A 71,609-nucleotide genomic window follows, 5' to 3' on the forward strand; every position below is an offset into this window, starting at 1 on the left:
ATATATATATATATATATATATATATAGCCTATATGGTCTTCAACCTCCCCAGACACTCCCACGTCACTCCCCTGCTCACTACCCTCCACTGGCTGCCTGTTATGGCTCGCATCAAATTTAAAACATTGGTCCTAGCATACCAGGCAGTCAAGGGATCAGCCCCAGCATACCTCCACAAGATCTTCAAACCCTACATGCCAGCTAGACCCCTCCATCCGCTACCTCAGGACGCCACCCCCCCCCCCCCTTCGCACCAGCGCTTCCCGAACACGTCTCCTGTCTGTTCTTGGCCCACGATGGTGGAATGACCTGCCCGTGGAGGTCAGAACAGCTGAGACACTGACCCACTACAAGCGACAACTGAAGACTCACCTCTTCAGGCTGCACCTCTCCCCATCCCTTCCTACCTCCCTGTAATCTCTAAATTAACTGTAAGCTTAGGGTTGTAACTAGGTAGCTGTTTCGTAGGTGACTTAGATAATGCACTCGTCTTAACTACTGCTTGTATTTTTGCATAGACTACGTTGTTGCTGTTCTCGTTTGTGTTAGTATTAATCAGTTTAACTTTCAGGGTTCAAGTTGAACTATGCGGTTGTTCCCTGCACTTGGAATGGTACTTCTCTCTAGGGTTTTCGACACACTTGTTCCTGGTTATGGTTACACACTTTGTTGTACGTCGCTCTGGATAAGAGCGTCTGCCAAATGCCTGTAATGTAATATATATATATATATATATATATATATATATATATATATGGTACCAGTCAAAAGTTTGGACGCACCTGCTTAAACCAATTGTTTCATGATTAAAAATGCTTTAGACTGTTTAAACTTGTATAAACACTTAATATTTCATTATATGATATATGTACTTATATAAGCAGATAATCTTAAGTGGATTGCATTCAAAAGTTAGATTTTTAAATGAAAATGGAAATCTTGTAAGCTCATTGGGAGGGGGGGCATTGTTTTGTTATTTAAATATCTTGGTACGTATTGGTGTTCATGATCACATCTATCTTAACAGGTGCTCCAGGACCTGTAGAATTTTTCATATTTAAAAAAAAATAATGACCACCTGCCATATTTCAAAATGCATGGGGTATATTCCTACATCATTTTCACCACATGCAGTACCATATATTTCCAATGGAGGGTAGAAGGGTGAAACGGATGCAGGAATAAAATATAAAAAAGTGTTTATAGACAAGTTTATACAGTTTAAAGCATTTTTAATCATGAAAAAAACTGGTTTAAGAAGGTGTGTCCAAACTTTTGACTGGTACTATATATATATATATATATACACTGCATTGGACTTTACTGCTTCTTTTGCACTTCAGGTGACATGCGAATTGCATTTCGTTGTCCCAGTACTTGTACTCTTTGCAATGACAATAAAGTTGAATCTAATCGAATCTCATGTAATGATGCTGGCCACTGTGCTCTCCTGTCTGACTGAGGATGACAGATATGAACCGCTGTTTGCGCGTCATCCAAAAACGGTTAAATAAATGAACAGTTTATGAGCAATATAAACGTTTTGGATTAATGTTAAAAATGATTTATGTACAGTTTCACGGCGTAAAAGTCTGGTTTTATATGTCCCCCCAATATGTGGTAGAATCCGGCGCCAGTGGGTGTTAGGTGTCAGCAATGGTTCTAAGGTGACGAGACTACCTGATGACGTAACGAATGGCAAAGGGTCGCAGGGTATTTAATAATGAGCGCGAAGAGCAGGGCCACACAGATAATACAATGGCTGAAGGAGCACCTGAAAGCGCGTCGCCATCAGAGCTACCAACGGTAGACACCGAAGAGGGGAAACAGCTGCAGGCAAAATTCCAGCTACTTTTTGTAAGTGCAAGCCTATATACATACATTAGCAGTAGTCTATATTATGAGTATACAACTGTTGAATGGCATAGGTGGCGGTATAAATAAAATGAACCAATACTTGAATCAGGACGTACAGTGACGGTTTATATTTTGATGTCATATTACAGTACGCCTGCCGACACGAGTCTGCCAGTCGGGAGGAATTGGCAGCAGAGGCCTTGAAGTCGGCCACATGGGCACTAGACATCATAGCCAGGTTGGAGAGGCAGAACATAGCTGCCGAACAGCGAAGTCGACATTTGCAGGAGCGACTCCTAAATCTTCAGCACAAACTAGACCGTGGCTTTGCAGCTTGATGGTAGGTTGGTACTCTGAAGGAGAAAATATGTATTTGTGATGCTAAAGGCAACACAGATCGCCTGACAAGAAATAACTGTTCAATTCATGTATTCCTTTAGATCGCAGAATGGCGACCATGACGCATGCAAATGTGGAAGAAGGAGATGCAAGCACAGACAGCGAGTCTACTTAGCACCAAGTGCCAGACTGAGGAAGGGGCGAAAATACAAGTAGTCACTTTATTCCTATTTGGTGAAGCCGCAGCACATTGTGTTCATGACAATAAAATAGCATTTGCTCCACGTTTGTTTTCAGTCGCGTGAGTCTGTCCTCCAAACTGTGTAAATGCCTGATGCCTTTTCTCAGAGTGTCGCTTTTACATAACTGCACGCCCAGATTCACTCACTCCCATTTCTCCCCTAGTTTTGAGACACGCGAGCAATTAAAAATGTCAAAACCTATTGCCTAACTATGAAGCTATTGTATATGCATACCATCCTTTCTTCAACATCATTCCGATACTTTTATTTTTGGATTAACGTAATGATACTGGCCACTATGCTCTCCTGTCTGACTGAGGATGACAGATATGAACCGCTGTTTGCGCGTCATCCAAAAACGGTTAAATAAATGAATGATGATTGATGTCATAACAAAACGTAATGGAACAATGTCATAGTGTGTACAGTCATCTTTGGGGACAAACAGTCTGTGAATGTCTGTGACAGTCTGTTGTATGTGTCTACACTAGTGGCGCTTCTCCATCACCGTGCCATGTCGGAAATTCTACAGTGGATCGTTCTGTAACTTTTTGTGCAGCTACCTGTGGTTCTCTAGAATGTGTCTGAAGTGGAATTAGAGATTGGAAACTGACAGTTTTCTTTCAGTATTTTTTTGAATAGAACATCTTGTTTTAGTGCTTAATATTTTCAAAGGCCTTTATTCTGACATTCCACAGTGAATCATTCTGGAACTTTTTGTGCAGCTACCTGGGGTATTATAGAATGTGTCTGAAGTGGAATTAGTGATTGGAAACATGCAGTTTTCGTTTAGTAATTTTTTGAATAGAACATCTTGTTTTAGTGCTTAATATTTTCAAAGGGCCTTTATTCTGAAATTCCACAGTGAATCATTCTGGAACTTTTTGTGCCGCTACCTGGGGTCTTATATAATGTGTCTGAAGTGGAATTAGTGATTGGAAACAGACAGTTTCCTTTTAATAATTTTCTGAATAGAACATGTTGTTTTGGTGTATAATATTTTCAAAAGGCCTTTATTCTGTAATTCCACAGTGAAACGTTCTGGAAGTTTTTAAGCAGCTACCTGGGGTCTTCTAGGATCTTTCTGAAGTGGAATTAGTGATTGGAAACAGACTATTTCCTTTTCACAATATGCTGAATGTGATACCTTGTTAATCTGTATACGAGACGTAAAGGCTCTGTATATTCAAATTCGACAGTGAATTCCCCCGAGTCATAACCTCCTTGGTGAGCCAGTGAAATTTATTTGGCGTTTAGAACGATAAATAGTGTGTTTTTTCATTTCACTTTCTGAATCAAACCCTAATATTATTAGACGACTGTAAAGTAAATGAAAGCGTTTTGTCGACGGATTATTCAATTAATTACCGTAATAACGCGAGTGTACGCGCAGAAGGAAATAACGTGGCGGCTGGCTTGACTGTGATTTCCGAAGTGGCGGATGGCTTGACCGCAGTATGAAACTGGATAGGGAAAAAGATTGTTTACTTAAAATCAAAAATATGTAAACGCTTTAAAGAATTACCATAAGTTTAAATCGCAACGTAGCCTACATAATAATCAATCTCAAATTGTATTCATGTATTTGCTTGGTTAACAAGCGTGCCAACTTTATGAAGAATATGTAATAACAACAACAACAACAATAATAATAATAATAAATAATCCGTAATCAGCCGTGTCGTCTTGTTATTCAAGTCAAAGCATTTAACTGGTCAGATTTAGTAAAATCAGCTAATCATCAAAAAGATAGCATGACATTTTAAACTTGAAGGGATATGAACACCACAACGCCATGAACAAGCTTTGAAGTACACGTGCAATAAAGGCTTGCTTACAACTTCATTTATAATATAGGTGTATTTTCATCGGCAAGACCATTAAATAATCTGATTTTTTAAAGATGGATTATTTTATTTTTATTAACAAGCCCTTTTTAGAAAGCACGGCAAACGACGACATCGGAGAAGTCAAATACACTGAGCAATGGTTGGTTAAAAACTATCTACCAACACTTCGAGCTAACAAACCGCTGCTCAGTGCATTCACTTCTACATCATTCAATAGGCTACGTCTTTCTGCGGTGTAGGCCTATTTTTGAATTTACCCCGCCCTCTCTGCAAAATAAGATAGCAAAACTAAGTTTGCCTTTTCTCCAGTTTCCAGTTTAAATTTTTTTTGTCTGCCAGGACAATACAAAAACGAAAAGGCTTGTAAAACTGCTTATAAAATATCTGATGTTTATCTGTTTTTCTCTTGTTCTCCACTACTGCAAGAGGGAACTAGGGAGTAGGGACACACCCCCAGTAATATAAGGATGAAATATAAATCAGAGCATGTATAACTACCATTTTAGAGCATATTTCTGTGTATAAACAGGTCATCATGACGCGCGGCAAGCCGGAAAAATAGAATAGAAGCGAAAAACTACGCTCCAGTTCCCTTGTGTTGCACAAGTTTCACACCCGGTTCGCGCCGACTTCGCTGCTGGTGTAGAGAACGTCGCCGGCTGCCGTTGTAATAACAGTAGGCTACTTCAACTACGCTTCACTTACCCGCGTAGTATGCGCGTCGTGCTCTCGCGGACGCTACGCGTGCGGTGGGTGTCCGGCTTAAGCAGTGTACCCAGCGTCTCCAAATCTAGCCAAAATGTCTAAATTATGCATTGCTGTAAATCACAACAAATTCACGTATTTCACCACAAATCAACAGTTTTTACTCAAGAAACGGACTGTTGCATCATTTTCAAGTGGTAATTACAAGCTTTTGTTTGTACAGTGGTCTAAAATAGCTAGGGGTCCAGAATCCAAAATCTCTCCAGAAAGGAATAGGCCTAATGCTTTTTGTCCATTGTAAAGCATATAAATGAGCCCCTTATGAAGGTTTAAGATGAAACATTGATATCAGATGGAAAAATAATGCAAAAATATTGTCACACAATGCTTTGGTGTATAACCCTGGCACCATTTTGTTTCAGATACCACCTTTGCTCTGCTTTTACGTCTGCTTTTCGTCTGTGTCTCGTGTCTTACAACCGTAACCTTTATTTGTATCAGCCACGTGTATTATTTAAAGCTTAACAATTGTCATTTTTGTAACTGGTAATACTGAACTATTTACATTGAACTCTTAAGTCTATACATTTCCATTTATGCGTATATTGTGTTCAGTCTTCATTAGATATTTTAGTTCCCCCTCTTTTGTTCCCCCTGGGACCTTAATTAGGGAACAGATCTTGGTACGGTTAGTTTTGGGAGGAGGATTGTGCTCGTAACATGCTGATGTGCTACTGCTCCTGCCATGTTTGCTACTTCCATTAAATGTTATACTTAACGATACTCACTGTAGCCCAGTTCATTATACCAGCCTCTTCCAAATATTCGGGTTACACAATAAAAACATTTTATCTTATATTCTAATGTCATTGAAAATCTACAACTACGGTGTTGTGTAGTGTAGTTCTTATACTTTTATTTGGTGAAAGTCTGTGGACTATTCCTCAACACAGATCATTTTATTGCAGTCTTTTAGTGCTGTCGGCATAAGCGTTTCGCGGGAATTAATACTAGCTGATACTAGCTTAGCTAGGATTGCCTTTAGCCTGGTGGCTAAGCTAGCCAGTCGCTTTCACTGAGGATCTTAATCTCTATATCAATTCAAACACTCACCTCTACCCCGGACTGCTCTGGATGCCTTCGGCTGAGTCAAAAAGTGGTCAAACTCAAAGGTCGGATTTCCAAGCTTTACCAGATCCAAGATAATGAACGACTCCTGGGCTCGCTGGCCACAGAAGCCTACCGCATTCCTGACAACACCAAGCTTCCCTGGCTTGCTCTCTCTCCAACTACCGAGCCAGAGCTGCTGATTGTCAGTTCGATCCCTGATGAGGACCCCTGGCCCAGGCTTGGAGTTAAACCTAAGGCATGTATCTGTTCCACACCCTCTCCTTCGGAACCCTGGATTGTCATCCGGGGCGACAAGAATTGAGGTAGGAACTCCTCCCATACTCCACCTCCGGGGTCTATCCAGCTGGGTAACAGGTTCTGTCTGCTGGGGAAGTTGGACCAACACCTGTCCACTGTCGGCTGGAGGCTATGGCCAGTGCAGCGCTGCTGCCCAGAAGTTTGAGGGGTCCCGGTACCGGTTCCGGTCTAAGGAATGATGCCCCTGGACTGGCAGCCCCTAGTCTCCGCAGTCGACACCGGCAACTCCATCATCAGGAACGTTAAAATTAGCTCAGCTACAACTTGTTGTATCCCAGGTGCCACTGTCCGCGATATAGAGGAAAAAGCTATCCAGATCCTTTACATTACATTACAGGCATTTAGCAGACGCTCTTATCCAGAGCGACTTACACAACTTTTACATAGCATTTTACATGGTATCCATTTATACAGCTGGATATATACTGAAGCAATTTCGGTTAAGTACCTTGCTCAAGGGTACAACGGCAGTGTCCTACCCGGGAATCGAACCTGCGACCTTTCGGTTACAAGCCCAATTCCTTACCCACTCTGCTACACTCCGTCCTATCCTCGCAAACGAACTGGATGTTACTACGATCATTGTTCATGTAGGGACAAATGACATTCGCAAGCAGCAGTCTGAACTTCTGAAAAAAGACTTTGCGTACTTATTCTGTTCTGACAAATTTTCTTATCATCACATTCACTTACGCATCCACTCTGTGGTAGCAGTAAACGATGCTGCACCTAAAGAAACGCTGTCAACGATTTCTTGGAAAATACTATTATTATCGAGGACTTTTGGGCATAGCTAAGCCATATGTTTGCTGATAGACCTATCTGACATCGTTTTCTGGAGCAAAACAGAAGTGGATAGGACTCTATCATTGATTTAGCCCTACTGTCTCTGTCTCTATCTACTGGACACAGATACAATTTCATCATTGCTGTGCATTACTGCTCAAAATATTTCGGTTATATACGTTATTTTTTAAATTGAGTGTCTTTAAATAGGTTAGTGGTATTATATAACGTGGATATCACACTAATGTAAGCGTTAGTTAGTAGTGTAGGCTAATAGTTTTTGTGATGCAACAGTGATGACGAGAGTGCTGGAACATTGCCAAAGCGTGGTGGACGGTTGAGAATTGTTTTCATATTGTCCCATCCCCATACAAGAAAACATACGAGAGTACAGAGTAGAGAAATACATACAAGAGTTAGCCTAATTATTACACATTTAGGTACTGTACAGCATTGCGTGACAATATTTTTGCATTATTTTTAAATCTTATATCAATGTTCCATCTTAAATCATCATATGGGGCTCATATATATGCTTTACAATGGACAAAAAGCATTATATTCCTTTCTGGAGAGATTTTGGATATGTTTCTGGATCCCTAGCTATTTTATACCACTTTACTGACAGAAAGCTTGTAATTACCACTTGAAAATGATGCAACAGTGCATTTCTTGAGTAAAAACAGTTGATTTGTAGTGAAATATGTGAATTTGTTGTGATTTACAACAATGCAACATTTTGGGTAGATTTGGAGACACTGGGTACACTGCTTAGTTTTTGCTTCATATAGCTATCTTTAGTAGTTCTATATATCCACCCTTAGATCTTATGAACTTGTGGTCAAGAAGTTTTTGATCCAGGACATGTATACTTTAACCTGCTGTAGCAATCTCCCAGTATTTCATTGCGAACTAAAAAAGAGCAAATTCATTTTAGATTTTTGCCTAGACAATTGCATTTGTGTTACTTTATTTCTTCCAAAATTATGAATATAAAGTAATCTAAGCTAGTATTGTAAATGGTACAAATGTCTTGCTTCATTTAAGTCATTTTCAAGTCTCTCTGGTGTTCACATCTGGAGTTATAAAGCTTTAAATAGGGTACCCCCTAAATGGGCAAGGATTGGCCAGATTTGGCATGTGTGCTAAGGGGTTAATAAATAATACGGTAGGCCTACTCTGCGCACAGCACACAAGCAGCAAGGATGGCGAATATTTTGTTTTTTGTTTCGTGTCATATTTATTATTTGAAATATGTATTATTATTTGTCTGTCTCTGAGGCGCTCTGAAATGTGCATTCTCTGCTAAGCTGAGCTTGATAGAAAAATGTGTCTGAATTTTTTAGTTGCGGCACGGAAGCGCTGCTGCTCTACATACGCGCTGGGCCATCTAAAGCCGCGTTTCCACCGCAGGAACTATACCCCGGAACTAGGAACCTTTTGAGGAACTCAGTGCGTTTCCACCGCAGGAACTAGGGTCTAAATTTAGTTCTGGGGGCTTTGTTTTACCCCCCAAAACGTTCCTGCTCGGGGGGTAGTACTTTCCGAAAGTACAGGAACCTTTTGGGTGGAGCTTGCAGCGCTGAACATTTCTGATTGGTCGAGTACTCGCAGCATTTGTGTTGTATTTATTTTCCGCCATTACCCGCCATGTTTGAAAATATGCAGCGGCAAACCAATTTATTTTCATAATAACTTCAAATCAAACTTGTATGTTATGCGGCGCAGTAGCCTACTTTTGGTTATAGCCTGTCAACGTCTTGGAATTATAACGTGTGCTCTTCTGTTCTTTTCTTGCTTTAGTATTCGTTTTATAAAATGCTAAGCATTCGTGCTGGGACAGCATATTACGTAGGCTACCAAAACATTCAAACGGATTAATTCGGTTGCTGAATATTTTCTTCCGGATTTTCTTTGTTAGCCCGTTGTAATTGACTCAAAACGTTTGATACAGTTATGTGAGGTATGCGGTAGTTCTGCATAATTAACATTGGTGATACAGTACAAGCAAACTGGAAATCACCATCCGCACTTTTTATCCGGGTAAAATAACAGGTTAATTCTAGTAACCTTCCCTTTAGCTTTTTCAGACTGCCGTAATTTTACTCAATTTTACTGCCATTTTTCAATTCCACGAAAAGACCAGGAAGACTATGGACTAATTTATGGTGCATGGCTCGCAACTGGAGGGCACACTTCGCTGCTCGGCTAGCAGTAACTTCGAAGGAAAGCAAACGGTGGCTGTACCACTACTAATTTACATTTTCACGCAAGTCCGAGTTTTCGTTCTATTCTTGTCATTTTGCCATTAGCCTATATGCAATTGACGACGAGAAAGTAACCAAACAGCAAATTGTTTACAACGTGTGCATGTTTTCTGCTGTTGTTGCCAGTTATACATATAAATGTGAATGCATTCTGTCGCTTCGGATGTCAAGACATGAAAGCGAATGTTCGCATAAAAACATAATGAATGTGTTTGAGAGGATATATGAAAATCAATAAATACAAAAGTAACCATATATAGTCATTGTTGGTAACCCGTTGTATAAGTGGAATAAACCCCTCCGGGCTGTCCCGGTTATTAGAAAATAATGTAGGCTACTTCGGTGGTAGTATGGGGTTACGGAAGAAATCATATGACAGATGGACCGACGACAACGTTGCTTTTTCATACGTCAGTGGGCTAATTTGCCTAATCTTCGCGGTACTTTAGACCCCGGTGGAAACGCAGACAACCATTGGCTGAAGGAACCTTTTAGTTCCTGGTAAAGTAGTTCCTGGGACTGAAAGTTCCGGGTAATTTTGGTGGAAACGCGGCTTAAGTGTTACGACATAGCCTAATAAAGGCCTTTACGGCAAACGGCTAGGAGACATCCATGGTGACACAACTAAGTAATCTGACACCGTCGGGTCTAGTTTGAAAAACAGGTTTTTCTACAGGGCTTTTTCAATTTTGGCCCAATCAGCACCAAATCGGATACAGAGCCTCAGGGGAACAACCTACATAATCTCAATATAAATGGGCCTAATCGGATAAACGGTATGGCCGCTGTCAACCGACAAACTTCTTGAACTTCGACAAAGCGCAACTCTTAGCACAAAATTGGCCATAAGTCATCAATATTTTATACAATCATCATGATATTCAGTACATATGTTGGGTGAAGGTATATGATCATGAGGACAAAACCATTTTAAAATCGCTTGATAGGGGGCGCAATAGTGCCAATGCTTGGACCCCTCCCAACGCCGCTTGTGGCTTTAACTCTGGATATAAATGTAGGCATGACTTAGTGATACAAGATCCAAAATATATATCAAAATTAGGGTTTATTAATACAACAGCATGCTAGAAAAAAGTGCAAATGTAGTCTATATGCTTATTCAAACCCTACATGCCAGCCAGATCCCTCCGTTCTGCTACCTCAGGACGCCTGGCACCTCCCCCTCTTCACACCTGCGCTTCCTGAACACGTCTCCTGTCTGTTCTGGCCCCACGATGGTGGAATGACCTCCCCGTGGAGGTCAGAACAGCTGAGACACTGACCCATTTCAAGCGACAACTGAAGCCTCACCTCTTCAGGCTGCACCTCTCCCCATCCCTCCCTACCTCCCTGTAATCTCTTAAATGACCGTAAGCTTAGGGTTGTAACTAGGTAGCTGTTTCGTAGGTGACTTAGTTAATGCACCTGTCTTACCTACTGCTTGTATTTTTCCATAGACTGCGTTGTTGCTGTTCTCGTTTGTGTTAGTGTTAATCAGTTTAACCTTCAGGGTCCAAGTTGAACTATGCGGTTGTTCCTTGCACTTGGACTGGTACTTCTCTCTAGGGTTTTCGTCATACTTGTTCCTGGTTATGGTTATACACTTTGTTGTACGTCGCTCTGGATAAGAGCATCTGCCAAATGCCTGTAATGTAATGTAATGTTATATTAAAACTAAACAAATACCATTCAAAATGTGAATAAAAACATCAGTAATTCAAATATGCAACATTCAAAAATTTGATTAAAAGAGCATTTCATTCTCCACGCTCACTTAGATCAGTAATCTTCTTCTTTTTCCCTTGCTCTACATCCCGTCTCCATCTCTGATGCTCACTCTCTAAGTATTTTTGCCTCCTCTCAGGGTCAACATCACGATGTGCACAGTATTGTCATTGTCCCTCAGCAGCACTTACTGGAACCATGATGGAGACAAATCCATCTGCAAATGTTATGAAATGTAACATTATTCTTTAAACACAAATACTTTATGACACAGTTGGTCAAGAATATGAAAATAAAAACTCTTTAATGTTAGGGAAGAGTGAGGTTGCATATAATTGGGATATAATTAAGACTTATTCTATATGTTTTGAAACTACAGCATTACATAATTTGGGCCCAGTTAATTTTGAGTGAGTGAATGAGTGGGTGAAAGAGATAGTGAGTGAGTGAAAAAGTGAGTGAGTGAGTGAGTGGTAATGAGCAAGTAATTGAAGTAAGACAGGGATCTGTGTTTGAGATGAGGGATCTCTGTACCTATGGGTTTCCATAGGGGGCAGGAATCAAACAGGGGTTAAGTTAACAAATAAAGTGACTAGCCTACATCAGAAACACTAATTAGTCTAGCAGGAGAAATAGGTTCATAACCTGTTTTTTTAGGACCCTAATGGTGTCTAGTTAAGAACTTTTCATGTTGCCAAGGTCAACTAATGGCCCATGGGGTTCGTTTGATGGCCATCTTGAATTGATGTCCACGCATGTGGCGAAAAACGCAGATTTTCATAACTCCTGAACCAGACAACGTACAAAGACAAATGAACCCACTTTTTAATATAATTTTGACACCAGGAATCAAATGGAATGCTCATTGACATAGTACAACCACTCTTTATTGGTGAAAAACAGGCAAATAACAAATTTTAGGCTCAGAACAGTATACCTTTTGCTATTTTGTTTTGCAACAGTTTCCTGCAATAGCCAAATGAAACTAGTTTATTCTCTTATATCAATTGCAAGGTTATTATATGGGGGGATGGGGGGAAACAGATGACTGCATTCCCACAGTTCCTTCACTGACACCTGACGCGCTCGACACTGACACACAGTCACTGATACACTCAGCACTGACACACAGTCACTGACAAATTCACTAGAACAACATGCAGTTGTGATACTGACACGACACACATATACTTGCATGCATACACATTCATACAGATAGAAATATCATAGGTGGAGCACTTCAGGTACCAGGCAGGAAAGAAGCAAGTACAGACGACTGTTAATCAGAAGCAGTAGTGTACATTAGGTGCTGACTCCTACACTGCTGCACAGCCCTCACGGGAACATGCAGTTCATGGAGTAAGTCTTTTGAATCAATTGCAAGGTTATTAAATGGATGGCAATCACTCTAACTGACATAGATGGCAATCTAATACTAGCTGATTGAAAGCAAAAGTCATCAAAACCCCCTGTTTCACTGATCATCATCGTCGTAAATCTCATCATCAATGTCCACTTCATCCTCTTCCTCCTCATCATCATCACTGATGACACCAGCAGCCAACAGGTCAATGAGAGATTGGGGCAGAATTGGTCCACAAGACCAGACAGGCTCCAAAATCCCTCCCTCTGTCTTCTCCCACCCCTGACCCTCGTCATATGGTTTAGGCCTCCAGAAGATCGGCTCAGCTGCCCGCTTGTGCCAGGCTACTCTATAGTTCACCCGCTGGAGGTGGGGGATGAGTGAGTCTTGGCAGGGGGGCAGGCGAGTAAAATCGATTCTCGACTTGCTGCTGAGGGTCTTGTCTTCTCCCACAATCTTCTTGAGCATCTTGCTCCTGACCAGGTTGACTGATGTCTCACGTGCTTGACTGTACATCATGCATGTGAAGCCCTCCAGCTGCTACAGCTGCTCCTGGACTTCCGGCTTCACCTTCCACTCACTTGAAATCCTATAATGTCACCTTGGTAACAATGACTTGTTTGCTGTTAAAACCTGCATTTGTTGGTATCCTTATATCATAAAATGGCAGTCTTTCTTGGACATGGGAATGGGTGAGCCAAACCCAAATATACATTGATGCGTGAAAAGGGGTCTGAGAGAGAGACGGAAAGAGAGAATGGGTGCTGGAGGGGGTTCAGGACTTGTATGGTTCACAGATGCCTCTCTTATCTTCTTCCCATGCATTGAGTTTACAGTGACAGAGTCAGTGAACCCTGGGATGCATCCTAACAGCACCCAATGCTAAATTTAACCAATCAGAACAACATGAAAATCCGCACAATTCTTATAACATGATCAAAATGATATGCAAATCCTAAATTAACACTCCAGTGCAGGGGAGAGGGGGGTGATTTTAAATAAATTTCTAGTTATCATTTTTTAAGAGTAGAAAAAGGGACAGGAAAATTGTCATTAATTTCCCCCCGCAAATTTTTTTTTTTAACTTCAGTTCAGGACTGAACTAATTTGCAGTCTGCAAGCCTTTTTGCAGCCAAGTAAACCACACTCCCAGGTCACACGTGGAGTATAAGTTAAATCACACAGGCATGCTTGTACTAACAAACAAGTTTAAGTAGCTGACCCTAGTAAGACCTACAGCTATTTCTCTAAGCAAGGATAGCCTATGGGAATTATTTCATATTAAGAACAGAAAGACCTTGCAACTTTATATAGATGCAGTGTGAACAAACCACCCAACACAGCTCTCTGAGACTGACACAGCGATGGGCAGTGTGAAAAAAAGGTACTATTGTTTGTATGAGGTGGGGGTGGAGTTGGGGCTACTGAGCTGATTGGGGGAGGGCTGAATAAAGATGCCCAGACTTCTTATTACACACAAACAAAAGACTTCCTCCATGAACTGCATGTTCCCGTGAGGGCTGTGTCTGAGAAGACAGAGGGAGGGATTTTGGAGCCTGTCTGGTCTTGTGGACCAATTCTGCCCCCATCTCTCATTGACCTGTTGGCTGCTGGTGTCGTCAGTTATGATGATAAGGGGGAAGAGGATGAGGTGGACATTGATGATGAGATGGATGACGATGATGATCAGTGAAACGGGGTTTTGATGACTTTTGCTTTCAATTAGCTAGTATTAGATTGCCATCTATGTCAGTTAGAGCGATTGCCATCCATTTAATAACCTTGCAACTGATGCAAAAGACTTACTCCATGAACTGCATGTTCCCGTGAGGGCTGTGCAGCAGTGTAGGAGTCAGCACCTAATGTACACTACTGCTTCTGATTAACAGTCGTCTGTACTTGCTTCTTTCCTGCCTGGTACCTGAAGTGCTGCACCTATGATATTTCTATCTGTATGTATGTGTATGCATGCAAGTATGTGTGTGTCGTGTCAGTATCACAACTGCATGTTGTTCTAGTGAATGTGTCAGTGACTGTGTGACAGTGTCAAGTGTGTCAGTGACTGTGTAAGTGTTGAGTGTGTCAATGACTGTGTGTAAGTGTTGAGTGTGACAGTGACTGTGTGTCAGTGTCGATGGTGTCAGTGACTTTATGTAAGTGTTGAGTGTGTCAGTGACTGTGTGTAAGTGTTGAGTGTGACAGTGACTGTGTGTCAGTGTCGAGTGTGTCGGTGACTGTGTGTCAGTGTTGTGTGTGTCAATGACTGTGCGTCAGTATTGAGTGCGTCAGTGACTGTGTGCCTATGTTGAGCGCGTATGGTGTCAGTGAAGGAACTGTGGGAATGCAGTCATCTGTCTCCCCCCATCCCCCCATTTAATAACCTTGCAATTGATGTAAGAGAATAAACTAGTTTCATTTGGCTATTCCAGGAAACTATTGCGAAACAAATTAGCAAAAGTTATATTGTTATGTGCCTAAAATTTGTTATTTTACATTACGTTACAGGCATTTAGCAGACGCTCTTATCCAGAGCGACTTACACAACTTTTACATAGTATTTTACATTGTATCCATTTATACAGCTGGATATATACTGAAGCAATGCAGGTTAAGTACCTTGCTCAAGGGTACAACGGCAGTGTCCTACCCGGGAATCGAACCTGCAACCTTTCGGTTACAAACCCAGTTCCTTACCCACTGTGCTACACTCCGTCCTATTTGCCTGTTTTTCACCAATAAAGAGTGGCTGTACCATTCCAATGACCTTTCCATTTGATTCCTGGTGTCAAAATTATACGAAAAAGGGGGTTTTTGTCTTTGTATGTTGTCTTTGTATGTTGTTTGGTTCAGGAGGTATGAAAATCTGTGTTTTTCGCCACTCGCATGATCATCAATTCAAGATGGCCATCAAACGAACCCCATGGGCCATTAGCTGACCTTGGCAACATAAAAAATTCTGAATTAGACATTAGGATCCAAAAAAAACAGGTTACAAAAAAATGCTATGCGGGTACATGGGAACCTATTTCTCCTGCTAGACTAAATCTTTTAACACACATCCTTGAGCTTTCCTACTCAAAGCAGACATTTTAACCTATACATTGGTATAGGCTCCAATTCAATCAATTTTCACATTCAAACGGGAAGCAGAACCACCCCGTCACATCCCTTACCACCCTGTCACAATAAAACCTGTGACGGGGTGGTAAATTTCATCCTAACATGGCCACAGTTCTCCATGTGGTCAAGTTCCTGACCTTACATGGTAGCCATTCAATTTGAAATATCATTTTCTTTGAATTAATAGTGTAGATATTTAATAAAAAATTGTTTTCCTCATCTATTTTGCGTGACTGGGTGGTTGGGTTGAGCTTGATGGACCCCGTCTGACATGAAAAAGCAACAAATAAACAATGTAAAAGAATGTCAGAAGAATGCTTGCTTTTGTTCCTGGCTGCTCCAAAGGCTTAAATGATGCCACCTCCTCTTTGTGATGTCACTTAAAGCAACAGTACATGTATTATTTATAGACAAAACAAGTTAGTGTGACGGGGTGGTAAGTCAAGCTGAGGGACGCACACAAATCATAAACTTTTTACAAAAAATAATGTTTTTATTTTGAATAAATATATCTTATGTAAACAGGGACACACATATACTCCTGAAAATAATAAAGTTTTATAAAAATATAACATTTATTTGGTGATATTTTAGATGTAGACGTTATGTTTGTCAATATGGACATGTGAAAATGGCCATGTACTAATGAAAAATTATTAAAAATAGTATGTTACTCTTTAAGAATAGTATTTTGTGTATAGCATGTTAACAAGAACACTTGAATTAATAGCTTTAAGCTTTGGAAACACACTTTGGAACATTTTTTGTGCCTTATGCACCTCATCAAATGTTGCGGACCCAAATGGCACCCGTTTCATAGAATGACTCAGATAATATTGTCCATTATGAAGTTCAGACCCTCCCCTCACTGATAAAAACTAGACCTGACTGTGTCAGATTATTTAGTAGAGGCGCCATGGATGTCTCCTAGCCGCTTGCCGTAAAGACCTTTACTATGTCGTAACACTTAGATGGCATGTCGTAACACTAATGCCCCGTTCAGACCAAAGATTTGCGACATTCAGATGCATTGGTCGATTAAGTTTTGTGTTGATCGGACTTATGGTGTGGGAGTTATGGCCTTTTAAGCATGACCCTTTGTTATAGCGCCACCATCTGGCCGACATAGGTGATTTGTAGTGCCTGAGTAGTGGGTGGCGATAGGAACCCACCTACCAAATTTGGTTGGTCTAGGACTTATGGTTGCTGAGCCTCAGACACATTTATCTGAGAATAATAATAATAATAATAATAATAATAATAATAATAATCCTAACAGATACAATAGGGTTCCAGCAGCTTCAGTGCTTGGACCCCTAATAATCCTAACAGATACAATAGGGTTCCACCAGCTTGGCTGCTTGGACCCCTAATAATAATTTTTGGGGAGAGTAGTCACAGCTATCTTTGGGTCACACTCCACCCCAGTAGGTGGCAGTATTACACCAATGTTTGTTGCAAGCCACCGAAGAAGAAGAAGAAGAAGAAGAAGAAGAAGAAGAAGAAGAAGAAGAAGAAGAAGAAGAAGAAGAAGAAGAAGAAGAAGAAGAAGAAGAAGAAGAAGAAGAAGAAGAAGAAGAAGAAGAAGAAGAAGAAGAAGAAGAAGAAGAAGAAGAAGAAGAAGAAGAAGAAGAAGAAGAAGAAGAAGAAGAAGAAGAAGAAGAAGAAGAAGAAGAAGAAGAAGAAGAAGAAGAAGAAGAAGAAGAAGAAGAAGAAGAAGAAGAAGAAGAAGAAGAAGAAGAAGAAGAAGAAGAAGAAGAAGAAGAAGAAGAAGAAGAAGAAGAAGAAGAAGAAGAAGAAGAAGAAGAAGAAGAAGAAGAAGAAGAAGAAGAAGAAGAAGAAGAAGAAGAAGAAGAAGAAGAAGAAGAAGTGAATGGGGATTAGAGTCTGTGGTGTTAGCGGGTCAAAGCCCGCTCTCTTGTTTATGTGGAATTTTATGTGCGCACTCATCTCATGTTGCACCGGATTGACTGATACATATCAGAACTACTGTGGTTTCTCATAGACAAATATATATTTATGTGAAAAGGTAACCACTGGAAACAATTCAGTGTTTTCCTTTAAAAGAAGTGCCGAGAATAGTTAGAATCGACGATTAAGCTATGGCCAGAACTGGACGCTGTAAACAGTACAAGGTAAATCACAACACAAAGCTTGCTAATGTCTAATAGGTAGCTAACCTAAGCTAAGGGGACGTCTTTGTGCTGAACTAACTTAGACTAGTGTTAAGATATTTAATTTAAGATACCTAGTTAACGTTACCAGACTTTTAAACATCAGTTTAACCAACTAAAATATCGGTTAGCCAACGTATTAAGGTATGACCTACCTAAGGTTACAGGTGATTCACAATGTGGCTCTTTTTACCAGTGACGTTAAGCTATCCAACGTTAGCTAATTTAATGTTCTCTAACTGTATATTTAAGTCATAACGAACTAAAGCAACGATAGTGTAGTGCATGCTTAATTGTTAGATTAACTGCATATTTGAGCTTGACTGTTAGATGGTGAGGAATGTTGTGGGGTTCTGACAGGTAACATTAATTTCATCAGGAAGACTGACCAACTCGCTAAGGGTTCCGGTAACCTTAAATAAAAAGTAAGCATGCAATCAATTTTCCTTTAATAACATTATATATATTATAAGCTCGAACGAGAGACGAATCGTCTTGTACCTGTCTGGCTAAATAATATGATGCAATGTGGGGCTGACAAGTAGCCAGTAGAATGGACACGCTGGATTCGACTGCAGCACTGATTTCTTTTTTGCTGAACCTTGCAAAAGTGTTTTCAAGTTCCAATTAATATTTACTATTTCCTAGAGTATCTAGAAGACAGCTGACCGCTGTGGGTGCTGGTTATTCACTATACTCCACTGACTCAGAGGATCAGGTATGAAATACATTGATGCGAGAGACCTGTTTCAACAACTTTAAAATATATATTCTTCGTGTTACTTTTCCACTTTTAAGGTTACAACTATACACAAAGGTTTAGACCGCTGTGCCACTTTACTGAATGGTATGCTTCAAATGGAAAAAACAGGTATCTATTATTTATTTACATTCTTGTTTGGATAATATGGAAGTACAATTTTAGGAATAAAATACAGTCTCTTTTATTAATTCAACATTTTGACTTAATAGATGTAAGGCGAGCATGCACAAAACGAGGAAAACTGGTTTCCTCCAAGCCCACACCAAAATTTGGAAAAGGTGATGGCAAGAAGAAGAAACCTATAAAGAAGACAGTCATCCAAGCTCCAAAAGCACCAGGTAAATGTAATTATTTGGAAAATTTGTTTTCATGAATCTTGCAAGTTTTGCTGGGTTTCTGCAGTTTACTTTTTATGTTTTAGAAGGAATAGTAATGTGTCTCCTCTCAATGGTGATGCTCTTGTGTTTGCAGTGGACCGTATACAAGTAAAATGCATTTTGACTTCCAGGTGAAATGTCCTTGCTGTGGTTTTTTTGTGCTTGTTTAAGTCTTCTTTTTTGGCTTCTAATCAGATGTTTCTCACAGATTGGATTGTTATTAGTTCAGGCTTTGCATTTGTAAATCCATATCTGTACAATTGTAAAACACATTGTACACTTATAAAAATAATTTGTAGTTGTGTGACACACTGTCTGTGCGTGTTATATAATTTATGCTCACAAAGTATTTTATTACAGATTTCACAATATAAGGCCGAAACCTCTTGGAAAAACTTGTTCACAAATCTTATCGTACAACTATGAAACCTCTTTTATTAAACTTGATGCATGAACTCATAGGAAAAAATGTTTCTGAACACAAAGTAGTTCTAATCTTTTTATGGAAAGATGTATTGTTTAGTAGTAATTTATTTCGGTCCTTATTAACAATTTTCCAAAAAGAATGCACATAGAAATAAATAAATAACAATAAGGCATTCAATTAAAAGGAAAACAAAAAAAATATTGACCGAAAAGGTGTAGGCTGAAGCTTTAGCTTATTATACCTACCCTTTTTACATAACATATTCTAATAGGCAACCCTTTCACTACTAGGTTTAGGCTGTACAAAAACAAAACAGAAACTATAACAAAAGTTCCAAACGTTTTATGCACAATAATGATCATACCTCAGTTTTATATTTGTTTACCACATTATTTAAAAAAAAAAAAATTTGCGAAGTGAACTACACATTCTTAATTCCTTGTCACAACTCTTCCAAAAGTTAACCTCTTTGACACATCTATTCTTTATATTTGTCCTTACCCTTGTTTTTTTTTTTTTTAAAACATAGGCCTACCTATTCCCCTAAATTCATACTGGCTCTCTAATTTCAAACAACCTCTGAATACCGTTACAAGGAATAAAATTATTTTGTGCTTTGTACATTATCTGTGCATTTTTACTAGATCACAAAATTTTAAAGCATGTAAGTTAATAAATAGTGCGTTGGTTGGTTCGTAATAATCTGATCGATTTACAATTCTTATAGCTCTCTTCTGTAGCATGAAGATTGGATTAGTGTTGGTTTTGTATGTTTCCCCATACCTCCACACAGTAGGTAATGTATGGAACTATGAGAGAACAATACAGTATATATGAGTTCTGATTCAAGATATCTTTAGTTTTATATAATATTGCAATGGTTTTAGACATTTTTGTTTTTACCTTATTTATGTGTGGTTTCCAACATAATTTATGATCAATTATCACGCCCAGAAATTTATTTTCATACACTCTTTCTATTTCAACATCATTTATCATAATATTTACTTGATTATTGATTTGTCGATTACCAAATTTTATAAACTTTGTTTTACTTAAATTCAATGATAACTTGTTAATATCAAACCATTTCTTTAAGGCTTTCAATTCCCTTTCCACTGTATTCAGAAGCCGTTTAAAACTTTTCCCGGAGCAACATAAATGAGTGTCATCAGCAAATAAAACAAATTTTTTTTTTTTTTTAACAATCAAAGCAAAATTTCTTTGCATTTTTCAGCTATGTTAGATTGAGTTGAAGTGGGTGTAAAGAAATAATTACATGGTTTAAATACTGAGAGCAGCACTGTTTGTCCAGGACTTTTTTGATATCCAGGACTTTATTGATTAGCTAGTTGTAGCTAACGTTAGCTGACTGAATATACTTTGTAGCTAGTATAAGTCATACAGTAATAACTGCAATAGCAGTTAAATTTACTTGGTAGCATAAGCGTGTATGTCATTAGCAGCCTTGTTACACTCAGCGATCAAAATGATCAAGCATACAGGCAAGATATGTGACGGCCAATTTGACCCTTCATGGCCATTTCAGTATGTAAATATTTATATTTTTATTTCCTTATGCAATATTGATATTCAATTTATATAAGAATGTTAAATGCATATGTTTAGGAAAAGTCATGAAAGGAGAGCCATATTGATTACATGACAGCTGATTCACTGTGCCAGTTTTTTCTGCGGAGTGATATGAAAAGAGTTCAGGCTAAACTAGTCTTACCCATAGCCGTGGTCATTATTCAGAAATATCTGGCCGTAGAATTCCAGTCAAAGTCTAGCATTTGAATGTCAGTCATTATTAATATCCTATACTGTCGTCATATCGCTCAGCCCTATTCCCAGTTCAGTTTGGGGTTTTTTTGCTTTTGAAAAGTGGAGGCCTTTATGTATGCAGTGGACTTCAATAACCTGAATAAATGAGTGGAGAAACATAGCAAATGCAGATGCTTCCAAACAGGTGCAGTGCATGATACAATTAAGCAATTAACATCCTATCATGCTCTGTGACAAAAATGCTGAGCTGGCCTAGTTGACCTCGATTTTACATCAAGATGGCAAGAGGAAAATATCCAAGGGACTTTATTATTGGGGCATGAATGGCAGGAGCTTCAGTCACAAAGACTGCTCAACTGGCTAGTGTTTGAATATGAACAGTGACTGAAGTGACATATGCATTTAGATCTATTGGGAAGACATCAGTGAATAGGGTCGGAAATTGTGGTTGAATGCTCAGATTCGATGACCGTGATGCTTGTGCATTAGTGCGATATGTAAGGAAAAATAGAAGAGGAACTTTTCCTCAGGTGACTGAGAATGTCAATGCAGAATGTGATTACTGTCAGCAAGAACAGTCTGTCGACAACTACATAGAGAAGGATATTACAGTAGGGTTGCAGTGCATAAACCCCTCATTACAAAGATGAGAATGCACATTTGAGACTTCAGTAGTGCAAAAACCATGGGCACTGGTCTGGAAAAAATTTATATGGTCAGATGAGTCATCCTTCACCATATTCTCAACAAGTGCAGGAGTGCATGTGTGGCGTACATCAAGAGAATGGTACAGGTCTGCAGGGTTTCCCCTAGAAAAGTTGTTAGGCCCAGTGGCAAGTATCTTTTGACAGGGCCCAGTGGCCCGGCGGCCAAGTGTCTTTTTTGATGGGGGCCCGGCGCGGGCCAGCGACAGACTGATGGCAGCATTAAGGTAGGGCCCTATAGTTTCTGTGATACCAGAATCACGGACGGAATCGCGGAATTGAGAATTTAAAAAAGCTATAACACAGATTCCATAGGGCCCTACATTAAGTCAGTGCTAAAAGCTGACTGGACATATGAAATATGAAAATATGACTACGTAATGTGAATGTTCTTATAAATAAGTCATTTATTCAACACACATTTAAAAAAATCAACAACTATTTACAGCATAGCAGAGTCTTACAAAGAATCTGACAACAATGTACAGTCTTGGAATGCTGTGGTTTCAACAACAACAAAAGAAATTAAATTAAATTTAAATAAATAATATCAAAGTTTTTGCACTCTACTAAAAACTTGAAAAAAGTCCTGATTGGCTACTGATTCTTACAGCCTTGGAATGCTGGGCACATTTAAACATTTAAAAAACTGTCTAAGGTTTTACAGTAGGCTACCTTTCCTCCTTGATATTATCCCTAAATGGCACAAAGTAAGTATCTGTGTTACTGACTGTTAACAGTCAGCTAGCTGGCTAAGTTAGCTACATGACCACGTTGTCATAAAATTTTTCCTAACCGTGAAAACTGCCTGACTTGTTTACATTTTGGACAGATGTGGCTCCTGAGTAAATATTTAGTTGTTTAATAAAAAGAATGTACTTACCGACGAGATGAAGCGGTAACGCAGTTTGTAACAAGGTTAGTTAGCCTACTAAATAAGAAATGGTGGCTTGCTAGGTAACGTTAGCTTGTGATAGTTGGAAGCGTCTAGTGTTGAACGTCACTCTACGCACAATGAGGGTGAAGAACACTGATTTCAGACCTGCTTTTCTACAGTGCGTTCACGTTTTAACCAACAGATGTCGCTGGTGAGCTTTTCAACCGAGCCGCCCCACTGTAACTGTAGTTTAAAAAACATCTTAAAAATACATTCATTTTTATTAAAAAAAAATTTTTTAAATTCCCCGATGCTTAGGCCCGGCAGGGGGTCAACTTAGGCCCAGCAGGCCGCCGGTTGCAATACACTGGCGGAAACCCTGGGTCTGAATACTTGACTCCTACAGTGAGGGGGTCTAGCGGCTCTGTTATTCTGTGAGGGGCATTTTCCTGACATGGTTTGGGTCCACTTGTCCCCTTAGAGGAAAGGGTCACTACAAATCAATATAAAGTTATTCTGAGTGATCACCTTTATCCTATGATGAAACATTTGAAACTACCTTGATAGAAGTTCTCTTCCAAGATGACTGCCCCAATCCACAGGGCACAAGGAGTCACTGAATGGTTTGATGAAATGAAATGTTTGAGTATGAAAATTATGTGATTCATATGCTATGGCTTTCTCAGTCACCAGATCTTAACCCAATTGAACAGCTATGGGAGATTTTGGACTGACTTGTTAGACAGCGCTTTCCACCACCATCACCAAAACACCAAATGACGGAATATCCTTTGGAAGAATAGTGTTCTATCCCTCCAGCAGAGTTCCAAAGACTTGTTGAATCTATGCCAAGGCACATTGAAGCTGTTCTGGCGGCTTGTGGTGGCCCAACACCTTAATAAGACACTTGTCTGTACTTCATGTTGGTTTTCCTTTAATGCATATCCATCCATAAGAAGAATTTAATCCATCTTCAATTTCTCAGTTGGTCATTTGAATTTCAACATAAGTGTTTGTTTGATCACATATGGGCCTGGTGAGCAACCAGGTTCCAGTGGCAACCTGCTCCCAAGGTATTGACTTGTGCTCTAATACTTACTGCTTGTGTGTCTGCTTTAGGCATGTCCTTCATGCATGTTTTCCACTATTACATTTGTTTTCAGATCCACAAAATTCCTCTGTTTTCAATGGCTGCTTGACCACCTCTACTCCCACAATGATTTCTGAAAAGTCCAATTCAATCTATTCTCAGCCTGTAAGTAATCCAGAGATTTCAGTAGAGTGACCTTCTTGACTGGCGTATTATCCTTTAATATAAACTTTTTTGTTGTGCTGGCAGTGTACTACATGTGACATGCTTCTGCTGTTACTACAGTACTATGATTTGATCTAAATCATGGCTGGAAAGTTGCAAGGATATGGTAAGGATATTAACTAAGATACGCACTTAGTTGCTTAATAACATTGTTCTGTATTATGTTTTACAGAAAGAGGTTTGTGAGGACTATAGTTTCACAGATCACCATGAACAAGATTAGTTTTTTTTTTTTTTTTTTTTAGCTTTTAGCGACAAAAATAGGCACTTGTAACAAAGTTGGATTGAAAAGATAGTATGCTGTTAGTGTTAGGTTAGGTTGTCTCAAATTTAAAAAGGTAATCAAATTTAAGCACTTCCGTTGTTTAAAATATACTTAAAGCTTGTTTATGAAATGTTTAAAATGACCAAGAAGGATTCATTCATGACAAGTGGCAAATTCATTTTCATATTAAGACTAAGAAACAAATCGGTGAAGTTTGTACATATTCATAACCTTGGTCACATGATTATATTTCATTTGTGATGATCCTCTGATATGAAGATGTTTCCCTCAATGTCAGGCTCTGACTTTTTCTGTAATGTCAGCCCATCTGTAACATTCAATGTTCTTCAGTCACAGCACACCTTTGAGGCAGGAGTTCTGGGGCTGTCAGACAATTACCAGCAACCAGGATGGGCAACACCAGCACCCATTCATATGACCTGCGCCCGCTTACCACCTGGGGCTAATAGCCAGCATGTGGTTGAAGATCCTGGGAGCCAAAACCCAATGCCATTGACTGATGAAGTTTCAGAATTCTGCGGAGTGAGTGCAAGTGATGAGGACAAGATGGACTCTGTGGATTTCATCCCTGTGATTGACACCAGCTGCCAAACCAGCTTTGAGAAACAGGTGCCATATTACAAGGTGCAAAATATGAGCCGTCATGAAGCTGCCAAGAAAGTCATGACGGTGAAAAACCTTCTCGGAGAGCTGAAGGCCATTGTTGCAGATCAAAGTAAATGCTTTTTATAAGTATTTTAGTAAATGATAATGACTAAGCATGATTTTTGGCCCACTTAAGCTGCTGTTATTGCCTCACTTTTTTGGCAAACCCTGGCATGCTGCTAGGAAAAGAATGCATTATTTTTTATCAGAAAGGAAAATGTTTTTGATCTATTCGAAAATTGGGTGTTGTACAGTAGTAGAATAACATGACTGTACAGTGTAATCGTGTGCAAACCATTTATCCAGGTGTTTATCGCAGAATTCAGTGTCTACTGGTAAACACTGAGGTATAGCATATGGCAGAGGGGTAAAAACTCATTGCAGATTGTCTCAATGCAGTAGCTCATGCAGTCCCACCTTCAGGTTCCTACACTTGTACTGATGGTTGCTTATTTCCTCTTAGTTGACTGTGTGGCTCTTATCTCAGAAGTTGAGCAGAGTATATCCATGCTTCCTGGAATGGTAGGCAATACCAGCATCCAGGCCGAGGTTGCTCAGGCACTTCAGCCCCTGAGAAGCGAGAATGCACAACTACGCAGGTAAGTGCTGTTTAATCGTTCCACATCAAAGAACTGCTTCTTAATTATACTGAGGGTTGATCTATGAAAAAGGAAAATGTGGGATTAGTGTCTTGATGTATCCAGAAGTATAATTTGCACATATGAAGAATTTATCTTTGGGCCATTTGCTTTGTGCATGCTTGATAAGTCCAACTAACTAACTCATCTGTGGTTTATTTTTTAATTCCACATTTTCGTTTAAATTGTTAATATTTTCCCTTGTGCACTTTTGGATAATAGGCTAATCCTAGGTGTCTTTTAGAGGTACCGACTGTCAAAACTTTATTGCAAATATATAAGTTTCCAAATTAATTTAAATGAGAATTTGTTTGTGATCACACAGACGTCTTAGAATAGTAAATCAGCAATTGATGGAACGTGAAAGAACAGAAAAAGAAGCCCAATCAGTCGACTGCAACTTTGAAAGTAAGTTCATCTTGTCATGCACTCATCGTAAATACAATTTAATATATTTTATTAAAAACCTTCCCAAATTGACAAAGGTAAATGCTGTTCATCTTGTGAGAATTCCAAGGACAGTGCTGTTTAATGGAGTGGCTGGCTATTTAAGTGGCGTGGTCAGTTTTTCAGTATCACAAAGAAAGCACCCTGGTGAAATAATGTGTGGGACTATTATACAGTGCTGTGAAAAAGTATTTGCCCACTTCCTGAGCACCTCTATTATTTGATATTTGTGACTCTTCAGATCTTTGGACATAATGTAATATTACACAGAGGGAACGTGAGTAAACAAAAAACATTTTAAAAATTATTATTTCATTTATTTAATGAAAGAAGTTATCAATTCCCATATCAACCTTGTTAAAGAGTAATTGCCTGCTTGGACCATCGTCTTACGCTTGAGCTTCAGCTCACGGACAGATGACAGGATGTTCTCCTTAAGAATTTTCTGGTAGAGAGCAGAATTCAAGTCGTCCTGGTCCGAGGCAGCAAAGCATCCCCACACTCTCACACTACCACCATGTTTGACTTTTGCCCAGTTTCTTTCTTATTTTGGGAGTCATGAACACTAACCCTAGCTGAGGTTACAGAGGCCTGAAGTTCTTTGGATAATATTCTTCTCTTAACTTTTGTGACTTCCTGGAGATAGTGGCTCTCACTGTGGTTTGGTGGACTCCCAGAGTTTTAGAAATGTATTTGTAACCCTTTCCAGACTGGTATATTCCAAGAACTTTTTTCTCATCTGTTCTGGAATATCCTTTGATAGTGGAATGGTGTGTAGACACTTTATGGTGACTACTTCACTCTGATGCTGAGGTTCATTATGAGTGAGGTTTAGATTCAACAGGGCTGACTGCAATCAAGCCTGGCTGTGTTCAGTCAGATGAATGTAATTATAAAATAATTTGCTTAATTGGTTAATAGAGTAACTAAGGGGGAAATTATTTTTCACATGGGTGATCTTGGTGTTTGATAATTTTTTTATTAAATAAATAAATGAAATAATAATATGTTGTGTTCCCTCAATTTCCCCTGTTTAAGAGTACATTTTGTAGTCTGAAAATTGTGTGTGACAAATATGCAATAATAGAGGAAGGAGGCAAATAACTTTAATCCACAAATAAATGCAAGCGCAGGCAATGCACAAATGAGAACCAGCTACATTAATTGTGGATCAGCTTAATTTATTTGCGGATCAGCTTCATTTATTTGCGGATCAGTTGCAGTTATATATTTATTTATTTTTGAGACAATAATACCCCCTCAGAATTCATACCACTCAACGAAATTGATTTCAAGAGGTCTCCTCTGTTCTCTAATGCAGGCATTTCAGTCATTTGTTATGTTTGATGCACCGGTTTTCCATGAAGCTAGAACATCGCCAACATTTTTTTTTGTAGATGGTGGAGTATTATTTTATTGTAATCTTGTTGTACATAATGTAAGGTATCAGTATCACCTCGGGCTGTACTTGTCACTTAGGGCATGGGAAATACTCATTCAAATTAACTGTGTGCTGATGCATGCTAGATTAATGTGAAAATTCAAATGCTCAAATTTTATAACTAAAATAATAAAACTAAGTTACCATGTGTCTGTTCTTATTTCTAAGTTTGTTTTGGCACAAGTTGTACATTGCAAGGTTTGAGTCTTTGATGGAGTGCCTTTGGTCACTGACAATATATAATGGGGGAAGGTTGAGGAAAGTCACGGAAATGCCAAAAAAACAGGAAAAATCCTTGACGCTCTCTACTTCCATAACAAACAGCCAGCCATTATTATACTTATATTAGTACCTTTAGTATCAGTAGCTTGTTATAATAATAATTGCATGTTTTTAATTACTGAGGTGGGTAAACTGCCACTGGCTGAAACGCTGACTGCTGTAGCCAGAATTATTCTCCACAAGATGTATAGCATCAGTGGAAGGTAATTGAGACGTCTGTAACGTGAACTTTACACTTTGGTACCTTTTTAGTGGTCTCTTTCCACATGGCGAATCAGTCATTGCAAAGCCAGCTGAAGGAAATGCAACAAGATATAAAGGCTCTACGGAAAGAGAACCGGGAGCTTCAACAGAGGAACCTCCAGTTACTGCAGCTCACAGAGGACCGAGGTGGGGAGCAGATCAGGCAACATGGTCAACTAGACAACAACTTCATCAGATTGGGTAATTTATTCTTTATTCAAATTGTCATTGCATCTTTTGTACATTTACTGTATTGTAAATGTAACCATCTTGTTTCTGTAGATGTGGATGATACCATTTCAGAGATTAAAAGCTGTCTGCCTAAACTAGATGTACCTGCAAAGGAGAATCCCAGTCTGTCTTTAGGTTTTCAGCAAAAGGAGGCAGTTGTCAAGCAGCAAGTGACCAGGTAAGAAAGATAAAATTTCTACATACACCATAGTGTAATGTTTAACTCCAAATCATAGTTTGTCAGATCGTATATGATCAGATGTTAAATCAGTTACCAGGTGGTGCTGTGCAGCTGATATAATGTACCTTTTCAGTATTGATAAGAGGTAGTAGTGACTTTTTTTTACCTCACTGCCACAGAGATATGTCAAGAGTCACACCGGAGCCACCATTTGAAAAGAATGGACCTGAACCTAGTTTGAATCTCACAAGCTTGTTAGATCTTTGTGAACATCAAGAGAAGGAGGCTTGTCCATCCAATCCCATCTCTGACACCATAAACAAGTTCTTGAACTCATTAGAGGCCAACAAGAGCAACTCCTCTCCAGGTGCCATTTACTGCAGTGTTGGAAATGCTCCACATTCAGACTGGAACAGGAAAGTTCCCAGGTTAACAGAGGATATTTTTTGCTTGCCGAAGCACCAAGTTATCCTGTCAGAAGCTGAAAAGGATTTTGGTTTCATTCTGGATAGGGAACCACAGCAGGGGAGGACAGTCTATGTCCCGCTGAAGGAAACACAGCCATCAGGGGATGTGCGAAGGCTCTCTCCTGAAAGCATGAGCCATGTGATGTCACTGGAGTGTAGTAACAAGATACAAGACGGACATAGTGAAACAAATGTGGCTCAGTCCTTTGAAAGACTGCACATCTCGGAGCCGCCCTTAGTCCACGTGCCTCTCTTTGATGATCTCACTGGGAATTTTCCAGCCAAGGTTGATATGACATATTTGTCAAAATCCCTAAATAACAACATCCTGCCAAATGCTACCCTGCCCTGTGAGGACAACAGAATGCACAGAGGGAGACTTTCAATGTTAGACAAAACTTTTTCTTCCTGTGACATCAAGTCTGTGGCTTCCAACTGGAGCGCAAGCTCCTGCTCTTCGTTTAACACTTTGGATGAGCAAGACTTTAGAAATGGATTGGCAGCTCTAGATGCTAGCATAGCCAGTCTTCAGAGGACCATCCAGTCAGACCTGAACAGATGAATTCTTCAGTTCTCTACTCTATTTTGTATGATAGACCTGTGTGAAAATTTTATTTAAATTTTATTTATGCACATTTTTACATTCTTGAATAATCTGTTTTTTTCCCCACATTATTATCCCAGTTTATATGAATAAAGGTTTGCAATGCCTGCTTTGTGTATTTTCTGGTTGTGTGTGGTATAAGCTATACCAAATATAGATTTATTGGCACTTCCAGGTGGTATATGGATCCCCTTTGTACATACAAAGATGTAAGATCTACACATTCTTTCTTTCTTTTCCTTTTGTATACTTTCGCCCACAATTTTTTGTGAAAAGCTTAATTAAGAAAACAGCTTGTTGAAATTCTGGGATTCCTCTTGTGGTTGAAACAAAAACCAGTATTCGCTGTGCTACCCCAGGATTGAGTTTGAGAACCACTGTCTGAAGGTCACCTAGTGCAGTCTGGGTGAAGTCTGTATGTATCTGACAAAAAACACGTTTTAAATGTACAAAAATGCCTAGGTACACGTACAAAGCACTGTCTGTAAGTCATTACTTCAAATCTAGGCATGTCATATTAAAAGTATTGATATAAAAATTATGGCAAGTTACATGAAACAATATTGGCTATCTTAACTCTCACAAATGAAACATGCCATATTCCAAAGCAGTGCTTCTACCCATTGTTTCCTAAATTCTTTCAAGTAGCTTGGCCGTGTGTTTTTTCATCTTACCATCTGAACACAATGTGGTCATGGAACATGCCATGAATGACAGATGAAAGTGTATGCCATATTTTTAAATGGAAGTGTTTTTAATGGGCTATTGTACACGACAGACCTACTAATTGTTCGTACGTCAGTAGAGGATCTATAGGGCTATTCATTCATCCATTATCTATACCTCCTTATCCTGGCCAGGGTTGCGGGGGTACTGGAGACTATCCCAGCATGCATTGGGCGAGAGGCAGAAATACACCCTGGACAGGCTGCCAATCTATTGCAGGGCACACACACATTCACTCACACACTCATACCTAGGGGCAATTTAGAGTCTCCAATTAGCCTACCTGCATGTCTTTGGATTGTGGAAGGAAACCAAAGTACCTGGACAAAACCCACGCGGACACATGCAAACTACACACAGAAAGGCCCAGATTGGGACTCTAACCCAGGACCTGCTTGCTGTGAGGCTACCCACTGTAGTTATGAGTACAGGCGCAGTGGTGAATGTGAACGGTTTTGAATTTTACCTGATGTGAAGAAGTCATTATCTTGCGCTGGTCTCCAAAGGACCAGAACATTACCTACCAGACTGAATCGCAACGCAGATTTTGGTGCTTAATTTTGGAGCAGTTTGTACTAACATTATACACTAGGTCTCAGTGAAAATCCCAAAAGCAAAACTAAAGTGTGGGTGTATTTTATTTGGATTTCAGAAATATAATACATTTCAGTAATTTGGTAGATGCTTTTATCCAAAGCGATGTACAATAAGTACATACCGAAGGTCGTTGGAACAACTACAGAACGGAGGTCTGATAAGGTACTTATTTATGTAACAGTTATCCATAGCCATGAACACATTCAATCCAGTTCACACTGTAAGCATAGGCGATTCAGAAAAATAAATGAGTTTCCCGCAAAGATTACACAGTTGGAAAAGCAATATTTTAAGGCAATTGTTAGTCAACAAGCAAGCCAGGGCAGCGAGTTAGAAATTTGCCTGGAGAGATGTATTGTGCCTTCAGAAAGTATTCTGACCCCTTCCCTTTTTCCATATTTTATGTTACAGCCTTATTATAAAATGAATTTAATTAGTTTTTATTCTCATCAATCTACACACAATACCCCATCATCACAATGTGAAAACAGATTTAGAAATTTTAGCAAATTTATTAAAAATAAAAAACTGAAATATCGCATTTACTTCAGACCCTTTACTCAGTACTTTGTTGAGGTACCTTTGGCAGTGATTACAGCCTTGAGTCTTCTTGATCATGGTGCTAAAAGCTTGGCCCACCTGTATTTTGGGTATTTTTCCCATTCATTGTGCCAGCAGCCATACCTCCATACACTCTGCTCCTGCTGAATGGCTGAAGCTAAGCAGATGTAGGCTTGGTTAGTACTTGGATGGGAGACCACCAGGGAATACTGAGTTGCTGCTGGAAGTGGTGTTGGTGGGCCAGCAGGGGGGCAATCTTCCCTCTGGTCAAATAAACCCCAATGCCCCAATGCAGTGATGGGGACGCTGTGCTGTAGGAGATGCTGTCTTTCGGATGAGACATTAAACCGAGGTCCTGACTCACTGTGGTCATTAAAGATCCCATGACACTTATCGCTAAGAGTAGGGGGTTCCCCGGTGTCCTGGCTAAATCCCAGATCTGGCTCTCACAAACTTGCCACCAAAACCATTCCCAGATTTAATTGGCTAAATAAATGTTCTCTCCCTCTCCACCTTCGCTAATGTGGCGCAAAAATGGCTGCTGTGCATCACCCAGGTGGGTGCTACACATTGGTGGTGGGTGAGGTGAGTTCCTCTTCACTGTAAAGCACTTTGAGCATTCGGAAACGTGCTATATAAATGTAAGGATATTCTCTGAAGATCCTCTCAAGCTCTGACAGATTGGATGGGGAGCGTTTCTGCACAGCTATTTTCCAGTCTCTCCAGAGATGTTTGATCGGGTTCAAGCCCGGGCTCTGGCTGGGCCACTCAAGGACATTCACAGACTTGTCCCGAAGCCACTCCTGCATTGTCTTGGCTGTGTGCTTAGGGTCGTTGTCCTGTTGGAAGGTGAACCTTCACCCCAGTCTGAGGTCCTGACCGCTCCGGCACAGGTTTTAATCAAGTATCACTCTGTACTTTGCTCCGTTCATCTGTCCCTCGATCCTGACCAGTCTCCGTGTTCCTGCTGCTGAAAAACATCACCACAGCATGATGCTGCCACCACCATGCTTCACCGTAGGAATGGTATTGGCCCGGTGATGAGTGGTGCCTGGTTTCCTCCAGACGTGACTCTTGGCCAAATAGTTAAATCTTGGTTTCATCAGACCAGAGGATTTTGTTTCTCATGGTTTGAGAGTCCTTTAGGTGCCTTTTGGCAAACTCCAAGCAGGCTGTCATGTGCCTTTTACTGAGGAGTGGCTTCCGTCTGGCCACTCTACTATAAAGGCCTGATTGGTGGAGTGCTGCAGAGATGGTTGTCCTTCCGGAAGGTTCTCCCATCTCCACAGAGGAACTCTGGAGCTCTGTCAGAGTGGCTATTGGGTTCTTGGTCACCTCCCTGACTAAGGCCCTTCTCCCCCGTTTGCTCAGTTTTGCCGGGCGGCCAGCTCTAGGAAGAGTCCTGGTGGTTCCAAACTTCTTTCATTTAAGAATGATGGATGCCACTGTGTTCTTCGAGACCTTCAATGCTGCAAAATTTTTTTTTTTTTTTTACCCTTCCCAGATCTGTACCTCAACACAATCTGGTCTCGGAGGTCTACGGACAATTCCTTCGACTTCATGGCTTGGTTTTTGCTCTGACATGAACTGTCAACTGTGGGACCTTATGTAGACAGGTGTGTGCCTTTCCAAATCAGGTCCAATCAACTGGGATGGCAGGTATGCCATCTCGCCAAGTTACGCCTTGGCGGGGGCATGCCCCATACCTATACAGCACCGAGAGTTTGGCACTTTTCAGGGTTCCCCACAGAAATAACCACAACAGCCACAGACACTCAGCCCTTAAAAACATTAAATTACGTACATTCTGACCCCATTTCAACAGACAGATTTCATAAACAACTTCACATGTCCACACAATAAAGCCCCGAACTAAGGGGATTTTGCGTTTTCTTCTTCTTCTTTTCATTCTTATTTTTCCTGCCACCTATCCCACTAACAACATGTCTCCCCATTGGACATTTTACTGACACCAGCCAAATCCTCACCCTCACGACCCAATGAAAAACTCGCATACACATGCAAAATACCCATACCTTTTTACTCTGAAACATTTCCAGGTTTAACAGCTAATCTGCCTGTGGCCTAGTGGGTAAGGTTACAGGCTTGGGAACATGGGGTCGTAGGTTCAAGCCCAGCTAGGGACACGTTTCTTTAACCTGCTTTTACCCTCACTAATAATTGTCTGCTACTTCTCAATTATTGCTTTTGCACCATATCTACCCGCCGTTCACCAAACGTATACACTGCATTATGACGTACCGTCTGCACGTTCAGTTATTAACTGGCTACAATATTGCAAAGCCATATGGATTCAACGGGAGCTCTTCTGTGCTGACCGGCCTGTGTGCTTCTTTAAAACCACGGACAGGTTTGCTAATGATATTTCACGCATTGCATAGCTATGTCATGGTGCTGCACTAACAAAGTCACAGACTGGGAAACCTCCGGTTGAAGGATTGAATCCCGCCTCGCCCTCAGGCATATAATTTCCTCTTTTACACTAACGTTTTCTTTTGCTTTTATATTTTCTTTACCAAAACTCACTCACGGCCACTCATATGCATTTCATGACGGCAAATGTATTTCTTTTATTAAAAAGTTACACCAGTTCACCAGTGTGCCATTTCTACTAACTATATTTCTTCACTTGAATACCGTACAAAACCTTCTTATCAGCAAATGCCACGTTTCTACATTCATGTTACCTTGCTCTGTTCTCTATCTAGCCACATACAAACAATTACTACGTATGTACCTTCTGCAACTCCCCATTAAAACATTACATTTAAAATCATGACTCACATATAAGTATAACTACTAGTACTGAACATGAGAAAAGCACATTAGTGCAATAGATTTCACACGTTACTTAACCCTCCACTTTATCAGCTAGTGCTTTATACCGACTGTTATATATACCGTTCCATAAGGAAACTAAGCTCGCTCATGGTCACTTTATTTACTCTGCACTATAGTCTGTCATCATGTCAACCTTCACCTACATGCCCATTCTGCTAAAAACATATTGTTTCAACTACGCAATTTCATCATTTCATCCTAATTTCTCTCATGCTGTTGTTATTTTCTCATATGCAAAGCCTACTGGGACATATGCGTCTGCTCCTATTCTCCAGTATCAAGTTTTCCGGTTCTAGCTTAGCAAAACAGCGAACAGGATTCCCACCTGCAGATAAGCCTATCAAAATGCCTTATAAACCTTACAAACACTAAAAGTGCATCTCCACGAAATAACAAGACAACGGAGCAGGACAGAAGGGTACACAAGTTGCGACCTAGGCAGCTCTAATTCTACGGGCTTGCTGATTCTTTTCTCAATCAAGGCTTGTTGGATGGCCGTCAAATCCGTGAGTACATACACTGGCCATATTTCACCTGCGTTTCTGTTGCATTTACACTTACACGCCACCGCACCCTTTGTCACAGCCACTGTTTTACATATATAGCAAACCGAAACTGCTAAACAGTACACGCTCATCAGACTGTACAAATTCACACAAGGATAGCCATAATCCACAAACGTTTCTTACAGGATCACTTCGCATTTCTCACTCTCATAATAAAACGCTTTGTAAAAAGAAATGATCTCATAAAAAACACGTTTTCAACGTACAAAAATGCCAAGTTACTCAAAAGTATTGATATCAAAATGACGCCAAGTTACGGTACTACAAACAATATAGTAGAGCCCGACCGATGCCAGATTTTTGGGTCCGATGCCGATCCTGATTTTGGAGAGTCCTAGCCCACCGATTACCGATGTTTTGACCGATATTGTCAAAAAGTGCAACATTTTCAAATCAATTTGAAAAACTTACATTTTATTAAAGTTTCTATATTTAAGAACATTTAACTTATAAGCAAACAAATAAAAATAAACATGCAAAGAACTTTTATTATTATATAAAAAAGTAAAAGATGTGTGGCAAACACGCCTGCCACAGGCCACCGAAGTGGCTTTTCTTGGGGCCCTCCAGCACAGAGACACAGGGAGAAGATGTTCATACAGTCCAGATTTATTTCACGAGGGTTTGGCAAGATGGTAACAGCCAAAGTGAGCAGATGTAACCCAGTCATGACCGAAGCTCCCTGGTGTGGGTGGGGATGGCAGATTTAACCTGTGCGCAGTGATTACCTCACTACGCACAGGTGCAGCCACTCCTGTTCCTGGGTCCAATTAGCCTGGCCAATTATCTCATTCTTAACCAATTATCCAATTGGCCAGGTCTAATTAGCTTGACCCAGGGCAGGTGTGGCTGCTTAAACCAGCCATCCCCACACCACAAGATGATATTAAATTAAAAGTATATATTAACACCATCTTTAAGTGTGTGAAATTAAAATAACTCCACACCTTGCTTTTACTCCTTTCTTTTCCAGCCATCTATAAAAAATAAATAAAAAAAAATCTGTTTTCCAGTTTCAAACATGTATTTTTATGAATATTATTATTGTTGTTGTTGTTATTAATTTGTTATTATTATTTCTTAGTATCTATTCTCAGTACATTAATTATATTTTCTTATTTTATTCCTACTAGGCTACATGATCTCAAAGAGTAAGACTATCTAGCGAGTTTCCCTGTCCATAAGAATTAGGCAGTGAAAATAACTACAATGCGCTCTGACGCGTGACTAGATGACACACTCGCTCGCAATAACGCATTAGCTATTGACACACCCTCATTATTTCTTATTATATATTCTCAGTAAGTTAAATGAATTATATTTTCTTATTTTATTTCTACTACATGATCTCAAAGAGTAAGACATTATCTAGCGGAGCTAAAGAGTGAATCAAGTGTAACGTTAGATGAAATTAAATTGACTGGATGAAATACGTGAAAAAAACTACAATGTGCTTTCGTGCAGGTTACCCGCGCTAACTGTTGGTTGATTCACTTCTCCAACAGCAATCCTTCTCTCATGTTATCACGACAAAGCTAGATAACATGGATTAAAATGATCCATGTTAGAAGTGTTTTGTCTGCGTTTTTACTGTCTGGTTAACTTGCTATGATGACGCGTGACTAGATGACACACTCGCTTGCAATCACGCGTTGGCTATTTACACAGCATCATATAGTAGCTAATATCATTATCTCAGATAAAAAAAACAAATGTGTGATGCGTTCAATCACCATTTTATTTTGGCTGGTTATTTATTTGAGAATACAGCGATGTCCTCTGGAAATGTAGATCCTACGCTGCTTATGTGCTCACTGCCACTTCATAAAGGCTTGCTAGCCAGCTAGCTTGCTAAAGTGAACCAAATATGTTAGCTAGCTCGCTCGCTTGATAATGAGGATTGATAAACATAGTGGTCGTATGAACGCATTTAATTAAAAACTTTCACTAAATATGCATACCTTTATTGCGGCAATCGAATCTGTGCAGACAAGTCTTGCAGTGTCTCGAGAATATTGGATGAGGCACGAGTGCAAAAACGTCTTAGAGAAGTAGCGCGTCAGCTGCTGCAGTTCACACTTGTATTAGAGCTCCCTCTACTGGATAATTCTAGTAAATAGCAATTACAACGTTCGAACAGACAAGTACAGATAAATAATCATTGTTTTTTTGTTTATTATACTTATTAAAAAATCGGGGCACATCGGCGGCATAACTGCCGATCCGGATGTCCTAAAAAAAGTCAAATAATGGCCGATATATCGGCTGGGCTCTACAATAAATAAGATGTATTCCAAAGCAATGCTACCCAATATTTCCTCAGTTCTTTCAAGTCACTTGGCCCTGTGTTTTGTAATCTTACCATTCTACAATGTCATGCAAACTTTGTGTAAGATCAAAGAGTCAAATATTTTGAATTGCCTCATGGAACACATTGAAATTCATGTACAAAACTGCTGCTGAGTTACTACAGGAAGCATATTTCTCCAGAAAACATATGTTTACACTTGCTTCTGAAATGAATTTGAGTACATGTACAAGTTATTGTATATTTGCTACGTACAATAAATACTGCATGTAAAATACATATTGTACATACATACATAGATAACTTATTTATCCCCATGGGGACATTTCCCTCGCAGCATGTTACATTCACATTTACGAACACACACTTATACCAAGACACATACTATCATTCACGCAACAGAACGGCTGGGCAGCGAAATACATACATAGCCTACCAATACAAATTGGACATATACACGCCTATTCAGTCAATCTTGACTGTGAGAGAGCCATCCACACTTTGGCCTGTCCATGTAGTGCATGCTTATACACACAGGGCCAAGTGACTTGAAAGAACTGAGGAAATATTGGGTAGCATTGCTTTGGAATACATCTTATTTAATTTCGGTGAGGCAAGATAGCCTATATTGTTTGTAGTACCGTAACTTGGCGTCATTTTGATATCAATACTTTTGAGTAACTTGGCATTTTTGTACGTTGAAAACATGTTTTTTTATGAGATTTAATTTACCACAGGTGGACTCTCAATCAAATTGTAGAATCATCTCAAGTATGGTCGAAACAGGATGCACCTGAGCTCAATTTTGAGTGTCATAGCAAAGGGTATGAATACTTATGTAAATGTGATATTTCAGTTTTTTATTTTTAATACATTTGCAAAAATGTCTAAAAACCTTTTCACTTTGTCATTATGGGGTATTGTGTGTAGAGTGATGAGAATATTTAGAATAAGGCTGCAATGTAAAAAATGTGGAAAAAGTGAAGAGGTCTGAATACTTTCCGAAGGCACTGTATTCTTTTTGGGCATGGAGCATTTGTGATGATGTAATGGGCAGGAAAAAGGAGAGAAAAAAACGCTAAATCCCCAACCTTTGGGGCTTTATTGTGTGAACGTTGTTTGTGAATTCTGTCTTGATATGCCAGAAGGTGCATACATTAATCTTTTTAAGGGCTGAGAGTCTGGACATTGTTTTTATTTCAGTACGAAACCCTGAAAAGTGCCAAACTCTTGGTGCAGCATAGGTATGGGGCATGCCGCCCCGCCAAACCGTAACTTGCCGTAATACTTTGCGCACTGTGACGTAAAACAATGCGGACTAAATTTGAATTATATAAATCTTCTATCTTCAGGGTTCAGAAAAAAAATCTGGTGCCTGGAGTAGGCTATATAGTTCAACGTGAAGAAATAACTGCAGTACCTCAAGTAATCACTGGAGTTTCCGAGCTTCATGGAGAATGACAATCCCTGTTAACCTGGTTCTTTAATATCTCGATGCTGAAATGGCACATCTTCAATAAAGCAAAACCAACATCTAAACAACATCTCTAAATCAGTTTCAACATGTAGGCTACATGCGTGACGCATGATGTCACTCAGGATAATAAATGAAAGTGCAATTTTCTCAGAAAATATGACACGCATCAAATTAACTTAAATGCACACAGCTCTTGCAAATTAGAAAATAGGCTGGAATTCCGTAAATTTCAAACGATATGTGATTTTGTGGAATCCTCCTAATTGATTCCCAGTCATTTTTGCACTTACTGCGCTTCGAGCGCCCCCTCGTGGTCATTCTTAGTGATATTTCTTCCCTTTAGGCGAAGTATGTTTGGTAGTAGTTTTATTAGTTCGTGTAGTTAGCCAAATATTATCATGCGCCTTTCCATTTTAACGAAATTTTGATTTGAAGAAAATTTGCAGTGTGAAGAAAAGTAGCAGTCGCAGACGTCTGTGAAATGTACATTGGTTTGTTTTGGGAAAAAGTTTTTTTTTTGTTTCCTGTTTCGGTGCAATGCAAATTCCAAGATGACTGATTTGAGAATTTGGGTTGTGTTCTTTCCTGCATGTGGGCTGGACTGGGTGGAGTCATCCCTGAGTCTGTTCTTGCCACGCAGTCACTCGCGTGTCATACTCGAACGTTCGCTCTGAAACAATGGGGTTTGCTGTCCGTTTATTTTTATGTTTACATGTGTGCAGCTTCTTCGTAGATTTTACGGTCGCTAACGAAACAAAGGACGAAGTTAAAATTGAGGTTATATTTAAGCCCGAGAACTGCGCAAAGAAGAGTAAAAGGGGAGATTTAATGAATGCTCATTATGATGGATTCCTTGCAAAAAATGGCTCACAATTCTACTGCAGGTAAGCACTAATTAACACAGCTGGTTTGGGAATTTTAAATAATGCATGCAATATTTGCAGTGAGAAACGTAGGCTACTAACGTTTTAACTTTAAAGTAGTTTCTGCGCGTTTGTACAGTGTCCTCGCTCGCCAGCTGAATATAAGGCGTAGGATATCAAATGACATGTAATTCCAACTGCTGTTGTTATTGTTACATTGATCAGTCTGTTATATTCTTTCAGTCGTTCAGAAAAGGATGGACACCCGAAGTGGTTTGTTTTAGGTGTTGGTCAAGTGATGAAAGGTCTAGACATTGGAATGGATGGCATGTGTCCTGGTGAGAAAAGAAAATTAATAATCCCTCCCTCATTAGGATATGGACAACAAGGCAATGGTAGGTAATGGGAAACCAGCAAACGTTTGGAGAAATATTTTTGTTTGATGAAATGAGATGAACATTTATGTGTAAATATTAATGAAAAGTGACAAACTCCTGGCATTGTAAAGGCTGCTGCACTGCTAACCTCTAACCAGGTAGAATACCTGACATCCCAATAAAAAAATCTTTGGAAGGATGTTTATTAATAAATGCCCCAGTTTACTCAGAGACATAGCACAATGCATGCAATAACAAAGCAAGTTTCTTTCCCCCTGCAGTTTCGGAAGAAATGATTCCAGTGCTCAAACATCACGCTATACAGCTCATGGCATGTAAGCATGTTGGGAGATGGTTGATGTGGTGCAGTTATGAAGCTTTATTAAAATAATCTTCTGTGCTGAACAAGTCATGTGCTGTGATGTTATAACTGGGGCCTGGAGAAATAATGGAGCTTTGAACCATTGGCTATCAACCTGAATTACAGCAGTTATTATCCAGGTGTCACTGTAGGCACTGTAGGAGTTCTGCAAAGTGTTGCAATCACAGACATATGACAGATTATACAACTGGGGAATAGCAAGGTGTGCATCAGGTTAAAACTATAAAATTATGCTGTTATGAATAATAGTGGAGGAAGTGAATCATGGACATACACACAACATCAAGACTGAAGACAGAGTATAACAATGTTGTACTGGTAGTTTTACTTTGTATAAGGGCAGATTTAATATATATTGCACTTCTTGTAAGGGATTCCATGCCAAATCACATTCAAAGAAGTATTTACACTATGCCAGAGGTCAATGAAATATAGGTTCTTGACATGCATTTGTTGTCAAATGTTTATTTGTTCATAGATATGAGCTCATTGTGATTTGCACCAAGACAGCCATTTTGATTTCAGATGGTTCTTAATTTTGACCAGCTTTGGTACTAGTAATGGCACATCATAAAACTGTAAACTCCAACATTTAACTGGACAGTATAGAATTTCTCTGTCTATCAAGTGATTTAAGCAGAACGCCTAAATAATTTCTTTACCCATTGCAGATTGGACTGGTTGAAAATAGTGAGGGTTGTTATTTTTTTCTGTTAAGAGAATGACATCCCTGGAGTAGTCTAATTCAGTCAGTTCTGTTGTCACACCTGGTTTGTCCACTAGATGTCCTACTATTAATCTAAGCGACTTAATAGATTTTATTATTCACAGATGTCTTAAGATTTGTCTTAAATTCAACCACCTGTCTCAAAAAGATATGAATTATAATTAAATACAAGAAAGTCTTGACCTGGAGAATGTTCTAGTTTACAAACACAACACATGCAGTATTTGATTTGAGACCAAGAACAATCAGAAAATAAAATGCATCCATTAGACATTTTCAGAAAAAAAGCATCAGGAACACATCAGTTTGTACCTTCTGATACAGGGTCAACAAGGTCCTGGATGACTGGCGTCAGGCTTAGGTCAATTAACATGGAATACCACTACATGACCAGCAATAGTCCTTGCAATAGACCAGCAGCAAACACAGAAATGAACACTGATGTACGTGAGGAAAAATATTTATCAAAAAAAAAAAAAACTTGAAGTGTTAATTGGATGTGGTACTGAAATGATTCCAGACATGAACTGAAAGATTGTTTCACTCATGACTTTAAGGGTTTATCAACCGCTTGGTGTTGAACTGAAATACACGTGAAATAGCAACCTGGTTATTTCTCTGGGCTGTAGTTATAAACACACATACTTGTGAAACTGCACTGTTGGCTTTGTAGTATGTGTTCCTTTGTCCCTGCATGCAATTTCATTTCAAAGCTAACTTATTTAAAGGGAGAGTGTTGTATATAGTAAACTCACTTTTTGGAGCTGATGATTCCTATGGCAAGTCATGATTTTGCCATGACCATATTGACTGTAATTGTACTTATGTTGTTGTTAAAAACATGTAATGACATTGTTTTTCCCCTGATCATGCAGAAAAAGTTCCTCCTAATTCAACACTGATCTTTGAGATTGAGCTATACTCTGTATCTAGAGGACCACGCAGCATGGAGGCCTTCAGGGAAATGGATTTGGATAAGGACAGATCCCTTTCAAAAACTGAGGTATTCCATTGTCAATCATATGCTTGCTGTAATGTTGCATTTTCAAATGATTTCACTATACTGAAAATGTACCACAAATTTGTTTCAACTTCTAAGATTCTTACAGTGATACACATTAGTTTGCTCTGCTAATGTCCTCTTTTACCAACTCTTAGGTGAAGAAGTCTCTGATGATTGAGTATGAGAAAGGTGGTACTCGGCGTGATGACTCATTTTATGATGCCATTATTGCTGACATATTCCACAAGAGTGACCACAATGGGGATGGAATGATATCCGCAAAGGAGTACAATATTTATGACCACGATGAGCTCTAGCAGCCACCAGTAACACTGCTTCACCTGATGCTGTGTTTTTTAATATGAACAATTCACACATGGATGAATACTTTGATGTGAATATTTCGCATGACAGATAGTTTTGTCAAATAAATACCACTACAACAAACCATTCTCTGTACAGTTTATTTGCAGATTTTCATAGGAGTGCAGTAAGGCTTGCATATTTGATGAAATTTGTGTACCAATGGTGAGTTCAGCATCAGTAGAAATATACGTGTTCAGGGTTGTACTACTACTGTTGCTGGGGTTTAAAGTGTGGTTAAGATACCAAGACATTTTATCTGGTAAACACCCTCCCCAAATTTTAGTGGGTACTCTATTAAAAATGCATAGTTTAATGAAAAGTCAGATGCTGTTTCATACTATGTCAATTTGATGATCAAAAATGACCTAATAAATGAAAATATAGAAATTTCACTGTTAGATTATCACTCATGTACAGCACACAGTTCTGCAGTAAACATTACATACGTATGACAGTGTATCATTGGTGTCAAATTGATTGTACACAAAAAACAAACTGTTTTCTGTTGTCAAAGGAAGGAACTTAACCCAATGCTCTAGTCAGTATTTTAAATTGTGAATTATTTACTCACATTCCACTCCAATGAGTCTAACAGATGCTACTGGCATGACATTTTTTCATGGGGAGGGGGTGGAGCTGGGGCTAAAGCTAGGGATCATCTTTTGTGCCACTCTCTTGCTAATACATTAAACAACAAAAAAACCGCTATCTACTTTCCATCAGAGCAAGGGAACACAGTCAGAATTTGAGATGTAGCACCACAATGCAGTTAGTGCGAGAAACCTATGCTGATTCACCTCATGGTTTTGTGCCACAGATCAAAGCATGGTACAACATGCAATCTGACATACTTCTGTCCATTTGAGGAGCATTCAAGGCAGCCATACACCGTCTCACGTCTTTGATGACCCATGCCACACAGCGCACAGGGGCCTTTGGGAATGTTATGGTTAAGTAGATTTACACGGGTGTGAGATCCCTCTCTGAGGTAACTGGTAGAGATGTCAGTCATACTCGCTGCCTTCTCATAATAGTCTGCCACTAAATCATCCATGTACACGTCTGAATGCGTGAGTTCTTCAAATGTTCTGTCATCTTGGAAAGCAAAAAAGAAAAACAATAGAAATTGAAGTGTCAGACAAATGAGTAATACGTTTCAATGCGCTCTTAGCATTTTGAAATGAAAATGTAAGCACACATTAGACACATTTAAAGGTTTTTTGCAGTTTAGTTCAGAAAATGATAGATGTCACATAAATAAAAATACATCAAACCTGCTCGAAAGGGATTTCCGTAAACAATGCCTGACAGAAATCTCCGCAACCTCCCCATGGAAAACCGTCCAATGAAGCCACCAAGCTGCTCTCTGATCTGTTCTTTCTCAAAGCCACCCTGTGTCTCAGATGTGACACATATATCTATAAAGACAATTTGTGAAATGAAAAATGTAAGCATATTGTTACAGTCATCTCCCATCAGGTGTAACCAATCTTTTGACTTTAAAAATGCATTAATTATATAGTGTTGCTAGTATTGGTGTGAGGCATGTCAGCATCTGCTGTGTGAAATATCTTTCACATGGCCATATTTGAATGTTAATTTTCATGCTGCATCTGACTTGTGTCCACTGTACCCCATCCTAATATTGGTATGTTATCACAAGCAGCTGTAACAAGAAATATGAAAGCTAACATTAGTTTAAAGACAGAGCAGGTGGAAAACAACAGACACAATAAAAAAGTGAAGAGAATGTCCAACAGAATTTGAGCTTGAACACTAAAAAATATATATATAATTGTTCAGTTTTTACTCGATACAGCATGTAAAAAGCATTTAATGTCACTATACGTCTCTGTGGTTAGGGAGTTGGTTACAGGGATTATTAAAAGGAGACTACGTAACAGTATGTAAATGGCAGGTGTTAACTGGCAACATCAGGAAAAGCTTTAATATGGTTAAAGCACTAGAGTGAAATTCCGGTTGACAAATATTTAATTTTATATTTAATGAATAACCATCATAACATAAATGTGAAACATCTAGATTAATGGTTTAGTTGAATTGTGGTATAAGGTGATGGTTAAAGATACAGTAGTCAAGAAAATATACTGGAAATATCACAATAAATAATGTATATTAAAAACCATGCATTGCCAACAAGAAATATACTAAACAGAGAAGGTGTGTACTGTTTATGTATCAATTCATTTAGAAACATGCATGACTTGTGATGTTGATTACACGTATTTATGCCCCTTTGATGAACTGATTTTCTATGACTAACCATATCATTTATTTTCATAAAACAAACATATCTTTGCATGCTCAGTTTATAATGTTAACATTGCCTCACCAAGACGACCATCCAATCGGATAAAAAGTTCAAATATACTGAATGCTATAGTTGTGTGAGCTGGAATAACTATAGCCTTGTCACGACCTTTCGGGTTCCGCCCATCATCAATCTGAAACTGGGAGAGAGAAAAAAAAGAAAAATAAGCCTTGTGAGATGAGAATACAATTGCAACCCACGCTCTCATTAGTTTTATGATTTATCCTACAATAAATGTGTATTTACCCTCATGGTTCTCCCATGCATGCCTGCATGTACAGTGAGAGAACACTGGCGGGTCGTGCGAATGCTCTCCATGACAACACATAGAACAGCCCTCCCACTCTCCTTGGACTGGCGGATCAGACAGTGGTCTAGGTCCACCTTCCTGAAGACAGAAAGGCGTCCAATATGTTAAGCTCTTTGAATTTCAGGGACTACATTCAATTAAATAGAAGATGATCACAGGACAACCACATCAATATGCTTTTTGACTAGTGTATTAACTCACATTTGAATTGTCGCTATTAGTATGGCACAAGTAGGAAAAGTAGCTTATAACAACTGTATATAAAGGGCTCTCTACAGTAAATTTGTAAACAGTCTGCTAACCTTGAGGTAAGTTCTCTTAATAATGTGGGAACCTCCACTTCATGCTTTGTCACAATACCAAAGGAGGCTTTGACAGCAACAGAGTCTGATCCACTGATGTTGAAACCAACATCATTTACAAGGTGATTCCCCAATCGCCCATTCAGGGAGACATCTGACTTATCTTCATAGTTAAGCAGCTGGTAGGAGGAAACACCTAGTTGGAATAGAAATTAGAAGTTTTATGGTGCATAATTATTGTCAATCAAATGGCACTAAAATATTACTTTGTTCTCATATACATGTTGATACTCCTGTTTCAACTTATTCTATCATCTCCCTGGTACAGTGATGGACACCCTTACAGACTGACGAGTAGGACTGAAGCACCACAGAAGAAAAGGTCTTCTATATTGGCACCATGCTTCATCACAATTTGAACAGGTTAGAGGCTGACCAGCTGTCTGGCACATTTACATATTGGCATTTAGCAGATGCTGGTTTCCACAGAAGCTTACGTAATTGCATACATACAGGTTTAGGCAATGAAGAAAGCTTTAATTCATCGAGGCCACAGCAGATAGCAGCATTAATACATAACCTCACAACATAACGTTAAATACAACAGTGCAAAAGGGAGGTGGAAAATACAGTGTTATTAAGAAGCAAAATGGTCAGAGCAGTGGTTCTCAAACTTTGTCCTGTGGGACCCCTGTATGTACTGGTTTCTGTTCCAACCACACTTGCAATCCCAGAATTTTAACAAGTTGTTGATTTTCTTAATTATGCTGTTCATGTTTTGAGAGACTATTTTACCCTCTCAAGCCAGGTTTTGTCAGAAATAGCTGTGCTATGAACACTAAAAGCCATATTCACATTATGCTATATTGCAAATAACAAAGACAGATTTAAAAAATGAATTAATCAAATTAAAGACTGAGATGTACCCATACATATGGACACAGAGACTAAAACTAACCATTTGGCAGATAATGAAGAATTCAAAGACAAATTATTATCATAATCCAAACCCATAATGTGTTAACAAGTTTAAGGAGAAAATTGAAAGAACTAGGGTTGACAGAGGCCTGGTTTTAGACCGGAATGTCTTATTGTATATGGTTTGTGGTCCAGTCTGAGTAATTAACAGAAAAAAAATTGACCGTTGTAATGAATTATTCCCCAGCCTGTAATCCATTCTGATAGCTACCTTGGTTCGGGAAAGGTTCTGATAGTGATATTAACTGGTCCGCCAACGGTTCCCAACAGGGAGGCCATTTTGTTTTATCCAGCAAGTAATTTTTTGGATAACATTTGAAAAAGCACCTATTAACATAGTATTTACAGTTTTAGACATTGATTCTTGAAAAACTCTGAATGTTACATTCAAAACATTTACTGTATCACCTATAAGCTGCAGATGTGCCTCCTTAAATTCAAAACTGAACTCATGAGGTACAGAACCTTTGCTGCTTGTTCCATATGAATAATGATACAATAACAATAATGAGTAATAATGCCCAGACAGAAGTTTGGCACCCCAATAATAATAATAAGAAAAAAAAGGTTCTAGAATATATGGTACTTGAACTGCTACTAATGAAATCCAATACAAAAACAATTCTTAACCCCAAAAAGAAGCTACTGTTAGCAGTTTTCTCTTACAGTTTCCAAACATACCTGCTGTTATTTCCTTTTCTCCCACGAGTATGTCTTTTAAAGAGAAGGGGGTGGAGGCATATTTGGTTTTCTTCCAGAAGTGTGCCTTCTTTTTCTTGGTGACAAGGCTTAGGGGTTGATATCGATCAGCTTCGCTCAAACTAGGGACAGGAATAAGCCTCCCAGTGTCTCCGACCTGCTTCACAAAGTTCTTAGTAGCTGCAGCAAACATCCTGCTGAAGATGGTAGATGAATTCAATTCTACAACTGCATTGTGGGATATTTTGTTCGATTTGTCTTTCTTGCTTCACAGATGATAATCCATGCACCTGAGAAGCGCAATATTAGCTAACCGAATTGTGAATTGTCACTCCACTCTACTGTTTTTCAAAACCAACTGAATTATTGATTAACACTGTAAGTGGATACAGGGCAGGTAGAGCAGTGGTAATGTGACAATTTCCCAGTGCCTTGTTTATTCTCTTTCTTTGACCAATGAATACTGCTGTTGTTTGTCAGATATGTCATGTGTCATACTTTTTTTTACATCAGGGAGACAAACCCAACTTTTTTTGCTCCATGGGAAAATCTAGATAAGTGGTACTCAAGCCACATTAATATTTAAAAAAAAAAAAAACATTTAAAAATAAAATAAAATTTCACAAGAGCCACAAGGCGACATGACGGTGCAGTATGTAGCACTGTCGCCTCACAGCAAGAAGGTCCAGGGTTTCCCCGTGTCTGCATGGGTTTCCTCCGAGTACTCCGGTTTCCTCCCACAGCCCAAAGACATGCAGGTAGGCTAATTGGAGATTCTACATAGCCCATAAATGAGTGTGCGACTGGTGAGTGAATAGCATGTGCCCTGTGATAGATTGGCGACCTGTCCAGGGTGTATTCCAATGCACGCTGGGATAGGCTCCAGCACACCCTGACAAGAAATAAGCGGATATAGATAATGGTTGGATAGACAAGAGCCACATTTCTTCAAACCATTATAAATTTTACAACTATTAATATTGCCACTATTGATATGTTATTAAGGAATGAATATCATGATATATAGTGCCGTAACTGTCATTCATTACCTTTTGGTTACAACGGCAGTTTTTCAACAGCATATGAACATCAGTGCACTATAATTACTAAATACTTTCCCCTGGCAATTCAACTGCATCCAAGTGCTGACCACAAAGCCCAAAAACAGCAACAGCCCATTGCTAATCATCACAGTAGGTAACAGATAAGTTTGATAAATGCATAACAGTCAGACCATATTTGCTCATAACAATCCATTTAAGAAACAGACAGCCCATGTCTGATCGTAACAATCCATAACAATAGGCAACAGGCAATTGGTGATCATTACAACCGCAGTTTTATATCTAGACTAGATTTAAATAGACTTTCAGTTTATTGTACCACAGTACGTTAACACTTTAGTCAGGATGAGGTTGTCAACACACACATTCTTCCAGGTATCCCTGCTTGGATCCAATTGCACCACAGCCTCTTTAATTTTACTCTCAATTTATTGTACCTGTAAATGGTTCCATCTTGTGTTTTGTCTTATGCAGTCTTATTTGTGTTGACTTATGTATTTATGTGCTGTGCCTAACATTCTTTAAAATGTCAAAAAGGATGGCTTTGTCAGAACAGCAGCACTGACCTCACTCAGTGTGATTTCTGACACCCCTTCTGCTGCACAAATGATTTGGAATCAAACTCAGTGTTGGAACGGCAATCCAAAGGGCCCTTGGCAGGGTGGCATGCCCCATATCTGTACAGCACTGAGAGCTTGGCAGATTTCAGGCTTCCCTTCTGAAATAACTTCAATGACTACAGACTCTCTGCCCTTAAAAACATTAATTTATGTACCTTCTGATCCCATTAAAGAGAAAGAATCCATAAACAACTTTACACATCCACATAATAAATCCCCAAAGTTTTTCCTTCTTCTTCCTGCTGATTACATCATTACAAATGCTCCAAGCCCACAAAGAATACACCTCCCCATTAGACATTTAGGTACAACAGCCAATAAAAACATGAAATAACTTTGCTGCCCCATGGTCCACTAGTAACTCACTTTTTTTTTCAAACAGACTGCAGAACATGCGGATACAAATTATATTTCTAATTATAATCTATATTATTATTATAACAAGCTTAGTCATTAAGATCATTATTCAAAAGAAACAAAGTAGAAGTTATCCTAATTTTAAATTAAATTTATATTTAAAAAAATCATAACTGCATTCATATTTGATTCACTGTATGCCCCCGTTCAGCCCTCACCTCAAAGTAGAACATGTACCTTTTTAGTGAAAAAAACAAAAACAGCATGAACAGCATTTCAAATTAAATTGTTGGTATTCTGGGGAATAATTTGCGCAAAACTGTTTTTTCAGTGTTAAGTGAGAAGCATTTATTTGTGCCTTACAGCATTAATGATCACACATTCACTCTCACATTTCTGGAATGTTTAACTTAATTGCCTTAATCATCGGGGCGAGGTGGAATTAGAACATGGAATTCTGAAATTCATTGGGGTTTGTTGGGATTAGCTGGCCCACATTTCACTTTCTAAAGCAAACCACACCATAGTTCTTTTGCAGCAGAAAATCACCGGTCAAGTGACCTCTTCTGAATTGCCTCTGCGCACACATTTCTGAGCAAGCTGATAACAGAGCGTGGGTCTTCACTTTTCATGATAGCGCTGCCTGAAACAATCATGTTTGCTCCAGCCTGTAGAGAGAAAGAAGGACAGGATAGAATGGTAAATGGTAAATGGACTGCATTTATATAGCGCTTTTATCCAAAGCGCTTTACAATTGATGCCTCTCATTCACCAGAGCAGTTAGGGGTTAGGGGTTAGGTGTCTTGCTCAAGGACACTTCGACATGCCCAGGGCGGGGTTTGAACCGGCAACCCTCCGACTGCCAGACAATCGGTCTTACCTCCTGAGCTATGTCACCCCGAATGAACTGGCATAATGCTACGATAGACGGCCTCTATTCACTCTGAGGGGAAGTTTATTTTTCATTTTTTTGGGGGGAGATTATAGGACCTACACCACATTTCAGGAAGCCCAGTGAAACAACAAATGCTTCATGCATCAACACAGCAGAAATGAGTACTTTTCTGTTGACTCAACAGGGTGCAGTGCACCTTCTGTAAAACGTACCACAGCATAGCATTAGTGCAGGAGGGAAACCATCAATCACGCAGCATGGTTAGAATGCCAGGTCTTCAAAGTGGCAATCCTTAATTTTTTCATATTAAAAAATTCCATATTTGATACATTTTCATGTTGGCATATTTGTAGCAATATCAATTTAATTCATTTGCATCCTGGAATTTATCCTCTATATGCCATTGTCCACAGGTGGTGGTGGCTGTGACAATCCCGCTAGGGATTAAAAATCTGATGTCACATGCACAGGAACGTGCAGGACGAATGTGAAAGAGCAAGTGTCTGAAATGCGTCTTTAAAATGAGGTTTGATATGTTGCTCAGTATTGTCAGATGACATTGTTGGTTGTCTCTAGGCACTAATCTCTCCCTAAAATACGCTACCGCTGGATTTTCTTCAAAGAAAAATAAGCACTCAATGTGCTTGTGTTGGAAAGTAATAAGCTTTGTTTCAAATGAAACTGTATTTGGTGTGAAAACAACTCTTGTGATCACCAGTCACCACCAGAAAAATTAAGGATTGCCGCTTTAATCAAGTTTGCCGATTCTGGTTTCAAAAGAACAGTATTGTACAGAATGAACCTCATAAGTGGTACAATTGCCATTTTCAATGAAAGGTAACCAACAACAGCAGTCTAACACACATACCAACAACTCCACGGGCACTTACGTCTGCACACTTGTGAATGGTATCGGGACCCACACCTCCATCCACTTCAATGTCTAAGGATGGAAACTGACTCCTCAGCCAACTCACCTGACAGAGGCACAAGCAACCGAGTTAAACCTGCATGGGGATAAAATAAAAAACAAAAGAACTCCCCAATCCCCCAAACACCCCTGAACTCAAAACACAAATTAGCTGTACTAATGTACTTACTGTAGCTGCATTCTAAAGCAGTAGTATCAAACCCATGGATGTGTGATGGTGAGTTTGTACTGCTTACTAGTTAGTAAGGAAGACAATCATTTATTTAGTGTACATAATTGCGCTAATTATTTTTTGAGGGATGACTTAGGTAAACAGGTTGAGATTTTCATGCTTCATCTGGAAATGTTCAGATTTTGTTCACACAAACATCAAAATGGGGGAACTGCCATAGTACCATTCAGCAAAGTACCTGAATTGCTTTAGAAAATATCCAGGTGTATAAATTGATTGTGTTTTAAACTGAAAGCTATTTAAGTGGATGAGAGATGCTAAATGCCCAAAATATAACATGAACACTTCTAATATGAAACTCATTTAAAAGACTCAGGTACCGTAAATAGGTATTATGATTATCATTACGATCATTAAACATCAGAAGCATTCATCTTCATAAAATCATTATCATCAAGATAGGTTGGCACAATTTCCCAACAATCCCACCTTGGTCATCATGTCCTCCATAAACTTTTGGCCTCCAAAGCCAGGCTCAACTGTCATAACCAGTGCCATGTCTATCTGCCCAGCCCATGGAGCCATTTCCTCTACTGTGGTATTAGGCTTTATGGCCAGGCCCACCTGCAACACACAAGACATAAAAAGAAATACAAGCAATTGCATGTTTTAAAAAACTTAAAACCTGCCCATCTTTCCAAAAATATCTTCACAATATGCACAGTAAAATAAAAATGTGAGATTGGATCAGTGCTTAAAAAGTCAACTATGAAGGAATAATTTCGCAACCAAGCTAGAAACTGATAAATGTTTATGAATATTTTATAATTCATCCAACACAAACAGAATCCAGTACACATACAGCCCAGGCAGGTGCTATGCTACAACGGAAGCTAGGAGAAAAAAACTGTACTATATGGATTCCTAATGAGAACCATACATTTGTCCCAGGGATGCCAGCTTGCCAGACAAGTGTATAACTATCATTTGAATATAGAGGGGTTTTCAATAAAGACTCGGAGAACTGCAACCCTGCAGGGGGGTCCAGGGCAAACATTTTTTTAAAGGAACAGCTGTGAAATGATCATTTCTGGTTAATTCTAAGACAAAAATACTACAGATTACTGATCAGTAAGGCACAGAAAATATTATTTGTCACAGAAAATATTGGCTGAAATCACAGAGCACGAATGGCAAAGTTGTTGAAAATCATGGAAAACTGAAAAGAAAAATCACTGAAGAAATCAGTTTTTTAACGTTAATTTATTAAAAAAATTAATAGATCTCACACACAGTAGTGGGAAACGGTTGAAATAACATACGCAACAGTAACAAGTGCTTGAAGTTTTAAAAAAATCAACAGCCAGTTGCTAGCTGCATTAGTATGTTGGAGGCAACATTGGAAGCTTTGAGTATGTGATGAGCGCATATTGTCACTGATGTTACCGTAACGGGGTAAGGAGGGGTGAGCATAAAAACTGTTGATAGGATCAGTGAAAGCATCTGATTGCAACAATTGACAAGGCTTAGAATCTTGATCCCAGTGCATTCCAGAATCTGTATACATTGTCGTACTTTGTTTCTCCCAGAATTTGGCAATAGGCTATTGATTAAATGAAAAGGCCTATATGAATAACACTGTAGGCTAAGTTAAGGTTAACAGGTGCCATCCAAAACTGCCGAAAAATCACGGAAAGAACTAAAAATGCAGGAAATCGCAGAAAAGGCAAAAAATGTGAAAAGCCTTACTGATCAGTTTATCCCAATCACATCATGAAATCCCCATCTTCATTATTTGAAATTATTTTCCTCATCATCATGCTATATACTGTATTTTTTATTATAGCCCCCCACCCAACCCCCCCCCCCCCAAAAAAAAAAAAAAATTATGCCCTTGGTGTAGCATAATAGTGTTGATATAGAAGCACTCAGAAGGATTATTATTTAGATTTTGCAGACATCCTTATTACGTGTACATAGGCAGACAGAAAGGAGTGAAACACCAGTCCAAGAAGCGATCATTACAATTCCCAGGAACTGAGACGATTCAAGTGGAAATTATCACAGAGCAAATATGGAACATATTGGCCAAGAAAATGTGTGGAACCATTAAATAGATCCACAGATACACTAAGCTACTAAAATAAGTACTTTTAAAAAGATTCAGTTCTTTCAATACTTTTCTTAAGAAATGTGTGTGCTAATCTTTAAATATACACAGATGTGCACTTCAGTTGTGCTTACAATTAAACATAATGCAAATGCACAAGAATTAACACCCATCACATTGAATATAACAGCACATATGCGCATTCTGTGAGCTGCCAAAGATTTACATTACATGCATATTACACACTTTTACAAGTATTGCATTTTATGGTCGTGTAACACAATACAAAATTGAAGAACTTTTTTCCACATGAATCACTACTCTCACTCAGCACTCAGGTGATTCTGACCTTCATGCCGCCGTGTCGAATCTCCTTGATAAGATTTCCCACGTTGTCGGAGGCTTCCAGGTGGAAGGTATATTGGTTGGCTCCAGCTGTAGCCATAGGCTGAACCCACTGCTCTGGTCTGGCCACCATCATGTGCATGTCTGTTAAAATATACAGTAATTTAGACCAATTTCCTGAATTTTGACATAGCTTTGTTTCTAATAAATTAATATTTCAGGAGTAGTTTATAGACTTTTACTAGCCGCTATAGGCCTAAAAGCAGAGGCTGATTTTATGCTTTGAAAAGACTATTGCCACTTGTCATGACATGAGAAAGTGAGCCCTGGAAGAGATTTAAAATTAATTTTAAAAATTTGTACCACGTTGCAATGTAGCATCTTGTGGAACATGCACACATACTGTATTATGGGCTGTTCAGTGCAATGACAAGCAGTATATCTCCTTACGTTTTACACAACACAAGGAGTTATCCATTAAATCCTTTTCCCCAGGAGATATTTTTTCCAGACAACAATGTATGGTTTATATATGGCTGTGGGAAGGAAATGTATTGTGGATGCAAGATATGATAATTTTGCTTACTTCACTTAGAAGCAAAACATATGTGTATGCTAGAGATGTCCTAAAACATTTCTATATTGAATATGGATCAGCAAGTTGTTTAAGACATTTTTGAGGCATCTATGAATAAAAATGATAGTAAAACCTAATTTTTGGTGTTTTCCTATTCATTTGCTTTCGTAATGTAATACAATGGGTGACCACACCGAGGCAACGTAACACTTCTGCAATCTGCATAGGGGTATCATCTCCCGCCCCATTTTAGTAGTCAGTTTGACTGAATTTGATAGACACAATGACATAGTCTGATTAGACACGGCTATAATCTTTCTTTCTTCTTCTTCATTTGGACAGTAGTGCCCTATGATGGCAATGGGCCGAAGGAAAGTTGTATCTTGAATTAAATTTGATTCCAGTGATTTGTTTCCTTATCCTGCTCCAATTATATTTATTTGAGAAAATATGTGGTTGAATGCAGATAATTATTTTCTATGCATGAGGAATTTTCACCTAAATCGGCAAAAAAAACAGCACAGCACTTTTAGGGCTAAATGTAGGCTAAATGCCAAATTTATTTCAACAGAGTTTGCATTATGCAATGTTTTGTTGCCATTCTTCTCATTATGACAACTATTATTATAATCATCACTGTAGGTGTGGCGTTAGGTCCGGTGATAAACCAGATTGGTCTCGGCAACGGCGACTGGTGAAGAGAGCACACGCACCTGGATTGCGTTAACTAATCAGCCTAGGTGCTTAAAGGCGTGTTCCTCTCCACAGTTTGGGGTCGAGACCAGGACTACACATTGAGAGAGCGAGTCCGTTTTCAGATTTTGTTTGTTGGAGCACAAAAGACAAAGAAACTGGTCAACTGAAAAGTTGAAAGTTGAAGGAAGGTTGAAGACAAGTGGGTCAAGCAGCATTTTGAATCATCTGTAGAGACTGTGTGGCACAGGCTAGCAGGCTTGCAAGAAGGGAGTTGCAGTAATCAAGATAGCCTGGACAAGTAGCTCGATGGAGTACATGGCCAGGTATGGTAGAATCCTCCTGATGGTCATCCAGGACCACTGCCAGGCTCTTTGCAGAGTGAGAGGCAGTCACGCAGTGCCATCGACAGTGATTGAGAGCTCCCGTAACTGCCATCGCAGTTGCCACCTGATTATGAAAGGTGACAATATGTAATACAAATATGGATGTGCTATGCTTCCAAAATGAAAGATTTTGTAACTCATTTTGGGTGCTTGTCGTATCTCAGATGTTCTAAATTATGAATGTTTGAAGGTTTGGTAGGCCAATGGTATATGTTTTCCATCTTTCAACCTTTTGTGTGAACAAAGCATAAATAAAAGAATTCAAAATGGAACCATTTTAATAAGCTTGTTTGCTTTATTATCCATTCTCAAATACCATGCTTTTGGAAAGATGCATAAACCCCCCATTTTATTTAATGACATTTTTCTTTTTGAGAAATATAGGCTACATGTTCACAAACTAACACAGTATATCATATATAGAAGCTTGGTCAAGTTACTCATATTAATTATAAGCCTTGGGTCAGCAATTGCTGGTCCACGGGAAAATCTGGCCCCTCAGCAATATTATTTGTCCTGCTACATCCCCCACAAAAAATATTTATTTGGTAAAAATCAGAGCAAGGTAGCAAGGACAAAGCTAAATTTCCCCTTTGTTTAAATGGTGCAAGCAAGATCATTTTAAAAATAAATACATTTTATTGCTGTACAAAACAGTAAACAAGAGCGGTTACCTATGAGGATATAGCCTACACATCAGAAGTTAGTCTATGAGAGCAGTAGAGGTGAAAGGTCATTCTGAATGACAGATATTCTTATTTTTCATACAGAATTAATTACACACAGATTTTCATCTCTCTCTCTTTCACCCATTATATGCTCCAATAATTACAGCCGCTAAACTAGATTGGTAACAACAGATCAGGTAAACTGTTACGACCTGGTCTAGGGTCAGACCGTAACAGGGTAAATGATAAGGGAAATGGGCAGGGAACCGTACTGCGAACCAATCAGCAACTCCGGTACCTATCTGCCTATCCAAATCTAACTGAATGCTGGCTAGTCTTCGAAGGTTACTGGGCATGGGACGGCTTTGAACGCTGAACTTCGGACAGTTAGCTGATAGTCGGAAACTAAAAGCATGAATAGCATACCCCTACGGAGCGTTAGATCCCCACCCAGAGTAGCTTCAAAAACAATAAAGTAAAAATAAAAAAGCAAAATAACAAACTTATGTCCCAATGGAAGGATTTTTAGTCCAGCTGGGAGCACAATAACTAACCAGAGCACTATATGGCGAGCAGAACGCAAAACATGACCCGAGGTCAAAAACAAGCGCACGGTCGAACACGAAATCCAATCAGCAAACAAAGCAGGCTAGGGGAGAATCAAATACGAGAATGAATGGTCAGAAACACAAATACATGGGGCAAACAAACCAGAAGGGCTAAGGCAAGAATCGGAGTCGAAGGGAACGAGTCAATGATCATACACGAGATCTAATCAGCAAACAAACCAGAAGGTCTAGACAGGAATCGGAGTCAAACAAAGATAGGGTCGAATACGCAAATGTCAAACGACGCAATCACTATAGACAACACACCAACCATGAGTTCGAAGAGCTAGTCTCCCCTGGTAGGCGGCAAACAGCGGCTTTTTCAAGCCAAGCGACTGGATACGGAAACGACCAATTAGATGACAAATGTACACACAAACTTACAACTGGGGTTGTAACAAACAGATATACAGGAATACAAGAACACACACAAAAAAAGAGAAACCATATATAGGGTAATAAAAAAATAACAGAGAAACTAAGGAAAGCATAATTTAGTCACCATGGATAACCAAACCCTGCCCCTGGCTTATGGAACCCCAAGCTTTCTGATGTTGGACTATTTTTACATTTTTCCTGGCAATCAGCCATTCCAAGTTGAAATAATGTTTAATAAATAATTTAAATGGAGAAAGTGTTATTCTAGAGGTTTTTGCCTTTTGAAAATGAAATTAATTATTAATTATTATTATTAATTATTGCTGGACAATGGTCACTTAAATCTCCCAGAATGATAGTTAATGTGTTAAGGGTCAAATGTATAGTGTAACCAGAGAGCCATTCTTGTATTTGTGAACAAAAGGCCACGACAGTGCGGCAAAACCAGAATAAATGTAGTGTCCTCCTCGTCTTCCTAGAAGAATCGGCAACTAGTGTCTTGCTCTATACCCCAAACAGATAACTTTTTCTTTGTTGCTAAAATTTTATAAAGTAAAAGAAATACCTTGAATGAGCATCTGATGTTGCTTTGTAAACAACATCAAAAACTTGTTTTCAAGGAATAGGACAGTTGAAAATGTCAGTACACCTGGAATTTATGAGGGAAGGCTGTCTGATGATAAAAATCAAGCATACATTTAGATAAATATTCATCTATTTTTCTTTTCTTTAGCCATACATGATTTTTGATGATCAGTCTACAAAGTAAGAGGCGATGGTTACCCCTCTTAAGAATTATTATCGATGTAGGAAGAATGGCAGCAACCAATTTCATAAATTTATGTTCAGTAGATATAATCCCATAGGTTTTACACAATCTTTCAAAGGAAAGTATTATGACATTATAATCCATTTATAAAAAATGACATTCTGATTGATGAAGGATTGGCAATAAGGTTGATTGTCAATTTTAATATTTGAGTTCAGCCAGATAATAGAAGGGACAATAGCCATCGTTAGCTAGCCTGCCGAGTTACCGCTGGCTAATTAATGACCACTTTTGGAGCCCGGGATCTCTTATCTCATGCAGATATCGACAGCAGGGACTCCAGTACGTAGTGTTACATTAATAAATATAATGAAAAAAAAGGAAAATAGTAGTGCATAATGTTCACGCAGTAAGCACAGTCTAGGTCAGTTCAGTTATGGCAAGTCAAATATAAATAACGTATCCACCACATCTAGCGTGATCAATCATACTGATGGTTTATATTCAGACTGTGTGCATTTATCTTTTTTTAAAATGAAGCACTTCATTTTGCATTTATTTACTGACAAACCCATAAAAAAGAAATTAGATAACAGCTTTAGTTTTGTTTTTTTGTGCCAAAATTAATTAAAAAGTTGTTTCTTCTTTTTCCAATTTCTGCACAGGGCCAAAAATAAATTAATGGTACTATAGACCTGCACGATAGTAACTGATTTTTAGGGTTTAGGGTATCAATTTGTCCATTACAAACTACAAAAACTATAAATTCCAAATTCCAAAATCATTCTTTTCTACAGAAATGAGTTTTACTTTTTTTAACCAAAAGAGGTAGGCGTGTCTAATACACTAGATTTTATGGTATGTCGGACAAGCAAGGATTAATTAAGAATGTGTTTATTTTCTGAATCCAGCGGTTCCAACAGTCAATGCCCTTGTTAAACTGTTCAGCACTCTGAATACTGAACTCAAGCGATATTGCCTGCTAGAACCCCTTACTTAACCTACAAGTAAAATATATTTTATGAGATTTAATTTAATAATTATGTTTAAAATCATAATTATCAATTAAATCGCCAAATTCTTTGATAGGTCAGTCTACAGAAAACTGGTGGAATCAACCAACAAGTCAAAACAAGCTGTAGGCTATATCACGTTTTCAGATTAAATAATTGAATTCAATAAGAAGCAGTCAATTGTATTAATGAATTGAAAACATACATTCTTTATTGAATGTAGGCACACTACTTCTAAATTATACAACAGAAGACATACAGCAAAACATTAAACAACCAATCTAGAAATACCAGAAAAGAGAGAGAGAGAGAAACGGATCGGCCAGACCTTGCCAAAGTATCAACCACTTCCAGTATAAGAGCCACAAGGAAACTAGCTAAAAACACACAACCTAGGAACCACCACCACAATAAAAAGAGGAAAACTCTTCTTCTTCCAGGCTCTGAACCCAAACGCAACACAACCAACTTTCTCCTGTGGCCATCTTAAATACCTTACCCAGGTAAGGTTGAGGATGTTTGCCCTGATTGGGTGATGCCGGGTTAAGGTTTAGAAGAGAAAGGAAGGGGGGTCAGACTAATTTATGGCAAGGACTGGCCTACCTAAAGATTGCATTCAAACTTAAAGAGGACATGGAAAAGGGAAATGTTATGCATGTAGGTTCTCCGACCCCCGATATGGTGTCCTGTGTCATCTGGTTTGTCTCTTCAGAGGGGGTGAGACCCATAGATTGTCTGCCTAGATTAGGGTATCAGTGGATTTTATATTGCCCCAATCACATTTGCTTTGATGCTTGTGACAGGGAGGCTTGGCCACATTCTTATTCACTGATTCCCTCTCTAAGGCCAAAATCTAAACACTACATATCCTACAGGTATTATACTCATGCAAAATGGAACCAACTGGAAAAATTACTGAGATTAAAAGCAGGTTGACTGAATGGAAAAACTCACCAAAAAAAGGCTCTGGACCGAGCTGATTCCTCAGACACTCCACAACTGGATGACCAAATGTGATGTTTGGCACAAAATGCCTGAAAACAAAACAGCATTGCAGATGATTCAAGATCAAATTTTAACTTAGAAAAATGTATTAATCTAGCAAGTATCAGTGACAAAATATATCATGTTGGTTGCTGGATGAGCCATCAAGCTGTAACTTGCATATTAAGGGACGTGCAGAACTAATTAAATACCCTAGCATTATATCTATTCTAAGTGTGTTTCTCTATTTTATCAGTCAAGCTGTATTACAGCATTTTAAGGACTTCAAAAAACACTTTATGGCAGACTGTACATTTTATTTTACTCCATCTTTAAGTTACTCCATCAATGCAATACCCTGCAATGCACTGCAGTGGGTGGACTGCAGAGTAAAAAGAAGCAGTGGCTGGCAGAAATAAATACATGCATGGAGGCCGTCACAGAAATTGCAAAAGCAAGGATGACTGGGAATTCCAAATTGGGAGAAGAAAAAAAAAATTGGAGATATTTTATAAAAATAAAAACTAATGATCACAAAGTGCATTTCTTACACGTGACTAAAACTTACTCAATTGGAAACATTACATTTCATAAATGTCAAACTCCAGTTCAAACAAGGTTTAAAAAGAATTCCCATAAATGCTTCATCTTAATAGACTGTATAGTGTCAAAGTTTTTGATCAATGAGACAAACTTTTCGGCCAGTCTAATATTTTGTCATGTTTATGCAACTGGCAATTGTGTTTTAGCCTAATTTTTAAATAAAAAACAATGCTTTAGACCAGTCTGAAATAGTTTCATACATCTGGTCCCAGGTCTTACTGCAGATGCAACCATGTGCCAACCATTTCAGTCATTGACAGAAGGCAATTAATAGGGGAAAAATGGTTTAATATGTTGGAAGCATCAGTACAGTCCAGTAACTTTCATATTTAAATCAAACATAGCAACATGACTACTTTTTTAGCACACAAAAAGATTTACAGGTAATAATGAAGGTTCCCTTTTTGTTATTGGGAATATGTGCTTACAAATGGGCTAATGAAACTGTCAGTTTTTTCTTATATTACAGTGATCAGTTATATTGGATTTTGGCTAACTAGCCAGGTGAGAAACCTTTGCATGTGGCGTGGGCAATGGTTTCTCTCAACAGCTGTCAGTTTGCACATGGCAGGCTGACACTACTGCCTCGTGTGCTCAACCAGTTGGACATTTGTATATTTTCAATGCCCTCACTTAAATTGAAATGGGACTAATTGTTGGAAATGAAACATTTGCTAGTTGCCTGTCAGCGTATTCTGTCAAAGATGAAGCAGAACCTTTACTCTTTTACACAGGCATTGTCAATGTTTCATTAGTTGTAATGTTAGGCCTAACAATCACTTTATTTAATAATGTCTATCTAATTTCTATTATTTCTTTGGTGTGGTGACTGATCCTCTACAGCAGTGCTCATCTTGAGGGCGATATTTTCGGGATAGAGGATGGGCATTTCTGGATTTTGCTTGCATCCAGCTATGTATTGGTCATTACACACACTGCCTGATCTCTTGTTTAGTGCAGCTGGCTTCACTCAAGGCACAATAAAGTAAAGGAGGTTTGTACATGGCTAGTTACTAGCTAGCTAATGAAGTAAAATACAATCCAGTTTCCTGATTTTAATTGTTGCGTTTGCTTCTTAGTACAGTAACTGATAAAGCATAGTTAACTAACATAAGAGGCCAATACACAAGCCGGGGTAGTGCAGTTAATTCACAAGGTGAACACATGATGCTATTGCAGTACTTTACTCATGTTTTTTTTTTCTTTACTCAAAGACTATCCGGTGTCCAGCCAAAGCATAGACTACCTATTATGTGTGTGCATATGAGAGCTGAGTCTGATACAATTGTGTGTATACAATTCTCAACAGTGCAAGTCGATCTCAATTGTACCCAGCTACTCAGAGGATCAGAGTACACACTAAAGATACACTCGAAGTTCTTAGGAAGCAAATGCTTGCAATCTTCATAATTAATTTTGGCAACACTTCGAATAACATTAGGGTGCCCTGACTATGTGTCATGTACAGCTGGCAGTCGTTGAATATCATTCCACTACAAGTGCCAGTTTGTGCATTTAATTTGAAAGTATACATTTTATATGGGCTGCGATATTTAACATTTTTGGCTCACTTTAAATGTTCCTTGGCTTACTCTGATTATTCTGTAATATAGCCAAATGTTTCTTGAGTAAATTGGAAGCGTTCACTTGTGGATTAAATCTATAAGCTCTGTGATACATTTTGTCACATTATAACTCTGATAAAAATTCCATCTGGTTTAAACTGTATTTTTGACACTTAGCTGTTGACCAGCCTAGTCAGCTAGTCCACCAGTTTGGCAAACAGCTTACTCTACCAGCTTAACTGGCTATGACCAGCTTTGACCGGCCACAGACCAGCTGTAAGTGTTGAAAACACAATTTAAACCAGCTTAGAATCCCAGGAAATTTCAGCAGGGAAGTGTATTCAGAACTGTAAAAAATGACCAAAAAAGACATTCATCTATATCCAGTCTTGGCTGAAAGTTGGTTTGAAATCCATGTCTTTTCCATGTCATTTTAACTGTGTAGCTTAACCCCTTAAAACCCACTTTGTTAGAATCCACCTGTCTCAAATAAACTCCATTATCTCCAAAATTATACACAGTACAGACATGGTTCAAAGGTTGACTTAAAGATGGCATTTGTATCAAACTGACCAAATCCCCAAATCCTATGGAGTCTCACTCCATAAACATACAAGACATATTTATTCTGAGAAAACAACAAAGAAATCCAAAAATAGTTTTGTATATTCTGTATGCTGCAGTGATTATATTCTGCTAATTGACAAAACCAATTTATTTTTTCAAATCGTACCACAGGATGTAGCCTATACAACACCAGGTAAAAAGTTTGAAGTGGATTGAACAAAACAATAAAATTTGACAAGAGTTTTCCCAAAAGGTTGGCCCAAATCTCCCAAAAACCTCTCCAAATTGGAATATTGTATTTATCTTTTTTCCCCAGCCATATTCCACTTTCCGATGTTAATTCCATTGAAGCCCCGTAAAACAAGTGACTCTATTTACCCATTCTCGCTTTTTGACTAAGCCCTACATTTCAGTCAAATGGTGTCCTTTTGAAGAGCTTCAATGTACAAAACATGTTCATAATGGTTACTTATCAAATTCACTTTGTTTCTACATGAATTTAGTTTTTCAATCAAACCGCTTGGTTTTACATTGCTGGGCTCTCTGACCCCCACTCAGGTGACCGGCTCGCTGAAAATCCGGCTTGTAAGCAGTAGACTGCCGTAGTTTGCATATGAATAAAATGAGGCAGAGTGTCCCAGCATCACTTTTATTTGTTATCAAATCTAACAAAGAAATTTCACAGGGAAGTGTGAAGTGAGGGAACTCATGTCTTTCACCAACAGCAGACACACATACAAATCTCACCCAGATCATAACAGGAAAAATGACTAAATATCAAATCAAATCATAAATGATTTACAATATAGTACCCGTTATCACTACTGCAGTGTTTTGTCTACAAGCATTTGCTGACAAACAAATCTCCAATAAAGCATACGTTAAGCCACTCATGCGCAATTCGAAAACGCAAAGTGAAAGTAAGATACGCAGTAGAATAGCTAAGCCGCAGTTTCAGCTAGAAGGAAGCCGTAAGTTACATTTGAAAGCTATGCAAGTGAGCCTGAAGAACATTGGATATGAACTGGAATGTCACTGAACTGGATAAACGCAACTGCACGTATCATGGGTGTAATGGTCACTGTTTTATTTGTGCCATTATGCTAGAAGATTTGATCTTATTCTTAATTTTGGGCCCAATTAAAAGGTTAAATTGAATTGCTAATTGGGGCAAGCATATGTTCACCATTCTCAAGTAGCATACACTATGAAATGAAATATGGCCCATACGCACTTCCCACTGTGTAAGTGTGCCCCAATGTCTACAGTGGATAAGACTCTTACTGCTGAGACAGTTCCCATAACAAAATAAAACTGTTGCTTGTACAGAATCAAATAACATTTTAACAAATAAAAACTGAAAGACAATTTACATATTAAAAAAATTAAACGGGCAAGTGCACACGTGCACCATTGAACTGGTAAGAGTAGAAATGTCCAAATTCTTGTTCAAGAACAGCAGCTGGCCCACATGCTTTGGTGGGAGTGTGCTTCACTGTGCCGTCACAATGTCCCCTCCAGTGAAGAAGGTTCTTTCTGCTGAAATGCATGTACCTATCGCTTAGACAACTTGGCTGGAACAGGAAACATTGCATCATGGACACCAGTTGCGGGGATCTTCGGAGAGAGGAAGTGGCGGAGCCACTTGGTATTTCTTCACCTCCTCTTTAGCCCTCATGTTGACTGAGGGGGCAAAACTCAGTGAAGACCTGCTCCAGCAGATTCAAGAGTGAATATGATGCCCTTCTTTTAGAGACAGAAAGGCCTTCATCCCACTTCTCAATGACATCTGGCCCTGGGGTGTCATCTTCCTCACGCTTCAGCTCCGGGGTGTCATGTTCTAGGTTGTTGTTGTTGTTGTTGTTGTTGTTCACATCTCACTGGATAGAGTACAGAAAGCACAGCTCACATCAGCCTTCTGAAATTTAAGAATATATTCTTTCAGTTCCACTTCCCTGAGGACAACACAAAAGTATCACCAAAACACACAAAAATATATTTATTTTTAAATATACAAATATCTATACAATTAAGTAATGACATTACTCCTTTAAATGTGAAATGATTGAAGTCGCTGTGATTAAAGGTCTCTATCACCTGAACTAATAGATCAGGACCATTTCATTATGCAATTTTACTTTATCATTACAATAACAATGTAAAAACTACCTCTAATGCTGCAGCTTCAGCAATCACTCTCATACATCTCCCTCTCCTCTTCTGAAAGAAACTGTTGTGCCTTGAACATTGGGTCAGGAGCACAGTCTGTGTACACTTAAGTAGTGGTGTATTTCTTACTGACGTGTTCATTGGTCGCTTGCTTTATTTCGCGAGCCACAGGAGATTCTCCATCGCTGTCCTCAGTCCTGGAGGAGTTTAGCATGTAGGAGAGCAATCACAGAAAGCACAGGGGGTGCTCTCTTCCAACATGACAGTGGTGGCTTCTTTCACTGGCTTCAGGGCCTTCACCATTTCACCCAGCATCTAGAGGTCAGCTTCACTTCTCGGCACATATTCACACTTTTGGCATATTTTCAGGATTTTTGCTTTGTTTTTTTTGCGCTTTTTCCTTCCCCATTCATCTTGCATGCCTCCTTGAAGGCATTTGCTTTTCAAATGTATGACTGTCTGTTTTTTGTCCCCTCTTTTGTTGTTGTCATTTGTTGCTGTTATCGTTTATTGTGACTATCGTCAACTGATTAATTAGTACTAGGGTGTACTATAAGCCCCGTTGGGCTTTCTTTTCCCCTCACTGGCACAATCAGTATGTAGCTGCTGTCGTGTCGGTATGTTTTCCTCATGTGAATAAATAAAACATAAAAAACAAAACAAACACCCGAGAAGTGGTGCATATGGCTGATTACAGTTCAAGGAACCGGTCAAGCATCTCATATGCACTGTTCCACCTCGTGCTCACGTCAGTCTTCAATTTATGGCATGGAAGTGCCAGGTGCCGCTGCTTCTGATCCAAGATGTGTTTTGCGGTGGTACTGCATTGAAAGAGGGCAGTGACACGCCTCACACTCCCCAGCAGTCCTGACACCGTAGGCAGCATAACGGCTAGCTGAGATGCCAAGTCGAGAGCGTGGGTGTAACATTTTGCATGTACAAAGTTGCCCACCTGTGCAGCAAGTCATTTCAGGCATTATTGGTAACCAGAACCATCTTTGTGAGCTGCCACTGACCTGACACACTCTACAACAGTTTGCCCATATTTGCACCCATATGTCTTTCATACATTGCCTTGTTTGCAGAGCTTGAAACAAGTTTCCAATCACAGATGATATGGTGTGCCACAGTAGTAGCAAACAAGTCTGCTGCTCTGGAGGTCCACACGTTACTGAGTGCAACCCTGACAGCTTCACTCAGACATTCTTTGACTTTACCAACCATCTCCATGTAAAGCTTGGGAATCTACTGTGTTGAAGAGGCAGCATATCTAACAACTGTTACACAGGGACATGATGTTTTTTTTGGGTCACCAAACATCTAATTCCAGCTACAATACACTCTGGAACACATACTAACTTTTCAAGGACAAATAATAAAATGATGCATAATTAAATTTAGCCTATTGCAAATTAAAATAAAGGCTTATACCTGAAAATTACTTCAGAAACAGGTTTTTACTTCATATTGCTCTGACTCTCCCCTACAAGTGACACCAGGCACAAAAAGGACTGTGCAAGCATTCTTTGAGTGAATATATAAAATATATATAAAAATAATTTAATTAAAGTCGGATTTGTGTAAAATTAATTAAAAGGTTAACATTGTTGTTCCATTTTTTAACCACACATTTCGTTTTTTATAGCCTACTGCTGAATTAATTTTGGTGGCCTCTTTACAAGACTTTACATACCCACCTGCCACTTTATTAGGTACACCTTGCTAGTACCAGGTTGTCTTCTGCTGCTGTAGCCCATCTGCTTCAAGGTTCGACGTGTTGAGTGTTCAGAGATGCTCTTCTGCATATCTCGGTTGTAACAAGTGGTTATTTGAGTTACTGTTGCCTTTCTATCAGCTCGAACCAGTCTGGCCATTCTCCTCTGACCTCTGCCACCAATAAGACATTTTTGCCCAGAGAACTGCCGCTCACTGGATATTTTCTCTTTTTCAGACCATTCTCTGTAAACCCTAGGGATGGTTGTGCGTGAAAATCCCAGTAAATCAGCAGTTTCTGAAATACTCAAACCAGCCCATCTGGCACCAACAACCATGCCACGTTCAAAGTCACTTAAATCACCTTTCTTCCCCATTCTGATGCTTGGTTTGAACTTCAGCAGATAGTCTTGACCATGTCTACATGCCTAAATGCATTGAGCTGCTGCCACGTGATTGGCTGATTAGATATTTGCGCTAACGAGCAGTTGAACAGGTGTACCTAATAAAGTGACCGGTGAGTGTAGTTAAGCATACAAAAACCACATGTCAAGTCTGTCCATAGAAGCTGTGGAGTGATGGTGTGGTTAGGGCGCCGTCTGCGGGTGGAGAGGGAGTGGTTTTACTGGCGTTGCAACCCAGGTGTGTGCAATCAATTAATTGCTAATTGTTTATATGCTCTGCCTGCAGTGAGACCGGGGCGCTGGAATGAGAGACACGCGGGAGCGACGCCGAGTGCTTTCCTTATCGTGTGTGTGGTTTGGTTTGTTTTAGTTTTTGTTTGTGTTTGTTTGTACGGCCTGAAACCGAGCGCAATAAAACCCACGTGCGTCCGAGAATAGAGGATTGTGTGGTTTGTGCGGAGAAGGACAGCAACACTTGTTACAGAAGCCTTTTGTGATAATGGTCTTTGGACAGATGAGTCAAAAGTGGAACTTTGTGGATGGATCCTATTATGTCTGACAAAAAGAAAATGCAGCATTTCACAGCAAGAACATCATATAGCCTAAACCAGAGGTCCTCAATCTTATCCAGAAAGGGCCGGTGTGGGTGCAGGCTTTTGTTCCCCAGCTGGGCAGTTACACACCTGATTCTACTAATCAAGGTGCTTAGCAAAGATTCCAAGGGGTTTATTAGTAGAATCAGGTGTGTTACTGCTTGGTTGGAACAAAAGCCTGCACCCACACCGGCCCTTACTGGATAAGATTGAGGACCTCAGGCCTAAACAGTCAAACATGGTGGAGGTATGGGGATGCTTTGCTGCCTCTGGACCTGGACAACTTGCCATTACTGAAGGAACCGTGAATTCTACCCTGTACCAGAAAATTCTTAAGGAGAATGTGCAGTCATCTGTCCGTGAACAGCAAAAGTGTATTGCTTCATTAATCGCAGATTGGCATAGGCTATAGTAAGCAAATATGTATTAAGTGCCCAAGTGCGTGGGTATTTTTAAAACAGTTGGGACACACCTTTTGTTTCATAGTCTGCATTTAAAATAATTAATTGTAGTACCGCAGCTATTAATTGCAAGAAACTGTGCAAAGCTTGATGTGGGCTTGCCAACTACAGACAAATGAACCGAGCCTACTAACATTGTATACGCATTAACGATAGCATCATGATGCTACCATATGAATTAAATATAAAGTAAGGCTCATTGTTTTCGGTTTTGTTATTTAAAAAATTAATAACTTAAAATTAAACGAAACTTTGAGGCATAGCCTATCACTTTCGCTGTTCTATGAAATTATAGCAATTTCAACCCAAACCACAGGGTGGTGATATCATTCTGTAATCCTCTGTATCCTCGCTTTGAAATCTTCCCAGAGCGACTAGCTTGGTTGCAAAATGGTGTCAACTTGCTCTGAGCAGCAAAAAAAGTTTGGGAACATTTCACCCTGCATGAAAATATTGTCGTCTGCAGACTTTGTGAAACTACACTGACTTTTTGTATTTTGGAACATCTGAAATTAACACACGCCAATGTGTCTCTCGACCCTGGAGCAACAAGGCAACACCAAACGCCAATAACATATTTCACAGTGACTTCTAGCAGTAAGCCGACTCCTGCAAAGTCTGAGAGCACTACACAAAGGTTTACTAGTATGATAGCAAGAGACACGTTGTCAGTAAGCTTCCTCGAAGGTGACAGATTCAAAGAGTTGCTTCACCACATTGAACCAGAGCATTGGACCAGCGTACAACGTCCCTACTCTTAAAACGATCACAGCACAGCTGGAGCACCAGTATGAAACTATGGCATCAGCCATGAAAACAAAATGAGCAAGATGGGAAGCACTGTCCGGCAAACACGTGCACTACAAGAGCTGCACAGGTGAAAACGCTCAGAGCTGCAACGATGGAATGGGGCCTTAGCAATCAGATGGAATTTTGTGTACAATGTCACGAATATGGTGTCAGCTAACATTAACATGCTCTGACTGAGATGATATCGAGCTTTGCTCACACTTTATAGCTAAATGTGGCTATAAACGATGGGTTCAGGAATGCCATAGATCGATCGACTGCTGCATGTAGGAGACTAGTGGGAAATTAACTGCAGCACTGTAGCTACAAACGCACTTTCCATGACAAACGTACACTCCTTAGGTAGCTATGAGGTAGTTCAGATTTATGCGTGAAAAAACGCAATATATTCAAACGCCACTTTCAGCTTGCAAATGCATTTAAAAGGAACGTTAACTTCGCAAAAAACTGATAATCAGCATGTTAAATGCCTAAATACAAAGACCATCCACAACTTTTCCAGAACATGTTGCCTCTCAAAATCACGCTAAAAACGCCAATGTGAAACAGTGAACAAGGTTCGTTTACGACAAACACATAAAATGCTATTGTATTTGGACCTACACCGATTTTGCTTGCCAGCTGCCGTCACGCGTTAGCTGTTGAACGAAATCATGTAGCTCACAAGTTAGCTAGCTAACTTACGGTTTCAGGTATAAATTTATAAATTTGAGCAGATCTTTCATAATACTTACCCATCCATTACGTCGAGATGGAGGTAGTCTGCGCCGCAGTCCATCATTCGGGAGCATTCAGCCCCGAGACATGATAAGTCACTGTTCAGAATGGACGGACCGATTTTAGCGGAATAGGCCATGTTACTTTAATAGTACAGTGCTAGATGTGCAAACCACGGTACGAACCTTGCCCCGCAGAAGAAGAAACAAGAAGAATGCAATTCCGGCTGGAAGTCCTAGGTCGGGTGTCAAAATAAAAGCTCCATGGGAAAAGTCAACGTGGGTGTTTTGCTGCTTTGTCAATTGTCGGTCTGCATGAATCTACCTTCAAATGCTTAAAACTATCAATCCTTGATGTTACAGCCTGAGATTTTAGAGGTTCGTATTCGGTCTCAATATGGTAGTTGAATTAAAATATATGTTTTAGTCTGATGACCACATATCTGCTCTGCAAATGGCCAGTTGATTTGATCATGATTACAACACTGCTGATATGCAATATATTTGATACATTTCCCAATCTGATGCAGTTGGGGTCAGTTTTTTTCCAGTTTTACGTGTGTTGCCTGACCTGCAGTAACTATGCATGTCCTCTGTAAATTGCAGTAATTGGTGATTCATCTGTTGAAGTTCCTGGTTATTTTTACAGAGAGCCTTCAAATCTTATTTCATTTCCTTCAGCTGGCTTTGCAATGACTGGTTTGCAAATTGACAGCAATAACTGAAAGGAAGCTCATATTACAATAATAATATTACATATCACCACATAGTCATTTCAGATTTCTGAATTAACAATGCGGTTTACAAACTGGATCTTATCACCGATGCTGTTCCTTCAGACAACATTGTCCTTTAGGGAAATTCTCAAATGATGATCATCATTGGCATTTACAAATTCAAATTAGGTGATGCTTTTAAGGAAATGTATTTCAAATTTCAAACTGTATCTATGAAGAGAGAACTATATATATATATATATATATATATATATATACACACACACTGATCAGCCACAACATTAAAACCACCTGCATTTTTCAGCTTTTTTCTGATTTAATATTTTATTGTCTTTGTTTGTGATCAAACAATTCACACATGGTAAAAGCACAGACTCAGAGCTTCTATTAAAGGGTATTCTTATACATTTTGGTTTCACCATGTAGTAATTACAGCACTTTTTATACGTAGTCCTCCATTTCAGTGTTTTAGATAAATGAACATAATGTCAAATAAAATAGTCATGTTTTGTATTTGGTTGCATATCCTTTGCATGCCATGACTTCCTGATGTCTGTGACCTATCAACATCATCAGAGTCTGGATATCTTATTGTCAGGTTGTCCTACAAGTGATACAAAAACTCTTTTGAATGGATCTCTATGGGAATTGGGGGTGGGACTAGATTCAGCTGTGAATTATGCTGATACCGTATGGGACACATTTGTTGGCTAAATGGCTTTAAGTCATCAAGGGTCCAAGGTATCAAATGAGCCTCAAACCACCGTGCTGCTGCCAGATATGCAGTAGATACTGCAAGCATTGTTTCTCCTGAATATTTTTTTCATTCAGTTCAACAGGAAAATTAATCAGGAGAAACAATGCTTGTAGTGTCTACTGCATATCTGGCAGCAGCATGATGGTTTGAGGCTCATTTGATACCTTGGACCCTTGATGACTCAAAGCCATTTAGCCAACAAATGTGTTCCATACTGTATGCAACTGACTACCTCAACAACAATCAGCATCTATCTGCTGGTCTAAAAGGATTTGTATCTGCAAAAAAAAAAAAAAAACTATATGCTGTTAACAAGAAGGACAGCACCTTCAACCAGTGGGCCAAGCACCATCAACATTGGACTAAAAAGCTTGGGAAAAGGCAGGTGTATATTCAAATTAGTTTCAAAGACATTCCCCAAAAAACACTCACACACTTTTTGGTCCTGTAAAACTCTTTGGTTGTTTTACCAGTGTGAGTTGGGTCATTGTCCTGCTGCAAGGTGAAGCGCCATCCAATGATTTTTGAAGTATTTGGTTGGATCTGAGCAGATGTTTCTGTACACTTCAGAATTACATGCTACAGTTTCATCATCAATAAAGACAAGTGAGCGAGCTCCAGGGGCAGCCATATATGCCCAAGCCATAACACTATGTCCACCATGCTTCAAAGATGAGGGGGGTCTTGGATCATGAGCAGTTCCTTTTTTTATTGACATACGGTGGGCCACTGTAACAAGTTCTCCAGTCCTTCTCCCCACAAATCACACAATCCGTCATTCTTAGACGCACCAAGGCTTGATTTGTGTGCTCATAACAAAACATGGAAACACAAACAAAACAAACCACACACAATAAGGAAATGGATTAAATGGCACGCCGCTCCCGCGTGCATCTCTCATTCCAGTGCCCCGATCTCACGGCAGGCAGAGAACA

General features: G+C 39.2%; 4 protein-coding genes and 2 long non-coding RNA genes across 10 annotated transcripts; 3 read left to right on the top strand and 3 right to left on the bottom strand.

Moving 5' to 3' along the window:
• The first annotated feature begins 1,712 nt into the window (after positions 1-1,712).
• Positions 1,713-2,482, top strand: LOC118224350. Its single transcript, XR_004764626.1, has 3 exons — positions 1,713-1,858; positions 2,008-2,198; positions 2,299-2,482. It is a non-coding gene; the product is annotated as an uncharacterized LOC118224350 (long non-coding RNA).
• A 15,040-nt stretch (positions 2,483-17,522) lies between these two features.
• Positions 17,523-29,681, top strand: ccdc14 (coiled-coil domain containing 14). 3 transcript variants are annotated; one of them, XM_035411190.1, is made up of 12 exons: positions 17,523-17,818; positions 18,218-18,282; positions 18,506-18,575; positions 18,656-18,728; positions 18,830-18,958; positions 23,957-24,048; positions 24,725-25,109; positions 25,503-25,638; positions 26,003-26,085; positions 28,100-28,291; positions 28,373-28,499; positions 28,682-29,681. In XM_035411190.1, exons 1-12 carry the CDS (start codon positions 17,786-17,788, stop codon positions 29,529-29,531), a joined length of 2,235 nt encoding a protein of 744 aa, XP_035267081.1. In that variant the 5' UTR covers positions 17,523-17,785; the 3' UTR covers positions 29,532-29,681. The 3 variants fall into 3 exon arrangements, with proteins under 3 accessions (XP_035267081.1, XP_035267082.1, XP_035267083.1); XM_035411191.1 differs by having other exon boundaries at positions 17,525-17,818; positions 18,237-18,282; XM_035411192.1 differs by lacking the exons at positions 17,523-17,818; positions 18,218-18,282; positions 18,506-18,575; positions 18,656-18,728 and having other exon boundaries at positions 18,828-18,958; positions 23,480-24,048.
• Positions 29,682-39,010: 9,329 nt separating this feature from the next.
• On the top strand, positions 39,011-42,470 carry fkbp7 (FKBP prolyl isomerase 7). The gene is made up of 4 exons (XM_035409233.1): positions 39,011-39,554; positions 39,777-39,928; positions 41,895-42,022; positions 42,178-42,470. The coding sequence occupies exons 1-4, from the start codon at positions 39,349-39,351 to the stop codon at positions 42,337-42,339; spliced, it is 648 nt and encodes a 215-aa protein (XP_035265124.1). The 5' UTR covers positions 39,011-39,348; the 3' UTR covers positions 42,340-42,470.
• Position 42,471: 1 nt separating this feature from the next.
• On the bottom strand, positions 42,472-49,225 carry pjvk (pejvakin). The gene is made up of 6 exons (XM_035409230.1): positions 46,992-49,225; positions 45,333-45,528; positions 44,967-45,108; positions 44,742-44,859; positions 43,663-43,806; positions 42,472-43,483 (listed from the first exon to the last, which is right to left on the bottom strand). The coding sequence occupies exons 1-6, from the start codon at positions 47,200-47,202 to the stop codon at positions 43,182-43,184; spliced, it is 1,113 nt and encodes a 370-aa protein (XP_035265121.1). The 5' UTR covers positions 47,203-49,225; the 3' UTR covers positions 42,472-43,181.
• Positions 49,226-49,380: 155 nt separating this feature from the next.
• On the bottom strand, positions 49,381-69,390 carry rpe (ribulose-5-phosphate-3-epimerase). Of its 2 annotated transcripts, XM_035409231.1 has the most exons (6): positions 69,199-69,390; positions 59,550-59,629; positions 53,508-53,647; positions 51,538-51,672; positions 50,836-50,922; positions 49,381-49,718 (listed from the first exon to the last, which is right to left on the bottom strand). In XM_035409231.1, exons 1-6 carry the CDS (start codon positions 69,318-69,320, stop codon positions 49,596-49,598), a joined length of 687 nt encoding a protein of 228 aa, XP_035265122.1. In that variant the 5' UTR covers positions 69,321-69,390; the 3' UTR covers positions 49,381-49,595. The 2 variants fall into 2 exon arrangements, with proteins under 2 accessions (XP_035265122.1, XP_035265123.1); XM_035409232.1 differs by lacking the exon at positions 59,550-59,629 and having other exon boundaries at positions 69,199-69,336.
• On the bottom strand, positions 62,947-66,295 carry LOC118223096. 2 transcript variants are annotated; one of them, XR_004764397.1, is made up of 2 exons: positions 64,484-66,295; positions 62,947-64,194 (listed from the first exon to the last, which is right to left on the bottom strand). It is a non-coding gene; the product is annotated as an uncharacterized LOC118223096 (long non-coding RNA). The 2 variants fall into 2 exon arrangements; XR_004764398.1 differs by having other exon boundaries at positions 62,947-64,232.
• Positions 69,391-71,609: the final 2,219 nt, after the last annotated feature.

The sequence above is a fragment of the Anguilla anguilla genome, chromosome 3 (assembly GCF_013347855.1).
Source record: "Anguilla anguilla isolate fAngAng1 chromosome 3, fAngAng1.pri, whole genome shotgun sequence".
NCBI classification, from domain to species: domain Eukaryota; kingdom Metazoa; phylum Chordata; class Actinopteri; order Anguilliformes; family Anguillidae; genus Anguilla; species Anguilla anguilla.

What these genes read in the sequence shown, in the direction of transcription:
- ccdc14 (XM_035411190.1), top strand. Translation starts at nt 17,786, where the DNA reads ATGGCCAGAACTGGACGCTGTAAACAGTACAAG. An exon ending in CCACTGACTCAGAGGATCAG is followed by an intron (nt 18,576 to 18,655) that starts GTATGAAATACA and finishes TCCACTTTTAAG; the next exon opens with GTTACAACTATACACAAAGG. An exon ending in CAACAACTTCATCAGATTGG is followed by an intron (nt 28,292 to 28,372) that starts GTAATTTATTCT and finishes TTGTTTCTGTAG; the next exon opens with ATGTGGATGATACCATTTCA.
- fkbp7 (XM_035409233.1), top strand. Translation starts at nt 39,349, where the DNA reads ATGGGGTTTGCTGTCCGTTTATTTTTATGTTTACATGTGTGCAGCTTC. An exon ending in GGCTCACAATTCTACTGCAG is followed by an intron (nt 39,555 to 39,776) that starts GTAAGCACTAAT and finishes ATATTCTTTCAG; the next exon opens with TCGTTCAGAAAAGGATGGAC. An exon ending in ATATGGACAACAAGGCAATG is followed by an intron (nt 39,929 to 41,894) that starts GTAGGTAATGGG and finishes CTGATCATGCAG; the next exon opens with AAAAAGTTCCTCCTAATTCA.
- pjvk (XM_035409230.1), bottom strand. Translation starts at nt 47,202, where the DNA reads ATGTTTGCTGCAGCTACTAAGAACTTTGTGAAGCAGGTCGGAGACACT. An exon ending in AGAAAAGGAAATAACAGCAG is followed by an intron (nt 45,529 to 46,991) that starts GTATGTTTGGAA and finishes TATTCCAACTAG; the next exon opens with GTGTTTCCTCCTACCAGCTG. An exon ending in TTAAGAGAACTTACCTCAAG is followed by an intron (nt 45,109 to 45,332) that starts GTTAGCAGACTG and finishes TTCTGTCTTCAG; the next exon opens with GAAGGTGGACCTAGACCACT.
- rpe (XM_035409231.1), bottom strand. Translation starts at nt 69,320, where the DNA reads ATGGCCTATTCCGCTAAAATCGGTCCGTCCATTCTGAACAGTGACTTA. An exon ending in CATCTCGACGTAATGGATGG is followed by an intron (nt 59,630 to 69,198) that starts GTAAGTATTATG and finishes TTTTGTTTTCAG; the next exon opens with GCATTTTGTGCCAAACATCA. An exon ending in TGGAGGACATGATGACCAAG is followed by an intron (nt 50,923 to 51,537) that starts GTGGGATTGTTG and finishes TGCCTCTGTCAG; the next exon opens with GTGAGTTGGCTGAGGAGTCA.